Source organism: Helianthus annuus, chromosome 3 (genome assembly GCF_002127325.2).
Source record: "Helianthus annuus cultivar XRQ/B chromosome 3, HanXRQr2.0-SUNRISE, whole genome shotgun sequence".
Lineage (NCBI taxonomy): Eukaryota > Viridiplantae > Streptophyta > Magnoliopsida > Asterales > Asteraceae > Helianthus > Helianthus annuus.
Window position 1 is genome coordinate 80983118 of NC_035435.2, and position 72089 is coordinate 81055206.

At 38.0% G+C, this 72089-nt stretch overlaps 4 protein-coding genes across 5 annotated transcripts; 2 read left to right on the forward strand and 2 right to left on the reverse strand.

Annotated features, from left to right (window-relative positions):
* The first annotated feature begins 28328 nt into the window (after positions 1-28328).
* Positions 28329-37825, forward strand: LOC110928963. Of its 2 annotated transcripts, none has more exons than XM_022172035.2 (11): positions 28329-28694; positions 29522-29750; positions 29949-30096; positions 30439-30558; positions 31863-32020; positions 32580-32745; positions 32834-32970; positions 35753-36419; positions 36623-36735; positions 36819-37074; positions 37373-37825. In XM_022172035.2, exons 1-11 carry the CDS (start codon positions 28478-28480, stop codon positions 37655-37657), a joined length of 2496 nt encoding a protein of 831 aa, XP_022027727.1. In that variant the 5' UTR covers positions 28329-28477; the 3' UTR covers positions 37658-37825. The 2 variants fall into 2 exon arrangements, with proteins under 2 accessions (XP_022027727.1, XP_022027728.1); XM_022172036.2 differs by having other exon boundaries at positions 30439-30546.
* On the reverse strand, positions 37403-38717 carry LOC110928964 (pathogenesis-related thaumatin-like protein 3.5). Its single transcript, XM_022172038.2, has 2 exons — positions 37985-38717; positions 37403-37900 (listed from the first exon to the last, which is right to left on the reverse strand). The coding sequence occupies exons 1-2, from the start codon at positions 38698-38700 to the stop codon at positions 37762-37764; spliced, it is 855 nt and encodes a 284-aa protein (XP_022027730.1). The 5' UTR covers positions 38701-38717; the 3' UTR covers positions 37403-37761.
* Positions 38718-40100: 1383 nt separating this feature from the next.
* LOC110928961 (pentatricopeptide repeat-containing protein At2g35030, mitochondrial) lies at positions 40101-42815 on the forward strand. The gene has a single exon (XM_022172033.2). It carries the CDS (start codon positions 40260-40262, stop codon positions 42483-42485), a length of 2226 nt encoding a protein of 741 aa, XP_022027725.1. The 5' UTR covers positions 40101-40259; the 3' UTR covers positions 42486-42815.
* A 152-nt stretch (positions 42816-42967) lies between these two features.
* Positions 42968-47584, reverse strand: LOC110928962 (protein RETICULATA-RELATED 1, chloroplastic). Its single transcript, XM_022172034.2, has 8 exons — positions 47040-47584; positions 45388-45552; positions 45168-45260; positions 44702-44817; positions 44324-44422; positions 43936-44241; positions 43651-43815; positions 42968-43560 (listed from the first exon to the last, which is right to left on the reverse strand). The coding sequence occupies exons 1-8, from the start codon at positions 47379-47381 to the stop codon at positions 43269-43271; spliced, it is 1578 nt and encodes a 525-aa protein (XP_022027726.1). The 5' UTR covers positions 47382-47584; the 3' UTR covers positions 42968-43268.
* Between the last annotated feature and the right edge of the window lie 24505 nt (positions 47585-72089).

A 72089-nucleotide genomic window follows, 5' to 3' on the forward strand; every position in this document is an offset into this window, starting at 1 on the left:
ATTAAACACTATCCTTATGTGTTTAGTCTCAATGACACAATTGCACATACTCGAGTCTAGACAAGAACATAGGACAAATTCGAATTGTGGTTCTAGTTTGTCTTTTATTGTTTATTGTGATTTAAAGGTTTGTTAAGCAGGAAATATGCCACCAGCAATTAGAAGGGGAGGAAGAGGCAAAGGGCCGATCACTACTCACAATGATCACGAGGCCGGACCTTCACATATCCGAGCTCCTTCCAGCACAAGAAGTGAAGAACCTCAGAGGCGTAGAAGAAACCTGATGCGTGCTAGTGTGTATATATTTTAGATGTATATTTAAGCCCTTTTTACACTTTTAGCCAAGTTTTAAATTTATAAAACACGATATTCACTAACACTAAACACACATATGGGCAAGTGCACCCATCGTGGACGTAGTATAGTGTTGGTAAGATACCGAGATCGTCCAAGGACACAAGAGCTTTTAGTACCGGTTTATCCTCAACGTCTAATCAAATCAAAAAGTTAGAAAAGATTTTTTAAACTAAGAAAATGAAAACTAACTAAATGCTGAAAAATAAAATAAAAAAATAAAAATAGATAGACAAGATGAATCACTTGGATCCGACTCATGTATTAGTATAACCTTTGATTATTTTCGCACTTTTGTACTTGTTTAAGAGATTATCTTAGTTATTGTAGTAGGCCCCTCTTTTGAAGGCGACATTACCCTCAACCCAGTAGTTTGAGTCAGCAAGGATACAATCCTAAAGGGTCGGATTATTGAAAGATAATGAATCAAGTTATTAATGCAAATTATGGTAGGCTCCTCTTTTGGAGGTGACGTTACCCTCGACTAAGTAGTCTGAGTCAGCAGGGATACAGTCCTAAATAGCCGGGTTATAGTATTAATAGTAGTTAACTTATGAGGGGGTCAAAGAGTTTGGATCCCCGCCATCCAATACCTATGGGTATTGAAGGAGATCCTACTAAATTTGACCCAGGTCCCTTGCAGGACCTCTAAACGCTGAACAAGGGCAAGATCCTTACCAAACCGTTCCCTTAACCCCCGACCAGGTAGCCAACATACCTCCATATAGACCGTGGAGATATGAATGGTGAAAATCTTTTTTTTTATATAGACAGTAAAATAATGCCAAGTCACCACGGACAAACGATAAGGAAAGATCACCTTCAACATAAGTAACTAGTTATTAAAGTCATTAATACAAAACCAAATAAAAAGTGCAAAAGATTGAAAATAAAAAGTACTATACTAAACACTTGTCTTCACCAAGTGATGTAAGAGACTTAGGCAAACATGGCCTTGATTGTCAAGAACTCTTACGATCAATCTTGGATCCCGAGACGACTCACACACTCTATGATGGACAATGGATGATGGTGGTTGATGATGGTGTTGTGATGGTGGTGGGTGGTGGATGAAGTGTGAGAGAGGTGGTGTGCCAAGGGATCAGTTGCAATGAAACCAAGCACTCCTATTAATAGGCTGAACAGAAGGCTGGGCACGGCCCCGTGTCCGTTGGACACGGCCCCGTGCCTGTCTGACACTCTCTCTGTTCATTAATTGTAATTCGCAATTACAATTAATGCGCCTGTTGTACTTTCGCCACGCCCCCGTGTTCACTGGGCACGGCCCCGTGGTGGGCAATAGAAGCTTCTATAGGTTTGGCTTTTCTGCTGCTTCTTGGGCATGGCCCCGTGCTGGCTGAGCACGGGGCATGTTCAGTCTTCTGCCTTCTCTATTTTGCTTGGGAGGATGCTGTTGAGGGGTCGGGCAATCCACTTATGTTCCTTTTCTTGTATTTATGTTAGATTTAGCTGTCTTTTTGCTTCTTTTGTGAATTTGAGCTCATTTAATCGTGAAAATACAAAAGGAAGACAAAAACACTCTTTTTCCAACATTAGTACTTAAAAAGGGTTAGTTTTATGCCTTATTTGATGTAATTTAGATGTTGCATTTTACACACATCAAATACCCCCACACTTGAATTTTTGCTTGTCCTCAAGCAAAACTCTTTAATACGTGGCTTACACTCCCAAATGGAATGGGTAGAAGAGAAGGTTTTGGCTTGTCATAGAGTGTCGGGAATCCAAGATCTTTTTGGTTTTATTTTTATTTATATACAATCCTATTCGTTATGATTTATTTAGAACGTTTCATAGGATAAATTACTTATTTGGGCATAGCATGCCTTTTTAAAATTCCATTTATATACAAGTTCACATACCTCACGGGAGAAATCACTCACACTCGGCCGAAGGTGTATTTTTAGTGAATCACTCGAGAGCGGCGTGGAACTTATTCCTACCACAGGCTTGCCAAGCAATCAATCCTCCTCCTTTTTAACTTGTTACCTTTGTAAATATCAAGAGGACTTTTTGGGTAAAGGCTTGGGCTAAAGGTGGGTAGTTGGGTTAGTGGTTTGTAAAAAAGGGCGAAAAGCGTAAAAAGCGTCGGTTTTCGTAAAACATTTTGTTTTAGTGACTTTTTATTCTTAATGAAGTATTTCTTCAAACAAGATTTTGTTTTAAGAGCTTTGTTTGTTTATTTCTAACTTCATCATTTTTTTTTAGTCACACGAAAACCGAGCTTGTTACTAAAATAAAGGGTAAAGATAAAAAGAGTTTTGGTGGGTAAAAGGGTTTTAGGGTAAAGAAATGAAAGATTTAGGCTCAAAAGGGGTTAACTAGGGGGAGTTTTTGGGTAGGTGAAAAGAAAAATAAAAATAATGGTTTTGAAAGAAAAATGGTTAGTCCTAATGCCTCCATCATTTACTTACTTGGGTTTAAGTTGGTAAGGACCGGGAATGAATCGTCGTGGCAAGTTCTAGAGTCGTAAGAACCAAGCGGCTATTCACACAAGAAACGAAAAATGAGCATTTAGTCTAAAGATGTGTATTTGTATGCTCAATAAAGGCTCAAAACTCACTTTTTGTGGGAATGGGTTTTTCTATGTGATCAAGTATATATAATCAAATTTTAACTAAGCTTGTCATGCCGTTTCACAATTTTCTTATGTTGGTTCTTTTTATCACGACGCTATCGGTTGTAAACTTGCAAAAATATAACCTTATTAATCTTAGAATTCCCAACTTAAACTTTAGACAAGTAAAAAAAATGAAATTTTTTTTTTGAAAAAATTTGGGGTGATTAGCGGTTCCAATAGAGTTTTGTGTAAGGCTTGTTATTAGGACTTGCAAAATTTCAAGGTTTTAGCATCCCCCCCACACTTAAATTACACATTGTCCTCAATGTGTCCCAAAAATAAATTTTTAGGTTGACTGAATGTGTAACATGGTGTTTAAAAGCAAAAAATTATGTTACTGGCAGCCTGGACACGGCCCCGTGGGGACCGGACACGGCCCCGTGTTCAGGTGCCGGTAACGATAATTAAGAAAAAGGAACAGAAGCCTGGACACGGGGGCGTGTCTGGTGAACACGGTCTTTGTCCAGTTACCTGAACTGGGCATTTTTCTGCAGGGGTTCAGCACGGGGCCGTGTTGGCTGGGCACGGCCCGTGTTGAACCTACTGTAACGGAGAAATTGTCGACGTGTGGCCTTGTTCTTGTGCATGGGGCCATGTTTCTCATTTCCCTTATCATCCTTTATCACCATGAGTGTGTTTTATTTATTATGAACCATTCAAACCATCATTCCATTGAAATCATAGAGAGATCTTACATAGTCCTAAATTTATATTAAACTAGATAAGAAAATAAAGAAGCATTAAACCGTGGAGTTCTAGCCTATACTTTATTTTAATTAGCAAAATTTCCAAGAAGCTAGTAGTCTTGGTTAGATATGGCCTTTATAGAACTCCTTCTTCCGGGTGTGGCTTTCCTCATATGTCGGCGAGCCACTCCTCCACCTCCCTTGGAAGGAGAAAAGAAGGCTCATTAGCATTAGTTTGAGGAGTTTCGATTTCCACCGAGATCTCTTGTTGGTGCTCCATGGGAGGTTCCGCCGGAAAGTCGTCCCACCCGGTAGGGTTGTTAACTCCGAGCGCCAGGTTCCAATCCTGTTGAGGGAGGACCGGTTCCATCGGGGGTGCTACAAGAATATTTAACCTCTGGTGCAAGAGGTTAATCTCTTGGAAGCTACTCTCGAGTCCCACCGTAAGATCGTTAATACGGTCGATTAAGACCTCCTCTACTGACGTCATTTCGTCGAGAGCCTCCCTTAATGCTATTACATAATGCACAAGTGTAGCTTTAATGGAGGGACTCCTTCCTCTTCGGTTGTCTGATGAATGCACGGAAGATGTTTCGCTGTTTTCACTTGACATTCTACGAAAAAACAAACTAAAGATAGTTTATTTGTTGAAACAGTAGACCGGACACGGCCCCGTGCTCAATCAGCACGGCCCCGTGTTCATCTTTCTGTAGAGTTTTGGAGTAGGGAAACTTGAAGTTTTAAGTTATTTTCTGAACTTGTGGGGTCTTTTTAAACATTAGTAACTTAAAACAATGTTATATAACATATTTTTACTAAGATTCCCTGATCAAAACTCATCAATCCCTACCACGAAGCTTAAAAAATTCAAACTTTAATGGAGGTTCTTGGAGAAAGATGAAGAAGAAGGAAATGGTTAAGAGAGGAAAGGACAAGATGGGTTGTTGGAACCTTCTTTTAGAACTTACCTAGGATAGTTGAGAGAAGATTCCTTCAAATCTCTGTCCCAAGTTGGTCCAAATGTGCAGAATTCTTGGCTGCATTTATAGAAAACGACAGCATCATGGACACGGCTCCGTGTTCGGTGGGCACGGCCCCGTGTGCAGATCGAATTCTGACACAGTTTGTCCGTATTCTGACGTAAGGATCAGAAGGGAATCTTTTGGTGGGCACGGGGGCGTGTTGGCTGGACACGGCCTCGTGTCGAGAGACTGTTTTATGAAGTTTGTCTAATTTTTTTAAGGAACTTAATAGTATCGGGTGGCTCCTGACTGGTTGGAACAACCCCAAAGTGCCTAAGATACCTTAATTGTCCTAGACTAAGGCGAGAACGCAAGAGGTTGTCAGTGAGGGTAATTCCTATTTTCATTCTAGGTGGACAAGTCCAACCCTTTCCCGGGCTCTCGTTAAATAAGGTGTATGCCGAATCGCTCAGGTCTATGTATACACCGAACGAAGTCGATGGAGAGTCCTTCACGGCACAATCGGCACAGGGACGACTATCGTCCATGTCTTCGCTAGGTATGAAGGTATTTTTGGGAGCAACGAGGTTGTCGGAATGCGATCCCAACATTTCTTCATGGTCAGTGTCTTGGGGTGGATCAATAAAATCCTTCCTAAGCTCTTTTGACCAATTTAAGATTAGCTCTTCTAGTTGAAATAACTCGTCAAGGAGCATTTCTCCTAGAATATCTGGCTGGGCGCATTCGAGGGAGAGATAGTGATTATTTTTACTTTCGCCCCTCTTAAGGTTATAAGGAATCGGTGGGTCTATGTAGTGGGGCCTATAATTTAGAAAGTAACATTCTAATTCTTTATGTTCGCCTCCACATAATTGACACCACGTACCATAAGAGTGCCGAAAGTAAAAAGAATTACTATTACTCATGTTTATGTCAGAAATTACTAACCGCCGGGATCTAACGGTTCTGTTTTCAGTAAGTGAATCTTGGGCACGGGGGCGTATTGAGTGAGCACGGCCCCGTGTTCAGCTTACTGTCTGACTTAAAACAGGATTGCCAGTTCCAATGATTGAGCACGGGGGCGTGTTCAGCGGGCACGACCCGTGCTGATCTCTGCAGAAGCTGAAAAACTAAGAAAATCCTAAAAAATAAAAAAGAAAAATAAAAATATGATTAGGCCGTTGATTCCTAACTTTCTTAAAATCCTTGTGTCCCCGGCAACGGCGCCAAAAACTTGATGCGTGCTAGTGTGTATATATTTTAGATGTATATTTAAGCCCTTTTTACACTTTTATCCAAGTTTTAAATTTATAAAACACGATATTCACTAACACTAAACACACATATGGGCAAGTGCACCCATCGTGGACGTAGTATAGTGTTGGTAAGATACCAAGGTCGTCCAAGGACACAAGAGCTTTTTGTACCGGTTTATCCTCAACGTCTAATCAAATCAAAAAGTTAGAAAAGATTTTTTAAACTAAGAAAATGAAAACTAACTAAATGCTGAAAAATAAAATAAAAAAATAAAAACAGATAGACAAGATGAATCACTTGGATCTGACTCGTGTATTAGTATAACCTTTGATTATTTTCGCACTTTTGCACTTGTTTAAGAGATTATCTTAGTTATTGTAGTAGGCCCCTCTTTTGAAGGCGACGTTACCCTCAACCCAGTAGTTTGAGTCAGCAAGGATACAATCCTAAAGGTTCGGATTATTGAAAGATAATGAATCAAGTTATTAATGCAAATTATGGTAGGCCCCTCTTTTGGAGGTGACGTTACCCTCGACTAAGTAGTCTGAGTCAGCAGGGATACAGTCCTAAATAGCCGGGTTATAGTATTAATAGTAGTTAACTTATGAGGGGGTCAAAGAGTTTGGATCCCCGCCATCCAATACCTATGGGTATTGAAGGAGATCCTTCCAAATTTGACCCAGGTCCCTTGCAGGACCTCTAAACGCTGAACAAGGGCAAGATCCTTACCAAACCGTTCCCTTAACCCCCGATCAGGTAGCCAACATACCTCCATATAGACCGTGGAGATATGAATGGTGAAAATCTTTTATTTTATATAGACAGTAAAATAATGCCAAGACACCACGGACAAACGATAAGGAAAGATCACCTTCAACATAAGCAACTAGTTATTAAAGTCATTAATACAAAACCAAATAAAAAGTGCAAAAGATTGAAAATAAAAAGTATTATACTAAACACTTGTCTTCACCAAGTGATGTAAGAGACTTAGGCAAACATGGCCTTGATTGTCAAGAACTCTTACGATCAATCTTCGATCCCGAGACGACTCACACACTCTATGATGGACAATGGATGATGGTGGTGGATGATGGTGTTGTGATGGTGGTGGGTGGTGGATGAAGTGTGAGAGAGGTGGTGTGCCAAGGGATCAGTTGCAATGAAACCAAGCACTCCTATTAATAGGCTGAACAGAAGGCTGGGCACGGCCCCGTGTCCGCTGGACACGGCCCCGTGCCTATCTGACACTCTCTCTCTTCATTAATTGTAATTCGCAATTAGAATTAATGCGTCTGCTGTACTTTCGCCACGTCCCCGTGTTCACTGGGCACGGCCCCGTGGTGGGCAATAGAAGCTTCTATAGGTTTGTCTTTTCTGCTGCTTCTTGGGCACGGCCCCGTGCTGGCTGAGCACGGGGCGTGTTCAGTCTTCTGCCTTCTCTATTTTGCTTGGGAGGATGCTGTTGAGGGGTCGGGCTATCCACTTATGTTCCTTTTCTTGTATTTATGTTAGATTTAGCTGTCTTTTTGCTTCTTTTGTGAATTTGAGCTCATTTAATCCTGAAAGTACAAAAGGAAGACAAGAACACTCTTTTTCCAACATTAGTACTTAAAAAGGGTTAGTTTTATGCCTTATTTGATGTAATTTATATGTTGCATTTTACACACATCAAAACCTCTTTGAGCCCGCAAGACGGTCTACCTCACACAGTTCGACACCTTCATACCGTCACTCTTTTGGACCAAATTCGGAGAATGAGCCCAGTAACCCTCAACCTTCATTTATACCTCTCCAGCGATCTATTTCGCACCGTTCCTATGGCGACCCTACTCCTTTCTTCCAAGGCCAGTTCAACCCGGCAGACTATGTACAGGAACCAGTAGGTTTTAACCCTTTAGGACCCGAAGACCATTTCTCCGAAGATAATGCGGTAGATATGGACGAGGACACAGATCCCATAGAACCTGCAAGAGGTACTCCTAACCATCCTATAGAGATCTCTGACGAGTCATCCTTTCACGGAACACCCTATCAAGGTCCCGACAACTACCAGGCGAGGTTTAACCAGTGCGAGTGGTACTTTACACCCTCTCACCATTCACCACCTCACCAGCAGCAGCAGCAGCAACAATAGGATCTCTCCGAGGATTCACGTTTCGTGGCAGTTACGCCACCGCCTCCATCGCCACCAGTTCATCAAGCACCTCCAGATCCGCCAAGGCGTAGGAGATCAGGCGCGCGGATGTCCACCCGAGGAGGGGAATTCCACTTTAGCACCCCTCGCCACTCGAGTGCAAGTCATTTTCCGCCATTGCCTGAGGAACCACAAATGGGTGAACCTTCGAATCATCCTGCAGAGGTGAATTCTGCACTAGTTGCACCACCTCCGCCACCATTCGGCTATGATAACCCGATACCAGCATACGCCGGATCCACAGCATATAACCCTTTTGAGTTGCCGACTCACACTCACTATAATTATGCTGACGCCGACCCATATTTGGTAGCGGCCAATTACAACGCCCTCCATCCCGAAGGACCTTATGGAAATCCTTGGGGATTAGGATATGCAACTCATGGGTATCCAGCACCTACTAGACCTGCGGTTCAACAACCGTCGCAGCAGCCATGTTTTTCCCCACCGGAGCAGGAAGAAATCCTTCACCGTTTAAATAGGGTAGAACGAGACTTTGAGCAAGAACGTAAGAACAATCGTGGATTCCTTAAAGGCCTAGCAAACCTACTAAAAGGGAAGAAGAAGTGAGATAATTAGTCTTTATATGTTCTATTGTATTTCCTATTTCAATCAAGTCCCTGCGTGGACATCTATTTGTTTTAGTCCTTGCGTGGACATTTATTATGTTTAGTCCCTGCGTGGACAATTGCCTTTCAGTCCCTGCGTGGACTTATCTTTTTGTCCCTGTGCGGACATCTATCCTTGTATTTGGTCCCTGCGTGGACTTGTTTTCTGTAAGCCTCTGCGTAGGTATTTGTCTTTTGAAAGTCCCGTTTAGGGCAGTGTGTAATCATTATTATGATTAATGGAATGTTAAGTTTATAAATTTCATTTTTGTCATTTTAATACATTATTATATGAAATAAATTAAAAATCATTCCTTTAAATAAGTCTGCCTAAATAAAGAATCTTAATGGTGAGACCTAGCCTGGTGTCATTATAAGACCCGACCAAGATGGTGAGACCTGAGTAAAAGGTTCAGATTCCTGCTAACCTCTGTAAACATGTTAACATTCTTGGCAGATATGATTCGTTAAAATCACACGCGTCATTCTTATAAAAGAATCCTTCAAAGGATCCCAGACCTAAATTAATGATTTATAAATCATGGGTTTAAATCATCAATTAAGATGATTACTTATCAAACATCCATTAGTGATGTAGTGCCTACGGGCCATACTTATTGTCATATAAGACAACAGACAATTGTAGTCTATGACTCTCTGTCAGAAAAGGTAAAAGGACTATGGTTCAAGCCTTCATGCCTTGATTCTCTGAAATCCTGGCTAATAATATATAAGACGTCCTTGTGACTAGGCGGTTGTGCCACTAACAATATTGTTTGTAATTAGGATAAGTTATATTCAAATCCTAAATAAAAGTAAGTAACAGATTAACCAAATACGGTCTATGTTTACCATGGTTAATGAATTGCCATAAAAGACAATTCCATAATAAACTCCTAAATAAAGTTCTGTCATATTCCTTGTAGCAGATCAAGATCTCAAAATGGCTGACCCAAATGGAGTTAATAGTCATTAATGGAATGTTAAGTTTATAAATTTCATTTTTGTCATTTTAATACATTATTATATGAAATAAATTAAGTATTTCGTTTCCTGCAAACCCCGAGATTTCACTGGGGAAAAAGGCGCTGTGGATTGTATGACCTGGCTAGACGAAATGGACACAGTGGTGGACATTAGTGGTTGTGCTGAGAGGGATGTGGTGAAGTTTGTATCGCAATCATTTAAGGGTGAAGCCCTAGCGTGGTGGAGATCATTGGTTCAAGCCTCTGGGAAGGCTGTTTTGTATAGCATGTCATGGGAGGAATTTATTGCTCTCATTAAAGAAAACTATTGCCCTCAGCACGAGGTTGAGAAGATAGAGTCTGATTTCCTATCACTGGTCATGAAGAACCTGGACTGCCAGGCATATCTCACTAGTTTCAACACCCTGTCAAGATTGGTTCCGTACCTTGTGACCCCGGAACACAAACGGATCGCGTGTTTCATCGGGGGTTTGGCCCCAGAGATAAAGGCTAGCGTGAAGGCTTCTAGGCCTGCTACATTTAGATCCGTGGCGGATATATCTCTGTCTCTCACACTGGATGCAGTGAGGCAGAGATCTCTGAGAACTGCAGACGGTGAGAAGAGGAAACGTGAAGATGATGATTCACGTAAGTCAAGCAAGAAGCACCGGGGGAATCGTGACCATAAGAAGGGATCAGAGACCAAGAAGAATGACCGACAGTCGGGCGATAGGCCCAAGTGCAATGTTTGTAAGAAACACCACTTCGGAAAGTGCAGATATGAGCAAAAATCCTAGCCGAAGGCATGTGGGATTTGCAAGTACTCTGAACATAGGACTCTTGAGTGCAAGAAACTCAAGGATGCAACTTGTTATAGTTGCAACGAAAAAGGGGACATCAAGACTAACTGCCCGAAGATAGTGAAGAAGGCTGAAGAGGGGAAAAAGACCAATGCGAGGGTCTTTCAGATGAATGTTCAAGAGGCTATCCAGAACGACAACGTCATAACCGGTACGTTTCTTATCAATGATGTATTCGCAAGAGTATTATTTGATTCTGGAGCAGATAAATCCTTTGTGGATGATGAGTTCTGTGAGTTGTTAAAATTGCCTGTTAAAACCTTGAATGTGAAGTACAAAGTAGAACTAGCTGATGGGACTATGGGAACAGTCTCAACTGTTTTAGATGGATGTGTTATATCCATTAGGAATCACTCATTTCCTTTATACCTGTTACCCTTTAAACTAGCTGGTTTCGACGTAGTATTGGGTATGGATTGGTTATCGCATAACCAAGCCCAAATTGTGTGCAATAAGAAGCAAGTGGTAATCAAGACTCCGTCTGGAGAACCACTTACCATTCAGGGAGATACTCGACATGGATTGCCTGCACAAGTATCTATGCTAAAGGCATCCAGATGTTTGAAGAAAGGATGTGTCATTTATATGGCACAGGTGACTATCGGCGAGGAAAAACCCAAGATTGAAGACATCCCAGTCATCTCTGACTATCCTGAAGTTTTCCCGGAAGAACTGCCTGGTTTGCCACCAGACAGGCAAGTAGAATTCAGTATCGACATCATTCCAGGAGCGGCGCCTATTGCAAGAGCCCCTTATAGATTGGCACCCCCGGAAATGAAAGACTTGAGGACGCAGCTAGATGATCTGCTAGCCAAAGGTTTTGTTAGACCAAGTTCATCTCCTTGGGGAGCACCAATCCTGTTTGTCAAGAAGAAAGATGGTTCGATGCGTCTATGCATCGATTACCGTGAGCTGAATAAAGTTACAATCAAGAATAGGTATCCTTTGCCCAGGATCGACGATCTGTTCGATCAGTTGCAAGGAGCGAGCAACTTTTCCAAGATTGACCTAAGGTCAGGCTACCACCAATTGAAGGTTAAAGACGATGATGTGCACAAGACCGCATTTAGGACTCGCTATGGTCATTTCGAGTTCCTCGTGATGCCTTTTGGGCTCACTAATGCACCTGCCGCATTCATGGATCTCATGAATCGCGTTTGTAAGCCTTATTTGGATAAATTTGTCATTGTCTTCATCGATGACATCCTCATCTACTCCAAGAGTCAAGCTGACCACGAGAAGCACCTTCGATGTATTCTTAAACTGCTTCATCAAGAAAAGCTTTATGCCAAATTCTCTAAATGTGAATTTTGGCTACGAAAAGTCCAATTCCTTGGACATGTAGTCAGCGAGTGTGGTATCCAAGTGGATCCCGCCAAGGTTGAAGCCGTCATGAATTGGCAGGAGCCGAAGACACCTAAGGAGATTCGCAGTTTCCTAGGTCTAGCAGGATACTACAGACGCTTCATCGAAAATTTTTCAAGAATTGTCGCACCCCTAACTTCTTTAACTAGAAGGAATATAAAGTTTAATTGGGGCCCTAAGCAGCAAGAAGCTTTTGATATCCTCAAACAAAAGCTGAGCAATGCTCCAGTGTTGACATTGCCGGAAGGAATGGAAGAATTTGTCATATATTGTGATGCATCGCACACCGGTATGGGTTGTGTGCTTATGCAGAGGGGCAAGGTGATTGCCTATGCGTCACGACAATTAAAAGTGCATGAAAAGAACTACACCACCCATGACTTGGAGTTGGGTGCCATTGTATTTGCACTAAAGCTTTGGAGACATTACTTGTATGGCATTAAATTTGTGATCTATTCTGATCACAAAAGCCTTCAGCATCTGTTCAATCAGAAAGATTTGAATATGAAGCAGCGACGTTGGATGGAAATTCTGAACGATTATGACTGTGAAATAAGATACCATCCAGGTAAGGCCAACGTAGTCGCAGATGCCTTTAGCAGAAAAGAAAGAGTGAAACCAATAAGGATCCATGCCAAGAGCATTGAAATCAAGAACAGTCTGAATGAGAGATTGTTAGCTGCACAGAAGGAAGCTGTGTTAGAAGCTAACTATCCTAACGAAAAGCTAGGAGTAACTGAAGAGCAGTTATCCTATGGCAAAGACGGAATTCTGAGGTTAAATGGAAGGATATGGGTTCCTGTTTATGGAGGTCTTCGTGACGTTATCCTTTAGGAAGCCCACAGTTCCCGATATTCCGTTCATCCTGGAGCTGATAAAATGTACCAGGACTTGAAGGCAAACTATTGGTGGATAGGCTTGAAGAAGTCTATAGCCACCTATGTAGCAAAGTGTTTAACTTGTGCACAAGTGAAAGCAGAACATCAAAAGCCGTCAGGCTTGCTACAACAGCCTGAACTTCCCGAGTGGAAATGGGAAATGGTGACGATGTATTTCATCACCAAGTTACCAGAAACAAAGAAGGGAAATGATACAATATGGGTAATAGTTGATAGACTGACTAAGTCAGCACATTTCCTACCCATAAAGGAGACTCATAGCTCCGATATACTAGCCCAGTTGTTTGTAGATAAGATTGTAGCCCTTCATGGCGTGCCTGTGTCTATCATCTCTGATAGAGATACCAGATACACATCACACTTTTGGAAAAGTTTTCAACAATCTTTGGGCACACGTTTAAATTTCAGTACGGCTTACCACCCTCAGACGGATGGACAGAGTGAGCGTACAATCCAAACGTTGGAAGACATGCTTCGTGCATATGCGATCGACCTAGGTGGTAGTTGGGATAACCAGCTACCATTGGTCGAGTTCTCCTATAACAACAGCTACCATACGAGCATTAAGGCTGCACCTTTTGAAGCCCTATATGGTAGAAAGTGTAGAACGCCCGTTTGTTGGGCAGAAGTGGGAGATGTCCAGATGACAGGACCTGATATAATGTTTGAAACAACGGACAAGATTGTCCAAATTCGCGATCGATTGAAAGCTGCCCGAGATAGGCAGAAAAGCTACGCAGATTTGAAGTGTAAGCCTTTCAATTTCGAAGTAGGCGACAAGGTATTGCTTAAGGTATCGCCCTGTAAAGGGGTGATGCGATTCGGTAAGAAAGGCAAGCTAAGCCCGAGATATATTGGACCTTTCGAGGTAATCGAACGTCTCGGATCGGTTGCCTACAAATTAAACTTACCAGAAGAGCTCAGTGGTATCCACAATGTGTTCCATATCTGTAACCTGAAGAAGTGTTTCGCTGATGAATCACTGGTTATACCGCATACAGATGTACACATTGATGAGAGCTTAAAGTTCATTGAAAAACCTGTGTCGATCGAGGATCGACGGGTTAAGAAACTTCGCAGGAAGTATATACCGATTGTGAAGGTAAAATGGGATGCCCGTAGAGGTCCCGAGTACACGTGGGAGGTAGAGTCCACGATGAAAGAAAAGTACCCTCATTTATTTCAATAAATCTCGAGGTCGAGATTTCTTTTAAGGGGGTGAGGATGTAACACCTCGGAATTTTTGCGTCCAATAATGTTTTGACATGTGTCATAAGTTTACACGTGGTATTAAATATTAAATAAGGACTAATGTTGATAAACACTGAAAGTATGTGAATCCGAGGGTTCAAAATGTCAACGAGGGATAAATATACTGTATAGTAACCCTAAATGATGCTCGTACCTTCAAACGAATAAATCATGGATCGTACGGAACGAAATATGGAAGAAAGTGAGAGATTACAAACTACAGGGGTTAATTGTGTCAACATGTTTAAGTTATACCTCTGAGTGACCCTTTAACAAACACGAGACTTTGTAACAGTAAATTACGCTCACTAGAATGTACGACATAAATTTCGCAAGGTTCCGTTTTAAAACGAGAAAGTTATGATCAAATTCGTATGCGAGGGGTTAAAAGCATCAAACATAGAAAGTTATGACTTTTCGGGTATTAATAAATTAATAAAGGGTTAATAAGTTGGGTAAAAGCCACGGGGCCCTTATACGTAAATTAACGAGGCCCAAAACGCAAAGTTACCCCTTTGAAACGCCAAAGGCCAGTGCAATAATTAAAAAGATTTGAAAATCTTGGAAAACAGGTCTCAGGCGGGCCGCGTTAAAGAAAGGAAGGATCTTACGCGGGTCGCGCGGATAGTATAGATACGGGCTCTGACATTAGGATTCAGGCGACCCGCGTAAGAGTTGATGTATCATTTACGCGGGCCGCGTCAGCCCCCCAGATGCAGAAAATTCGGACAGAAGCACTGTTGAGTGTTTTAACCGACTTTATGTGCAATAATGAGAGCATGGGCGCCCCCTAAACGTTCCCTAGCACTCAGGGACACATGTTGGTGATCTAAGAACACTTGTAGACTTGTGTGGCAATGATCTAAGGTCCCAAATTTGCTATAAAAGGGCCATGAGTTGCAACCAAGTTCTTCACACCTTCATTCTGCTTTCTGATCAATTCTGAAGCTCAAGCATTCTCTCTAAGCTTCACAAGTCGTGCATAGGACTCTTGTAAGTATGTTTAACCCTTGTGGTTTAGTTTTTTGCTTAGTTATAGCTTAAAAGTCAATCCGTCGTAATTAACGATTGACTTAACGGTTAATCACAAATGGTCCAGTGATTTATCGAAACAAAGGTAGTTATATGTTGGTAATCATGTGGGCTTTAAACCCTTAAAAGGGCACCCTCTGATTCCCACTCTAACTAGTCCAAATGTCGAGTCAAACTTGCTTAGAAAAAGTCAACAGAATGCTAACTTTCGATTTTATGCTTAATCAGTAATGTAGATGGCGTGTAACCTGTTTTGACACTCATAAAACATGATAATAAGTATTATAAATGGTCTAAGCTTGTTTGATCCGACCATTTACTGTTTTGACCCGGTTCGGAACCGAAAGTCGCAAAACTTTGACTTTTTCTTTGACTTCAGTTCTGACCCGTTATGGTATGATTTAGATATGCCTTAGGACTCTCTTAGGACCAGGTTACATGATGGTATAACCCTCTGTGACCGGTTCGTTGTTTGTCCGAGTCTTTTGCACATTTCCGTTAAACGCCTAAAGGTTGACCATAACGCCCTTTTCACTTTAAAACGAGAATTTTGGACATGTGAAAGGACAATAACCTTAGTTACTGATTTCTAAGCATGTCCCAAAAATTTCACGTCAATCCGAGGTCTAGAATAGGAGTTATGCTAAATTGCGCAATTACGGAAACTTTAGTGATTAAAAGGCGCAATTACCATAAAACCTATCTAAACCCAAATTTCGACACCAAACCTTTTACACACTGATGTAAAATAAAATTTTGGGTTTTTAAAGATTTTTAATTATTTTTAACCTGCTCATAACCTACGGTTATGACATTGATTCGGTAAATACCGAATATACCCTTTTCGAACATAAAATGAGTTCTACAAGGTATTTTGACCCGAATCCAGTTGCTACTGATTTTAAATAATAAATAGAGTATTTTGGAGTTTATAAACTGTTCGAAAAACTCAGATTTCCTGTAGAACTCGGAAACCTCTTTTATAATCTTTAAATAGACCGAAATACCCCTACGGGGCGTACTTTGGGATTAACCTCATTATGGGCATAATGTGTAACATCCGTCAAAATGAATTCCCAATAGTCCGACCCGTTTTAAAAAAATTCTGATCCTAACTTTTGAACCTCGGAAATTTCGTGAATTTAAATAACTGATGAAGAGATTTTATTTAGATATTTATTTATTTGGTTAAAAACCAATATAGTTATTCAATTATTTAAAAATTTACATATATGATCTAGTTAGCTTTAACAATAACAATTAAAGCATTAAGCATACTTTGAAGCTTGTTTAGTAATATAAAATAACGATAACATAAGGCTATATTTTTAAAGCTAGAAATAAAATAAGTAAAGGAATGTTTGACATTATTATTATAATATAAAATATAATATGAACGTGCACCTCTACAAAAATTTGGCAAACTTCCATTTTCAAGCTTTGCCGCCAAAAGACGTTTACGCGTACGACATCGTTGCCTTCTTTTTCTTTCTGATTTGTCGGTGATGAATTCTCAATTACACGTTTCCATTTCGAGCTCAATCAAGAACCTAGTCTCCATGTTCAACAAAATACACTCGACCGACACCTTTAGCGATTTCGGAAATGCACGTGAACGGAGGGATATATATATGCTGGCACCAGCTCTCCAAAAACCCATCGGTCACACGCTCTCGAAACCCAAATACTTCACCATCGAACAAACCACTCTCTCGTGCTAACCACAATACACCGGGGTTTCGCCGGTGAATCGGAGGCGATACCGGAGCTTTACCGGAGTTCGAAGATCACGTCGGAACGCGAACTCTCATCGGAATCCTTTACCACTTGCCGGAGTAACGAAGACGACCCGGAGTTTACAACAAAACCCGACTCGCTAACAACTTTCTGTTCGGTATACCTTCTGCCGTTTTAAATCCATTTGGTTTATTCCTTGTTTAAAACTATATTTGAAATTCTTAGGTCTTGTCGTATTATCCTTCAAACTGTCGCAACACGCCGAAGAAGACGACCAGCGGAATTCCCGCCATTCTTCGTGTTCGGTACATCCTTTTATTTTTCTGTTTTTTTTTTCTTCTTGTTCGGTTATTAAGGGAGAAGATAACCATGCTGTGCATGTTTAAAATTATTAACAATATTAAAAACATCACAAAAACAATTCAAAGGTCACGGGTTGACCAACTCTCTTTATTTTTCTTTGTTTTTTTGTTGTTTTTAAACATTTAATCCGGTTAAATCATTTTTTTTTTCTTTTCTCTTTTCTGATAAAGTTAAACACTTTTATTTGAAACAAAAGAAAAACTTTACTATTTTGGTTTTAACCCAATTAACTAATCATATAAACAATTAAAGTTTAAACAATAAATAATGAGTTTTTATTAACCAACAAACAATAATTAGATCGTTTATATGTTATTCTAAACGCCTAGGTTAATCGCTCTTGTCGTTCTCTTGGATTTCTCAATCTTTACTCGTGCGCTTTACAAGAAAACGCAACGCAACCAATGTGAGTATACTTGATCCCATTTTTTTATTTCATCACTTTTGGGTGCAACATGTATTCTATCTAAAAACACGCAACGCTTGAAACTTGTTATATGCACACTCTATCCATTTTAAACATGACACAATTTGATGCTTGTTAATCTCGTATGCTAGGTAAACTTTTGTCTCTATGCTCATTAACCTTGTTAAACTTATTAAACTTGTTAGACTTGTTAAACTTGTTAAACTTGTGAGACTTGTTAAACTTCTTATACTTATTTACGCACCGCCCTTGAGTGAGTCTTGGGGTGTTTGCGTTGGAAACTTGTGAGACTTGTTAGACTTCTTATACTTATTTACGCACCGCCCTTGAGTGAGTCTTGGGGTGTTTGCGTTGGAAACTTGTTAGACTTGTTAAACTTGTTAAACTTGTGAGACTTGTGAAACTTCTTATACTTATTTACGCACCGCCCTTGAGTGAGTCTTGGGGTGTTTGCGTTGGAAACTTGTGAGACTTGTGAAACTTCTTATACTTATTTACGCACCGCCCTTGAGTGAGTCTTGGGGTCTTTGCGTTGGAAACTTGTGAGACTTGTTAGACTTCTTATACTTATTTACGCACCGCCCTTGAGTGAGTCTTGGGGTGTTTGCGTTGGAAACTTGGGTTTGACATATAGTGACACTGTTTCAGCATATTAGTAACTTGTATTATGTTGTTCATGTTGGATATGAGTATTTAAACTTTTTATTCTACTTTATGCTATGTATCAAACCTGTATACTCGCCAACTTTTTGTTGATGTTATTTTAATACATGTTGCAGGTTGATTAGTACAAGACTCAAGAAACAAGCTAGGATGGCTTCAGATACCCATTTTAGCAATTAAACAATGTTTGAATCTGTGTTTACTATTTGAAACAATGTATTATTCTTTAGTTTTAATAAAATGATTTAATTAATATTGTCACATTTAGTGTTATGTTGTTTTGAGCAATTTGTTCGTCTCATCCCGATGTTTCCGCCATCGGTTGGGGTGTGACAGATTGGTATCAGAGCCATAACTATAGGGAATTAGGAGGATTGCCATACTTTTCCCTAGTCTATAGTAGGAGTACTCTGATACCAGATTGGTATCAGAGCCATAACTATAGGGAATTAGGAATGCCTTGCCTAGTCTATAGTTTAGGAGCTTTTTCATTATGTGTTGCTTAAAACAACTTCCCTTCTACCTTCTTTGCTTCCCTCTATTTTCTTTTGGACTCTTAATATACATGCCTTTCCTAAGGCTAACACAATACACACTTGGAGGCTTTGAAGACACTCTTACAACACAATCGAAAAGACTCATCAAGATAGGGGTGATTCCCACACTTGGTGATGATTTTCACTCAGCTATACTTTGATTTTTGCACGAAATCTACCCTCAAGTTAGGAGTGATATCCAAACCTTGAAGGGAGTTTTCCATTTCATACTCTAGTGGACCCTTATCTCTTGATAAGTACCAACCACGTTAGGGTACGATGTTATCAAGTTAGAGGTGACACTCGCATCTTGTTAACTAGTCCCACTCCTCGATTTTCGCTCTCGCCAAAGTCTCGATTTTCCAATTGATTAAGGACGTGTAGTAACTGGAAGGGTTAGGTACCGGTAGTCGGGACGTCCTGTCTAGGCTTGGCATTCGTATAAGTCCATTAAGGACCCGTTGCCTACCTGGGGACCATCGATGAGAGTACTAATACCTATTAGGCCAAAGCACGTTTCCTTAATTCGAGAAGGTCTTCGATTCACTTTGGAATAGTCTTATGTTACGTTCCGTGACAATCCACGTTTTATGTTAAATCTCTTTTATGCTATCTCAATTTTCATGTGTTTTACATTTGTGCGATATATCATTTCAATTTAATACATGCATGCTAGTATACTTGATTCGTGATTACTGGGTTATTCTTATGTGGTGAACTTGTCTTTTAACCCACACCTTAACATGTATAGCACTATGTGTAGTGCTATAGGAGTAGCGCCCGCCCGTATTCTAGTGGTCATGTTAAATTAACAACATTACACCCTTTTCGTTGCGATGATGTTGGGTAGTCAACTTTGCGGTACACGATGGGTTGACATGTTTATTCACATGCCAGTGATACGTTAATCTTGTTAACTAAGCATGTCATGTGAATTGCTCTAAATTTTATGCTAATACTCATATTCCCAAGTTTATCATCAAGATAGGAGTGATTTCCTTACCTTGACGATTAGCTTCGTTCAATTTTCAACTTCACCAATGAGCTAGGGGTGATTTCCTTACCTCGGAGGTAGTTACCAACTCTTCTTCTTTCTCAATAAACTTTATATTTGAATGCTACTTTCATTTCAAACTTGTAGACACGAATCGCACTATTTTCGCAATTTAAAACAAATAATAATCTCTCATGAACGAACTAAATTTACGATGTTTTCGTTATCTATGTTAGCTATACTACGTGAAATCATGATTATGCTATGTGAAACTAATTGAACCTCTTATATGATATGTGAAAACAATTTCCTTAAACAAAACAAAATGATCAAATCTCATCTAGTTCTCTCTTTTGAATCTTTAGATGTCATCTTTTCAAAAGTTTTCCTCTTAGATTTCGAGGACGAAATCTCCTAAAGTAGGGGAGACTGTAACATCCGTCAAAATGAATTCCCAATAGTCCGACCCGTTTTAAAAAAATTCTGATCCTAACTTTTGAACCTCGGAAATTTCGTGAATTTAAATAACTGATGAAGAGATTTTATTTAGATATTTATTTATTTGGTTAAAAACCAATATAGTTATTCAATTATTTAAAAATTTACATATATGATCTAGTTAGCTTTAACAATAACAATTAAAGCATTAAGCATACTTTGAAGCTTGTTTAGTAATATAAAATAACGATAACATAAGGCTATATTTTTAAAGCTAGAAATAAAATAAGTAAAGGAATGTTTGACATTATTATTATAATATAAAATATAATATGAACGTGCACCTCTACAAAAATTTGGCAAACTTCCATTTTCAAGCTTTGCCGCCAAAAGACGTTTACGCGTACGACATCGTTGCCTTCTTTTTCTTTCTGATTTGTCGGTGATGAATTCTCAATTACACGTTTCCATTTCGAGCTCAATCAAGAACCTAGTCTCCATGTTCAACAAAATACACTCGACCGACACCTTTAGCGATTTCGGAAATGCACGTGAACGGAGGGATATATATATGCTGGCACCAGCTCTCCAAAAACCCATCGGTCACACGCTCTCGAAACCCAAATACTTCACCATCGAACAAACCACTCTCTCGTGCTAACCACAATACACCGGGGTTTCGCCGGTGAATCGGAGGCGATACCGGAGCTTTACCAGAGTTCGAAGATCACGTCGGAACGCGAACTCTCATCGGAATCCTTTACCACTTGCCGAAGTAACGAAGACGACCCGGAGTTTACAACAAAACCCGACTCGCTAACAACTTTCTGTTCGGTATACCTTCTGCCGTTTTAAATCCATTTGGTTTATTCCTTGTTTAAAACTATATTTGAAATTCTTAGGTCTTGTCGTATTATCCTTCAAACTGTCGCAACACGCCGAAGAAGACGACCAGCGGAATTCCCGCCATTCTTCGTGTTCGGTACATCCTTTTATTTTTCTGTTTTTTTTTTCTTCTTGTTCGGTTATTAAGGGAGAAGATAACCATGCTGTGCATGTTTAAAATTATTAACAATATTAAAAACATCACAAAAACAATTCAAAGGTCACGGGTTGACCAACTCTCTTTATTTTTCTTTGTTTTTTTGTTGTTTTTAAACATTTAATCCGGTTAAATCATTTTTTTTTCTTTTCTCTTTTCTGATAAAGTTAAACACTTTTATTTGAAACAAAAGAAAAACTTTACTATTTTGGTTTTAACCCAATTAACTAATCATATAAACAATTAAAGTTTAAACAATAAATAATGAGTTTTTATTAACCAACAAACAATAATTAGATCGTTTATATGTTATTCTAAACGCCTAGGTTAATCGCTCTTGTCGTTCTCTTGGATTTCTCAATCTTTACTCGTGCGCTTTACAAGAAAACGCAACGCAACCAATGTGAGTATACTTGATCCCATTTTTTTATTTCATCACTTTTGGGTGCAACATGTATTCTATCTAAAAACACGCAACGCTTGAAACTTGTTATATGCACACTCTATCCATTTTAAACATGACACAATTTGATGCTTGTTAATCTCGTATGCTAGGTAAACTTTTGTCTCTATGCTCATTAACCTTGTTAAACTTATTAAACTTGTTAGACTTGTTAAACTTGTTAAACTTGTGAGACTTGTTAAACTTCTTATACTTATTTACGCACCGCCCTTGAGTGAGTCTTGGGGTGTTTGCGTTGGAAACTTGTGAGACTTGTTAGACTTCTTATACTTATTTACGCACCGCCCTTGAGTGAGTCTTGGGGTGTTTGCGTTGGAAACTTGTTAGACTTGTTAAACTTGTTAAACTTGTGAGGCTTGTGAAACTTCTTATACTTATTTACGCACCGCCCTTGAGTGAGTCTTGGGGTGTTTGCGTTGGAAACTTGTGAGACTTGTGAAACTTCTTATACTTATTTACGCACCGCCCTTGAGTGAGTCTTGGGGTCTTTGCGTTGGAAACTTGTGAGACTTGTTAGACTTCTTATACTTATTTACGCACCGCCCTTGAGTGAGTCTTGGGGTGTTTGCGTTGGAAACTTGGGTTTGACATATAGTGACACTGTTTCAGCATATTAGTAACTTGTATTATGTTGTTCATGTTGGATATGAGTATTTAAACTTTTTATTCTACTTTATGCTATGTATCAAACCTGTATACTCGCCAACTTTTTGTTGATGTTATTTTAATACATGTTGCAGGTTGATTAGTACAAGACTCAAGAAACAAGCTAGGATGGCTTCAGATACCCATTTTAGCAATTAAACAATGTTTGAATCTGTGTTTACTATTTGAAACAATGTATTATTCTTTAGTTTTAATAAAATGATTTAATTAATATTGTCACATTTAGTGTTATGTTGTTTTGAGCAATTTGTTCGTCTCATCCCGATGTTTCCGCCATCGGTTGGGGTGTGACATAATGGAAGGTATCCTACTGATACCACAACCTCTTTAGAGCATATTAACTTAGGAAACCTGTGTAGGACTCTTACGGTTACCCGTTACGCCTTTTGCGCGCACGGTTCGGTTTATGTAACTAGTTTACATAAACTAGCCGAAACGGGTCAAACCTTATCGCTTTTACTTCAAAATCCAGAGTGTGGTTATATTACCCATATAAAACAAGTCTTCAAACTTGTTGGGTCCAAACCACATTCCATTCCTGGTTTTAGCCTTTCACGCGAATAAACCGTAATTATCCTTTGAAACTGACCGGTCTAAGCTAAGGTAAATTAAAGACCCGTTAGGATTCTAATAGGTTGTTATAAACCTTCGTTCCAGAATAGGAGACCAGTAAAAGATACTTGCATTTGTTTATTGAGGTTATTACTTGCTCAGGTAAATACTTTTAACTTATTTTCCGTTATACAGGCTTGGGTTACGGTATATAAAAATACCGCTTGGTCGGGCAATTGACCCCAACTCATTAGTAGTTGGGTGTTTTCAATGTGACCCGTTTAAAAATTCGTTTTGTTGGCTTTACGCCTTTGGGAGCTTAATGACCATGTCCTGGATATCCTTGGCATCATTTTACGAAATGGCCACGACCTCGACACGCGGGTGTAGGCGTACACCCGACAATGTGTCTATAATTATAAAGGTATAACCGTTGGTTTTCCTGCCACGGCTTTATGCTTTGTGGCGTGTATATTAACCTTAAACCCGGCACGACCCGGGCGACTGAACGCATAGTGAACATGTAATTCTTTTACAAGATTAATTGATTAATTATCCCAAGTTATAAAGAGTTTGTGCCTTGTGCATTCAAATCAACTTTATTAAACCTTTTACAAAAGTGTCGGTTGAATGTATTTACCAGTGTAAACTGACGTATTTTCCCCCAAAAAGATTAAATGCAGGTTCTACACGAAATAGGCTGGCCACTCCTTAACATTGTTAGAGTCTCGCAAGCTTGGGATGCCATTATCTGTTGAACAATATTTCTGTTTTTATTTTGATCCCCTGTGGAATTATTTTGACTACTTGTGATACTTGGATATTACATTCGATAGTTGAAATATATCTATCTTTATGCTTCCGCTGTGCATATAATATTGTGTGGTTTGACTATATTGTTGCCAACTACGTCACGGTAATCCCCCACCGGGCCCGCTGGTGAAACGTGTGGAAATCGGGGTGTGACAGTTAAGTAGTTGTTCTGATTTATGAAGATGTGTAATATGTGCTATATTTTTCAAATGCATTGTTTGTTCTAATTCATATGTAATATGTACTGTATTTTTAGTTTTTTTTTTGTATTGTATAAAGTATGATGTATCTTTTTAGTACTAGATTCAGTTATGTGTTTTATATCATTTGTTGTTTGAATGCATCGATGTACTTTATTTTTATTTTTTGTACTGTATTCTTATGTAGCAATGCATATTAGGTTTGTGTACTGTATTCTTATGTTTGCATTGTATAAAGTATGATGTATTTCTTATCCATAGACATCTGATCTGTTTAGTACCAGATTCAATTAAGTCTTTTATATCATTTGTTGTTTGAATGTATCGATGTACTGTATTTTTAGGTTTTGTACTGTATTTATATGTAGCAATGCATATTAGGTTTTTGTACTGTATTCATATGTAGCAATGCATATAGTTTGATGCATTTCTTATTCATAAACATCTGATCTTTTTAGTACTAGATTCAGTTATGTGTTGTATATCATTTGTTGTTTGAATGTATCGATGTATTGTATTTTTTTAGGTTTTTGTACTGTATTCATATGTAGCAATGCATATAGTATAATGTATTTCTTATTTATCTATTTAGTATTGGATTTAAATATGTGTTTTTATACCATAGAATCATTCATAAGTACATACATAAAAATGTTTTGTGTTGTTTTATTCTTGCTATAATGTGTTGTTTATTTTTTTTTGTATCAGGTGAGCATATATCTCCCAATTCTGGTAAGATGTACTATACACCCAATGTTCCAACTGAATCCAAACCTGCGCTACATATGGTTTTTACCTCAATTGATGAAGCATTTGATTTCTACCAGAAGTATGCAAGGTTATCAGGGTTCACCGTTCGAAAGACTACTCGATACACAACAGGTGGTGTTGTTAAAAATAAGTACTTCGTATGTTCAAAAGAGGGTCATATAACCTTTCAAAAGATTGACACACTTAAGGTAAAAATGTTAAATTTACCTTTATATCCTTAATATAGAAAATTAATTATCTTAATTGTAAACACTATTTACAATTTTACCATTATAATCTCAACCATTTGATTATAGATCAAAGGGTGTAGATTATTTCCTACACTTCTCACAAAACACACTTTTTTTTTACAATAACTCTACCCCATATATATCTACTCATAATAAAAACAAACGTTTACGTTTATCTAAATTTTTGTTTAAAATTATTTATAGAAAAACAAATATTTATTCTTATATAATTTTTTGTTTGAAATTACTATTATTTAATATGATCATAATAAAAACAAACATTTATATTCTTATCTAATTTTTTGTTTGAAATTATTATTATTTAATATGATCTTAATAAAAATAAACGTTTATCCTTATCTAAATATTTATTCTTATCTGATATTTTGTTTAAAATTTATTATTATTATTATTATTATTATTATTATTATTATTTAATATGAGAGATAAATAGGAAAATAAGGTGAGAAAGCACCAAGAAATGGCATGTGTCCAAAAAATATTTTCATTTATTAGTATAGGAAGATGTGAAACACATTAAGTGATTACATTATAAGCATAATTGTAATTACATTAGTTATAACAAATCATATTGAATGTGTAATCAAGCAATGGATCCATATTAAAGTGTAATCACGTAATTGTTTATGTTGAATGTGTAATCACGTAGGTATTCAAAATCACGTAGTCATGTGCTGGGTATTCACAATCACGTAATCATGTAATGGACTAACGTGTATTCAAAATCCTGTATTTTTTAAGAAAACTATAGCAATAGACTGCTCGAATTAAAAAGAATGAAATGTTCGTTAATACGGTGTAATTTTTTTTTTAAAATATTACATATGAAAATATTATAGCCGTTTGAAAATCAATGGGGGAAGTTGTTTTAAGTGAGAAAGGACTAAATTACCCTTCAAGCCAATGCCATTTGTCCTCAAATCCATATCGCGTAGGTTTCGTATAGAAAAGCTTTCTTGTATGGGATCCTTTCTCTAAGTAATGAACATCTGAGCATAATTCGGCTATGTGACAATGGTTGGGGTATGTGATGTGTTTGCTAGCCTTCATTGATTTGTTCCATACCCCGTTACAAAACTCTTGTCGAAAACATGTTAATCAATTCGGTTTCAGGTGTCGAGTATATCCGGTTATGATCTTACATAGAAAAAAACCCGTTAGATACCCATTACCCAAACCCGATCTTAATCTCATCTAAAAAAAACCGTCTTAAAGTATAAAAATTCTCAACAATACTTGCAACACTTCTGTCATGTCAACAATTGCAAGTAAATTCATTATATTCTCTAACATTACATAACTTGAGTAAATGGGTTTGGGTAATCGGACCAATATCACATAACTATCTCAAACCCACAAGAATTTATATAAGTAATCTAATACCTGAATAACCCAATACAATATTTTTGTCAATAGAGGTTTTTTCTCCGACAACCATGCCTCTCATCACCTAACTTGTACAATAAACTCGTTCATTTTTCCCTATTAAGTAACATGCATTGATTAAAGATAAAGGTGACATTTTATAATATAAAAATAGTCCAAAAATCATAAGTACATCGAACAAGAAATTCGGCACATTGAGGTAGTTGTCCACTTGTCCCTGTCAACTGTCAAGGTAAATGTTGTCCATGGAATTAAGTTAGACAACAGATAAGCTCCAAGCTGCTTTATAACCAAATTCAAGAATAATACAAAACCCATTCATAAATTCACATTTTGGCACCCAATTCATACCTAACCCAATTTAGTAATGGACAAACTTGCTCTAGACTATTCAAAAAGCTTGTAACTCGAAGTTTGACTAAAAGATTGTTTGGGATCAGTTTGTATTTAAACAAGTCGAGTTACCTCCGCTCAGTTAAGTTAAAACCTGAATTCGGTATATTATAACCCAACTTTTAATATATTTTATTTATCTTAATTACAAAAGTCGGGCCATTTACACAAATAATACCTTCTTTTTTCACCATTTACACAAATGGCACCTCCTTTGTTTACCCATCGTATAACCCTTTAACTTATGAAAAATAAAATTTTAACCTTATACTATTACTCTATTTTAAAACCCTTTAAAAAGTCCATGGTACTTGGTCCCTCCTTTTACCACCAACTAGTTTATAGATTCTATGTTATATTTATGGAGTTACGTTCATATTCGAATGGATTTAGCAAACAAAGCGTTTGAAAGTAGCAATTTGCCCAATTTACACGCGATGACAAAATTGGAAATAGTGTCAAGTTTGTATAACCTAGTAATTATTGTAACTAGATTACTTACAAGGTTATTGATAATTACTCTAGTTATAAGTATTGTAATTACTCTAATTATACAAACAGTTAAGCTACATATAACTAGAATAATTATTCTACTTATAATTGAAGTAATTATTTTGTATAACCAGAGTAATTACAAAATCACCTATTTAACCGTCTAACTAGAGCAGTGGCGAAGCTTGAAAATTCCCACCGGGGGGTCGGAAGTCACTGGACCTAAAAATTCTATATAAGTAAATTTTATTTTTATAAAACCGGGGGTTAAAAACGTATATACCTAAAAAATTCTATACGAAACGTACATACATAACACTACTGAGCGGAAAGTTCGGGGGGGGGGGGGATTCAGGCGCCCCTACCCCTTGAAAGCTACGCCCCTTGATGAGCATACGTGCTAGACCGAATCGACCATCGTCTACCACCGGACCGATCACCCCCGGTCAAAGGTCGAACGATAGTCACCGAAGGTAAGACGCCATTGGACCGAATCAGATGACCTAAACAGGTACGATCGACCTAGATGATCTTCCCTAACTAACTTGGGGCCCACAACTCTAACTGCTTGACAGTGACCAGTTCAGCCATAAATACCCCACTAAGACCTTCCAATCGCTACTTTCTCTCTCTAACTCCACTCTTTCTCCCTGACTTACTCCATTTTCTCCTATATTTATTCTCACGTCTGAGCTTGGTCACAGAGAGGTCCCCTCTCTATGTCCATGACGAGGCTAACAATGTATTTCCTTCTTGGTTGTGATCTTTCAAATTGCAGCAAAAGACATTCTGAGACTCTTACAGAGTTAGTTCGGACCAATTGATAACAGAGTCTTCACCCCTGAACTAGAGTAGTTATCTTGTTTAAGTCATTTCAATTTCAAACACTTCTCATTTGGTGTTATCCTTGAAAGACTATTTTCTGTTATTTTATTATATCAAACATGTGTATATAATATATAAAAATCGTGCGGCTCTTCTGCACCCACCAAAACCCATTCACTTATTTTGGCACGAAAACCATACCCGACCCGTTTAACGGACACAATTATGGATCAGGCAAACCCACCGGCCACCATGTGCAAGAAAACCAAATTTTCTTCTTTCTGCAGAAAAAGAAAAAAATCATTGGCTTCTTTCTTCTATAAAAAATGAATCTTGAACAGTGAATCACCATTTTTTAATTTCATAAAAAAAAAAAAAAAAAAACAAGAAAATGCAATCAAACTTCCCAAAATCTCTCATACCCACCTTTTCTTTAATCCCAAAACACCAACACCAAGCTCTGTGTAAGATTGTTTCATGTGCCAACAATTCTTCTTCTTCTCCTTCATATTCATCATCATCATCTTCAGAGAATAAGCATGGGTTTAAGCAGTTTCTGGGTCACTCTCTTGGTGATATTAAATCCAGGATAAATGATTTTGATGGCAGTGAGTATGCTTTTTTTTTCTTTTAATTGTGTAACCCATTTGTTTGTTCTTGTTAACTTGGTTTGATTGTAATGTTATCAAGATTTTACTTGTGGGTTCTGTTGGAAATTGAAATTATTGGTCTTAATCAGAGGATTGGACTTTTAGGACTTCTTGTATGTATAAGAAGGTCAGAAATAGTTGCTTATGTGTGCTTTTAGGTTTAGCTTCAATTTGTTAGATGTAGAGATTGAGGAAGCACAAAGAGAGAATTAATTCTTAAGAAAAATGATATTTTACCAAATGATGAAATCTTTTATAGGGAAGTATGAATTAAGACATAAATAAACGTGTAAATTGAAGTAATCGGTGATTTACGTATTTTCTTTGGAGACCTAATTTATGGAATTCGGCTATGGCGGATCGCCCCATGATCTGGCTCGTCGAGACCTTTCTGTCTGCTGCTTATGGGCCTGCAACTCCACTTGTAGCCCAGGTTATACTCTTATTATGTTTGTTGCCCTGTTTCCCTCTGGCTAGCCGCTAGCCTGTCCAAGTAAGAGTCTGCTTGCTAACTTTTGGATTTGAAAGACCATAAAATGGCAAAACCATGAAATAAATATATTGTTTTTAATCAACAAGATGGTGAACTGATTCATAGTTTTTCTAAAGATTTTTTACTCGGATATGCAACGCCCCTAAGATCTTTGTATGTATTTACTATTTTAAACTACAAAATTACTATTTTAAACTACAAAATAAATTCTAGGGTATGCACATGCATGTTTGATACTTTGATCCACCATCCTTCTGAAAATATGAGCAATGTTTTTTATATGTTGTTAAAGGTTCGGTGCAAGATGCATTAAACATATGGGTATCAAAAACATCAAACTTTATAAATGAAGTGGCTTCTCCGCTGGTCAAGAATGTTCATGATAAAAATCCCACAATGGGAAATGCATATGAGCTCACTGACAATGAGGAGTTCTTCATGACGGAGCAGACTATTGATGGCCGAACACCAGGTGGCGATCTTTCATTGGCTGCTATTGTCTCCATTGAGCAGTTTAGCAGGTGAGCATAAGTTTCTAAGATGCTATTCACTAGTGGCAATTTCAGAACATTTAATTATATGTGGGTCGATATGGGTTGTGTTTTATCTCAAACGGGCCAAATAAAAAAAAAACAGCTTAAAGTGAGACACACAAAATGGAGGATGGAAAACGGAAGTGGATGAGAAGTTTTTAACATTTTGCAGTGTCAAATATGCAGGATGAATGGATTGACCGGGAAGAAAATGCAGAGAATCTTTAAAGCACTTGTGCCTTCACACGTGTCTAATGATGCCCGTAATTTGGTGGAATATTGCTGCTTTAGATTCTTGTCTAGAGATAGTTCGGAAATTCATCCTTCTCTTAAGGTTTGTGGGTCCAATTTATTTCTTATGTTTTAACAGAAGTAGAAGTAGTAATTTCAACCGATTTACACATAAACGGGTTGATTTTGGTTATGTTTTGTCAGGTCAAACAGGTGAAGCTAATAATTTAACTAAAAATAAAATAGTTGAAAATGTTTGACCACAAAGAATTTTTTTTTTTTTTTTTTTTATGATTTTGGTTACATAACCTGTAACAGTTTTATATTCCATAAATCACAATATGCGCCTCTTTCGGTTTTTTGAGAAAGATTCTGTATTTAATTTGCTTCATTTCCAATGGATTTAGCATTTGGACTATCTATAAACTTTTTGTTCTTATGGTAGGAGCCAGCATTCCGAAGACTTGTGTTTGTAACAATGCTTGCATGGGAGCATCCATACACCAACGAAAAGGAATCCCGTGGTACAAATAGAGAGAAAGCTTCATTTCAGGTTCATTTTTCTGTACGTAATCCTCCCTATTGTTCTCCACTAATTATCTTTCTTTTAATCCTATCACTAGAATGAGTATATGTGGTTCCCACATACTGAGAAATTAAAACGGGACCGGCAAAATAGAGGATGGAGAAAAATGACGTAAAACTGATAGATAAATGTTGCTTTAAGTTAGATTTTTTTTTTTTTTTTTTTTTTTTTGTAGTTTCTGCTTTGGCACTTCATGCGCATACGACGTGTTGAATTGATGCTTCTATATAGATGTTTCAGTTTCGACCTTTATATTTATTAATAGGTCAATTTTGTGTGTGTTTCATCTCAAGTTGGTTAAATCGGTCAAACGGGTTGAAAGTCACCTGATGTGTGTTTTGAATACATACAACATCGTAAATCACGTCCAGCTTGCGGTGTCCGCATATAATGCATATATGTATGGGCTCTCGGGGGGCAAAAGTGAAATTGCACTAATTTTGACGTTATTTTACTAAATTTCGTGAAAATAACGTTAAAAACGGGGGACGGTTAATGATGCTTCATGCGGTGGTGTTGATAACCGAAAGGCAAAAGGGTACATGCAATAATCGGCCTTTTTCCCGATTGCTAATTGTTATGTGCCTTATGTCCAAGGCTTGATGTAAAACTACTATCGAGCCGGGGGTCTCACTGGAAGCAGCCTCTCTATTCCTACGGGGTAGAGGTAAGGCTGTCTACATCTTACCCTCCTTAGACCCTACCTTAGCTTTGCTATTGGTGGAATTTACTGATTATGATGATGATGATGATGATGATGATACAACATCATAAATCATTTTGATCAGATTGTTTTTTTTTTTGAAAAAATCAATCATAATTAGCTCATTAATTATTTATATATTATTTAAGCTATGGACTAAAAAGTGAATGTTCGTGCCCATTTTGGCCCATTTCAACTCGATAGCGTCATGCACATGTTGCCACCTCTACTTCTATTTATGTGTCAACATCTATGCATAAAAAGGAGACTAGGAGTGTCACCTTATTCACTTGAAAAGTACATACAACATCAAAAATCATTTTGATCAAAGATTTAGATTACTATTATTAAATAAAATAAGTTATAATTAGCACATGAATTATTATATATATTTTATAAGGAATGCATTCAAATATGGTTGCTGGTGACCATTCTTAAAATGAACCATCTTGGTCTTGACCTGATTCCTGTCAGGCTCATATCGCCCCCTCTACTTCTATTCATGTTTCAACATTCTATGCATTAAACAGAAGGTGTCATGAGTTATACCTTAAAAACATTATTATTATATTTATTAAAGAGGAAGCTTGTTGGAGAAGAGGCTTTTGTCCGCATTGCCCCTGCCATCTCGGGCCTAGCAGATTGGCCAACGGTACATAACCTTTTCAAAGCTCTTTCCGGTGGTCAGAAAACCATCTCCTTCCAAGTATGGTCCAAATATATCGATGAACTTCTCAAGTAAGCATCTCATTAACACTTTCTCTTATCATTAGTTAAATGCCTAAACTACCCCTCAACAATTACAAAACAAGGAACCTTGACAACTAATATGCAACGTAATTTTGGACTAAGACTTTCCTTAAAGGATAATGTTATTTATTCAAGTAAAAGGGGCATGTCAACCTCATGTGTATGAAATGGGTCAATTCGGGTTGCGTTGGTTTTGATAACGGGTCAAATTGGCTGAACGGGTATATATTTAAATCCTTTCAACTTCTCAAAACGGTTTATTTGAAGAAAAATATATTATTAGTTTAATAACATAGTTTTTTTGCAATCGTTTAATACATCTACAATATTAAATTTTTTTGGATGAAAATATGTTGGCGGGTCTCCCTAACCCGTTACCCGGACGACCTGTTTTGCCACCTCTATTTTCAGGAGTCAGCACATTCCCAAAAGGAAAGTTTTAGCATGTATATTGGGACAGAATATTACTACTTTCGGTTTTGAACAAATAGTTTTCTTGATCTCCTACTGAGGATTATTTCTTTGACAAATTTTCCCACCGTTGAAGAGTGTATGAAGGAAGGAAATCATACCATGTAAAAGGGATTCCTCATATTTCTGGAGAACGAATCTTATGCCTCGGATCTAGCCGAAAAAGGCCCGTTCTTAAATGGGAGAATAACATTGCATGGCCCGGAAAACTTACCTTGACTGACAAAGCACTTTACTATGAGGTACATCGCACGTCACGTTCTTTAAAGATAAATAGTAGTCAATGTTACATTTATCATAATTCATAAAGATCGAGTAATTTACTTGCAGGCAATTGGACTTAAGGACAAAGGGGATGTTATTAGAATGGATCTTACGAAAACCAGTTCATGGGTTGAGAAAACAAGGGTTGGACCGTTTGGTTCTAATCTTTTCGACTCTGCTATCTCTGTTACCTCCAGTCCAGAGTGAGTAAGCTTCAATAACTCATCCCCGTTATTGGTCCGTTTGGGTTATATTTCAAGTCAAACAGGATAAATAAAAAAGTTACTAAAAAGTAAACAAGTCAAATGGGTTGGAAAGTTAGATTTTTATTGAAGTAATACAGTTATGTTATCTTTTTTGACACTCGAATATTTCTTTAGAAAAATCAACATTTATACAAAAATGTGTTTGGGTCAACCCAACCCAACCCGTACAAAAAAATTGTTTTGACTAGTGCTGTTCAAAAAGCTTGCGGCTTGTGGCTCGCTCGAAATTGCCTCGGTTTTATAAACGTTAGATTGTAAACGAGCGGAGCCCGAGCCAAGGTAAGCTCTACCCGTGGCTCGGTCGTTAGCTGGCTAGTTGGCTCGAATATACTTGAGCCTAAATTTTTATATGTACCAAATTTATAACCCAATAATATTACATATTTTTAAACCATAGTTTTTAAATAGTAACATCATAATTTTTAATTAAAAAAATAACGCCGGTAACTCATATAATTAAATTTTATCGAATATTAAAAAGAAAAAAACCAAAAAGTTGTAAGTGTTTAATAGCAAAGAAAAACAATAGTTTAACCCTATTTTTTTGAGTTAAGTGCTATTTACATCCCCTGTGGTTTGTCCATTTTTGCTATTTTAGGCCAAATTTCAAAATTGCACCATTTTCCTCCCTAACATTCTTGAAACGTGCCATTTCAGTCCAAAAAATTAATCCAGTTAAAAAAAAACTCATAACTCAGTTATCCCAGGGACGTAAATGGCACATAACTTCAAGAATTATTATTACTATTACTATTACTATTACTATTACTATTACTATTACTATTACTATTACTATTACTATTACTATTACTATTACTATTACCATTACCATTACCATTACCATTACCATTACCATTACCATTACCATTACCATTACCATTACCATTACCATTACCATTACCATTACCATTACCATTACCATTACCATTACCATTACCATTACCATTACCATTACCATTACCATTACCATTACCATTACCATTACCATTACCATTACCATTACCATTACCATTACCATTACCATTACCATTACCATTACCATTACCATTACCATTACCATTACCATTACCATTACCATTACCATTACCATTACCATTACCATTACCATTACCATTACCATTACCATTACCATTACCATTACCATTACCATTACCATTACCATTACCATTACCATTACCATTACCATTACCATTACCATTACCATTACCATTACCATTACCATTACCATTACCATTACCATTACCATTACCATTACCATTACCATTACCATTACCATTACCATTACCATTACCATTACCATTACCATTACCATTACCATTACCATTACCATTACCATTACCATTACCATTACCATTACCATTACCATTACCATTACCATTACCATTACCATTACCATTACCATTACCATTACCATTACCATTACCATTACCATTACCCATTACCATTACCATTACCATTACCATTACCATTACCATTACCATTACCATTACCATTACCATTACCATTACCATTACCATTACCATTACCATTACCCATTACCATTACCATTACCATTACCATTACCATTACCATTACCATTACCATTACCATTACTATTACTATTAAATTTCCCGTACGAATTATTTTCGGTACCGATTTGGTACCCACTTTTTGGCGTTTTCGGTTCGGTACCGGTATTTTACTGAATTTTACCCTTAAATACTGGTATGGTACCGGTACGTACCGTACCGAACATTTTCGGTACCGGTATTTTTGGTACCAGTACAGAGCTCATCCCTACACCCATCCACAGTCTCTTTCATCCCCCTACATCACCACAGCCACCGCCGCCACCACCAAACAACCGTCACCACCACCAAACCGTATTGAGAGAGAGAGAGTTGTTATGATCTAACGTGGGTTTGAGTTTTGTTTTTGACAGGTGGTGGCTGTCTGGTGGTGGTGATGTAGATAGGGGTGGAAGAGACTGTGTAAGGATGAGCTCGGTATCCGTATCGGTATCGAAAATCGCCAAATAAGGGTTACGGTACCTAAAATATTCGGTACGGTACCGGTACTTGAAGAAATTATTCAGTAAAATTCCGGTAATGAACCGAATGTACCGATACCAAAAAATACAAAAGTTGGTTCAGAAAATAATTCGGTAGGTAAATTCGGTACCGGTACCCGGTACCAAATGCTCATCCCTAACTGGGTGTAATAACTATAATAATAATAAATTTTAAAAACAAAAAATTCTTAAAGTTATGTGCCATTTTTGTCCCTCTACTTTATGTGCCATTTACGTCCCTATAATAACTGAGTTATGGGTTTTTTATAACTGGGTTAGTTTTTTGGACTGAAATGACACGTTTCGAGAAGGCTAGGGAGGAAAATGGTGCAATTTTGAAATTTGATCTGAAATGGCAAAAGTGGACAAACCACAAGGATGTAAATGGCACTTAACTCTTTTTTTTAATCGCCCATTTTTTAGTTTGAAAAAAATAAACGAGTCGGCTCGACAAGCCATGAGCTGGGTCGAGCCTTTGATGAGCCGAGCCCGGCCCCAACATTTCAGCTCGATAAGAAAACGAGCCGGCTAGGATTAGCTCGACTCGGCTTTTAAACGAGCCGAGCCTGAGCCCACCTTGGCTTGGCTCGGGTCGTTTACAGCCCTAGTTTTGACTTGACCCATTACCCAACCTCTATATTTGACTTAAAATCATGACCGAACTATCAGGTCTAAACCATGGGTACTTGAATTTGTGGATTTCGGAGGCGAAATGAGGCGAGACGTATGGTATGCTTTCATCAAAGAAGTAATTTCTTTGTACCAATTCATAAGAGATTATGGACCCGAAGAAGGTGATCAATCAGTAAAACATATTTACGGTGCGCACACGGGTTATTCAAGAGCTGTAACTTACGCCATTAACGGCATTGCAAGACTCCAAGCTCTTCAATTCAGTAAAAAACTCTTGGAGGAACCTACTAAACTTGTCCAATTTTCATATTTACAAAACGCACCCTACGGAGAAATGGTTTGCCAAACGCTAGCCGTAAATTGTTGGGGTGGACAACTGATCACAAGATTTAAGGAAATCGAGTTCGATGATGTGCGATCGGAAGTTTATAGCAGTCATGTGTATGATATTGACGGTGGGGTGTATTTAAGAAAGTGGATGCGACATTCATCATGGAATTCTAGCGTTTCTGATGCTTTTTGGAAGAATACTTCGGTGAAACAAGCTCTTGTTTTGAGTAAAAATCTTGTTGTTTCTGATAAAATGTTGGTTGAAAAGGCGGCGGTTATGTGTCGGCAAAAGTATGCTGAGGTGGAGAAGACACAAGCCACAATTGATGCTGCTATGATTGAAGGGATTCCTAGTAACATTGACCTTTTTAAGGTTGTTATTCAAGCTATTTGGTATTCTTTGACCACTTTTTCAAATTAGAATCACATATGTCGTAAAAGTCCTCAAAACTTTCAAAGTATTGAATGGGTTTTCTGCATAAAAAATCAACATACTTTTCAATGGTCTCGTTCTGTTTTTTTTTTTTTTTAAAAGGTCATGTTCGGCTTTAATGGTGCTTGATTGTATTGGTTTAGGAGCTCGTGCTTCCACTGACGGTCATTGCCAAAAACTTTGGAAAACTTCGACGTTGGGAAGAGCCTCACATGACCGCATCTTTTCTTGCATTTGTATATGCACTCACCTACAGGTAAAAACGCACATCCAAACACCCCCATGATGTCCATATACCATATGAAGTAAGTCTAATTTGATTTTTCTTTTAATTTTTAGGAATTTATTGTCGTATGTGTTCCCTGTGACATTGATGGTTTTGGCAACAAGCATGTTGGTATTAAAAGGACTCAAGGAGCAAGGCCGCCTCGGCAGAACCTTTGGCAAAGTTACCATACGCGATCAACCACCGTCCAACACAATTGAGAAGATCATAGCTGTTAAAGAAGCCATGCGTGATGTGGAAAAATATATGCAAAATATTAATGTTTCGCTTCTAAAAGTCCGCACAATTCTTCTTGCAGGCCAACCGCAGGTTAGTTATATACTTAATAGGTTCGTTCAAGCACATGAGCTTGGTTTAAAAAAGCGTGAGGCGCACACATCACGTACATGAGGCGCACGCACGTCTATGTGCAACCAAATAAGCTTTATTCATAACCAATATTTGCGTCTCTCTCATTTGTCATACACATTAACCTATTTATCAAGTAAACCTTTTGTATTTTCTTCATTCCTTTGGTTGCTTTTACCTATAAACCTCCTACTGACCCTAATTTTGACCCAAATTGTTTTAGGTTAAATATCTAAAATTTTTTTTTTACTCTTCTCAGATAACAACAGAAGTGGCTATGGTGCTTTTGTTCGGTTCCGCTATCCTCCTCACAGTACCGTTCAAATATGTTCTCTCTTTCCTGATACTCGATCTCTTTACACAAGAACTTAAGTTCAGGAAAGAAATGGTGATGAAGATGATAAGTTTCTTAAAAGCCCGTTGGGACACCGTGCCCGCCTCCACTGTTTCGGTTTTGCCATTTGACTCTACTAAGACCGATTCCGAGAGTGAAAAGAAGGAAACAAAAGACTCGACAAAATTAGAAAGAACTCGGAACAAGTAATTAGTCAAAATCTTTAATCATGCTTGAAAATATTCTCTATACTTTGCACAGATGTTTAGCTCTTTAGGTAGCACAATATGGTATAGTACTATAGTTGACTCTTATCAAGATATAATACGCGTTTGAGTAACTATTAGAAATGATATTGCGAAAACAGCCCACACGTAAGTGATTTGCGTCAACCTTCCTGACCCGTTACATACGAGTTTGTTTTCGTGATACGAGCATTGTTCTGTCTGATTCCTGCATTTAGTCAAAAGTCAAAGTCAAAGTCAAAGTCAAGATTTATTTATTTATTTATTTACTGAATTTTCTTGTTTTGCATACCTTGGTGAACAAAATGAGACAACAAAATCTGTAGTAGTACATGTTATGATACTTGTGGGATCATCATAAGCATAGCTGTACGCCACGGGGCATGCGGTTTTGAATATTTTCGAGTAATTTGTTGGCATACATGTGACGGGATTAGAGTACATTCCCTTACAACAATACTCGTCGGAGTCAAAAACATTGCATGCACTCCGGCAGGCGGAGGGTTTCCCGTCAGACCGAAAAGTTAGCTCCGGCGGGCAGTTAGCCCTGAGATCAGTGTCACAACCCGCCACCCTGCAGTCACCTTTGCCTTGAATGGGTGTGACTGTGAGTGGCAAGTTGAAACCGTCGACAAGGCTAACATCGTAAAAAGTGGTGTCACCGAGGGTAAATTCGGCAATTGAGGCAGGCGGGTCCCCGGGGCTAGTGCAGGTTAGTGTGGTACCGCATGCTCCTGTTTGACACGTACCATTCCCGTTTTTGTCGAAGTCGCACCCGGTCCGGCCCCATATACGGCCGCCCCACCCGTTTGGGGCAGAGAAGATGGTGGATTCGCCTGGTTTGAGAATGAAACCGGCGCCGGTGAGGGTGGTGTTGGTGGCTGTGATCCCAGGCCATATGGTTTCATGGCAGTTGTTGACAATGGTGAGGTTGGTGCAATTTGACAAGTCTACCCCTGCTGCAAGGGCAATTAGGATAATAGTAATATGAGTGATGGAAGAATGCATGGTTGTGTATGGTGTGAGGGAGTGTGTGTGTGTGTGTTATATATTGCAAAAGGAAGTGGAAGAAAGAGTGTTAAGGAGTGATAGAATACTTGATGATCACAATATACCTTGCTTCCATCATTTTTGTATGTTCTCATGTTCCTTGTGACACAAGAATGTTGTACATGTTTTCAAATATATAAATATTATTATTATTAATTAATTAATTACAAAGATAATCACTGATTTTTAAAATTTACCATAACTAATCTTTAAAATGGATAAATATCTACCATGTTTCTTAAAATGATAAATAATAATTTATCATTTTTTTATTATTATTGTTATTGTTATTGTTATTGTTATTGTTATTGTTGGTGTTGCTAAAAGCAAAACCTACACAATCCCTTCATATCACTACCCTTACCAAAATTCAAGAGAGCTGTTTGCATCAGTTTGCTAAAAGCTTGAATCGTGCTAAGCTAAATAAACTCGAGCCATCTTCAAGCCTAAATTAGGTTTAATCCAATAAGTGAACTTGATCTTGACTAAACTTGCAAGCCTATAAGCTATTAATATTGCTTTGTGTAAACTTCGTTTTTGCTCCTTGTGGTTTGGTTATTTTAATTATTTTGCCCCAATAGTTTAAAAACAACCTATTTTGCTCCTTGTGGTTAGTTATTTTTTCCCAAACCTTTATAAAGCAAAAATGAAGTTTACTCTATTGTTAACATGGGTGGCTAAATTGTTATGGTCAAAACGTAAAATGAAAATGTATAAACACAAATAAGCTTATGGTATGATGGATTGGATCATTGGATGCTGAGAATGACCAAGTGTCAAGCATAACACGACACGAGGCAACTAAGTAGATGCTGGTTCATCTTGGTAAAAGGTGGATTAATGATTTCTACCTTCCATTATTCATGTACAAGGAAGGAGCTTTAGGTTGAAAGTGTGTAATGTTTGTTAGTGGAAGAAAAGGTTAGCATAGCATAGCATGACTTTGTTTGCACAGTTCACAATTGTTGTTTTGTTACAGAAGAAAGGAGTTAGGTTGGTGTAAATACAATGATTTTTCAAGAACCTCACGGTTGTGCTTGGATTTAATTTTCACACTTGATAGTTTAGGAGGGTTAATTGAAGGAAAAGGTTAGCAGCCAGACTTTGCAGGAGCATCTTGCTTTAGAATGGACAACTTTAAACAGTTTTCTCGACTCTCATTTAACAGGGGAGGGGGAATGAAAATGAATTAAAAGAGAAAAGAAAGGAAAATATGTGATTTTTTTCGTGTTCCCGAGTTGAGTTAAATGAAAAAGAGAAAAAATCAAGCATTTTATGTGTTCCCGAGTTAGGAGGAGGAAAAGAAAATAAAACAACAATTTTACCATCATACCCTTTAAACATAAAACATTTTAATTGATACGAGGGTAATTTAGCAAGAGAAAATGAAACGAAAGGGGCTCTTGGTGTGATTTTTAGAGTTTAGGTAACAGCCTTTACTGGCTACTCAAACAATAACTACTACTATTATTTTGATCATTGGATTTGCATAGAGTTTGAACTCCATTAATGTCATCATGAAAACGAGGCTTCGATCTGTTCTCGAGAATGGTACTCTTCTCTTTCAGCAAAATAGCAAGATAACCCAGTTGGGTAAATCGGGTCGGGTCGAAGAAGCTCGTAAGTTGTTCGACCAAATGACTAAACGAAACACCGTCACATTCAATTCAATGATCTCCGTCTATGCCAAAAACACAAGGATCAATGATGCACTCAACCTGTTTGATAAAATGCCTCAACGAAATCTGGTTTCTTGGAACACCATGATTGCAGGATGCTTGCACAATCACAGAGTTGAGATTGCCCGCCAGCTGTTCGATCAAATGCCTCAAAGAGACAGTTTCACGTGGACTCTCATGATTACTTGCTATACACGTAATGGGGAGTTTGAAAAGGCTAGAAATTTGCTTTACATGATGCCTGATAAGATGAGCCCAGCTTGTTGGAATGCTATGGTCTCGGGTTACTTGACGTATGGAAAGGTTAAGGAAGCGAGGCAGGTGTTCGATGAAATGCCTGTGAGAGATCTGGTCTCTTGGAACTCAATGCTTGGAGGTTATACTCAGACTGGTGAAATGAGTTTGGGTTTGAAGTTTTTCGAGGAAATGCCGGTTAAGGATGTGGTTTCTTGGAACTTAATGGTGGATGGGTTTGTTGAGGTTGGTGATTTGGATTCCGCTTGGCGTTTCTTTAAGCGTATGCCGCATCCGAATGTTGTTTCTTGGGTCACAATCTTGTCTGGGCTTGGTAGAAATGGTCGGGTTATGGAGGCAAGGAGATTGTTTGATGAAATGCCTGTTAAGAACGTGGTGTCGTGGAATGCGATGATAGCAGCCTATGTTCAAAACACGCAGATTGATGAAGCTTTGAAGTTGTTCGATGAAATGCCAGAAAGAAATGTGGTGTCATGGACAACCATGATCAATGGATATGTTCGTGTCGGTAAGCTAGATGAAGCGAGCCATTTACTCAATCAAATGCCATACAAGAATGTTGGGGCTCAAACAGCAATGATCTCGGGATTTGCTCAGAACAAGAAGATTGACAAGGCTCGTGAAATTTTTAATCGTATAACCAATCGAGATATGGTTTGTTGGAACACAATGATTGCAGGATTTGCTCAGAACAGAATCATGGATGAAGCGCTCGATCTTTTTAACCAGATGGTGCGAAAAGACATAGTTTCGTGGAATATTATGATTGCGGGTTATGCTCAAGCTGGTCAAATGGATAAAGCACTTGCTTTATTTGAGGAAACAAAACATAAGAACATCGTTACATGGAATTCGTTGATTTCGGGCTTTACCCATAACGGGTTGTACCCGGATGCATTCAAGTATTTCATTTCAATGATCCGAAATGGTAATAAACCCGATGATTCTACATACGCATCCGTTTTAAGCTCATGCGCAAATCTAGCAACTTTACAACTGGGAACACAAGTTCATGTGCTAGTTGTAAAGACAGGTTATGAGCAAGACATATTTGTTACGAATTCCTTAATCACTTTGTATGCTAAATGTGGTAAAATGGCGAGTGCTGAACGGGTATTTTCTCATACCCCGCGTGTTGATGTTGTCTCGTGGAATTCTTTGATTAACGGGTACGCTTTAAATGGAAATGGGATGGAGGCAGTGAGGCTATTGGATGATATGGAGGTTGCAGGGGTGAGCCCAGATGAGGTCACCTTTGTTGCGGTTCTATCTGCATGTAGCCATGCTGGTTTGATCGATCAAGGGTTCCGGTTATTTGAATCAATGAGTCAAAAGTACTTTATCCAGCCGTTGACTGAGCATTATGCATGTATGGTTGACCTGCTTGCAAGAGCAGGGAGGCTAGAAGTCGCCTTTCAAATGGTGAATGAGATGAATACTGATGGTAACGCGGGTATATGGGGCGCTTTACTTGATGCGTGTCGCGTGCGTAAGAATTTGAAAATGGCTAAATTTGCTGCTCAAAAGCTTTTGGAGATTGAACCTGAAAAGGGTTCGAATTATGTGATGTTATCAAACATAAATGCGGAAATGGGGTGGTGGGAGGTGGTGGAGGAAGTTAGGGGTTCGTTGAAAGAGAGGCGGACAGTGAAGCAGCCCGGGTGTAGTTGGATTGAAGTTCAAAACCAAGTTCATGCTTTTGTATCCGGTGATAAGTGTTGGCTCGAAAACATGATCTTTTGCGGTCATTTGAGGGCACTAATGGCTCATATTAGCAACATGGATGAAACCCTCGTTGATGCCCCATAATGTAGTGTCTAGGGGTTTCATCCGTTTCACCCTTACTAGTGTCATGGCGGTGCTGGTGCGACCACCTCCGTCTGAGGTGGCAATCACATCAACCACCACAAGAAGCACATGACCATTGACCACAACCGTTTTGACTACAAAGAAGGCAGATCATGGAGGTGTGAAGTGTGATCGAATCGGAAGCATTAAAAGATGGTGGGAAATGGGTCACATACAAACTTACACATAATGTGCTATTTGCTGAGGATTAAATAAATGGATGTTGTGAAGTAAAGAAAGTGTGTCATAGGCAATTACACAACGATCATCAAAGACTAACATTCGATTTCACTCGCGCATAAGCTACATTTCCTCATTTCGCTCATAACCGTCTTTGTCACCATATATTATTATGGGCCAGTAGACCAATAGTTTGGGTATTATGTTTTTATTTTCATTTATATTTAATATTTTCTGTTTATTTGAATCAACTCATGCAATCATTAAAACAGTATGCAGATCCACCATACAATCGATAGTGAATCATAAATTCAAAGGGGAGTTTCTTTCCTACCATAAATCAACCATCTTTATTTCTTTAAAACTCAGTTACTAAAAGAAAAATCTAGAGCGTGCCGTAATGAGAGCTGCAAAAATTCCACAGATTCTATCGTAAATATTTCTGGTTTTCAGTTGATTCCTGTTTCGTCAACATAAAGCTTCCCATTTCCACCAGGATGATTAGTCAGCCACCAGTATCCCATAAGAGTACAAAAACTGAGTCGACTCAACCAGACCGTGCACTCAGGTTGTCACCTTTTTCCTCACGATTCTCTTTCTGCGGGCCTTGGGTGGTGGTGGTGGTTGTGATCCTCCCTCTGTGGTGGTTTGACTTTGGTCCTGCTTAAACCCAAGGAGCCCGAGCCCTGAAGTTACAGGGTTCTTGGATATGAACCATTTCGGAGACGCGTTGTTGGCGGTCTCAGATGGTCGATTGTATGCTTGTTTCAGTAAGTCATCTGAGTGGGCTAATGGGTCCACCTCAACACCGAGCCAGGCTAACCTTGATGTCTCTCCTAATTGTGCATTCATGATTCTGTATATAAAAAAGTATTTACCATTAAGAATTTTCAAAAATATAAAATATAGATGATTTTAGTATAATTTAAATTTATAAATAGCATACCTCAAGGCTGTGCTGAAAGCCAAACCTACCCCAATAACATCAAATTGAGTGACCATAGCTCTATCAAACCCGCACAGAAGCTGATAACGTAAATTGGCGTAAATTCCAAGAAACGCTCCATATCCAAGCGCGTTGGTACTCACAGGCGGAATTGTCACAGATAATCTGATGAGCCGATTTATCAAATAAATAGGTCAGAATATACGACTAAATAAAAAAAAAACAGGGGCAAATCAAGTTTGACCGATAAAGCATTAACGGGTGAACAAGTGATCTACTACATACCTTCCCTCTTTTTTCCGGGCAACAAGGTTTGTTAGGGCACCTTGAGCTGCCCCTGCGGTTAAACCCACCATACACAACTCTGCAGCCTTGTAAAAGAAAGATTGGATTCGTTTTTGCATGTCAAATTCTCTCATCGGGTAGCTTTTTTCAAACACATTGTTTGGGAGTTTTTGTAACGTATTTTGCAGATCAAAGCGGAAAGTATTTCCGTATGAACGGCAAGGAGCGAGGGACCAAACAACAACAGCATTGCATGCCGTTACAGTAAGCACATTAATCAGAGCAAGATCCCATTCCTCCTTTATCCTATAACATAAAAAATAAACAAATTAAATTATGTCATAGTGAGATTCTAATTCATTAATTTTCATACACATGAATATAGTACCTTTCTTTACGGTTTTTAACCTCCCACAAAACTGAGGAACCAATTGTAGCGGCCTGCTCTAAGAGGAACCGGTATAAAAACGCAGGATCTGCAATCATCCTGATTAAATGAATGTGAATCAGGTCAGTTTGTTACTGTTCATGTTTATAGACTTATGGAGTAAGCGTAACATAAATGTTAAAAATAAACAATAATATGCATATTATCTTATCTTTTAAATGCAGATTAACAAAATGACTTTTTATCCAGTCTTCTAAAAATTTATCTGTGATTACTATTAAATTTGTTCTTATGTTACTTCAGATTTTAAAGGACAAAGGATATTTAAAATATGAAACAAATTGAAAAGGAATTTAAAAGGCACTATTTAAAGAATACCTGCCAATGAATCCCCTAGACAACCCTTGAGGAAGCGAACGTGATATGAACCTTGCAGTTGTTGGTCGTGCATTCATTGCTATATATTTTACCAGTTGAGCCGAGCTAACCAAACCCTAATTACCATTGCACATTAGAAAAATGATTTCATCTACTTTTAATAATAAAAAAGGCGGCAATTTGGACCCATGTACTTACAAATGGGTCGACTTGGGTTATTTGATTTTTTATCTCAAACAAGTCAATATGGTGAATCCAAAGAAACTAGCTAATGCAAACCACTTAAACTGTTTCATTAAAAATTAAGATTTTCCTGTAACTATCTACAACACAGTATTAATTATAAAAGATACTAAAAACGGACACAAAGTTGATTGCTGGTCAGCCCGATTGACCTGTTACCCAACTTGCTCAGGCCACTAACTTTTTCCACATCTATTGAATATTAACTCAGAAAAACATTTACCATTTCATAGGCTTGTCGGAGTCCAGATGGCAAATCCATCATTGTCTTTTGCCACTCATTCAATACAGCCTCAAGAAATTTCCGATCAAATAACTGGCAAAATGTACAAAAGAACATTATTATTCACCATGTACCGGGTAAATATGATATGTAACAATGTAAGTTTAAGCCAAGTAGCCAATAATGAAGAAATCAAAATGTCAAATATTTAAACAACAACCTCTGGGAAAATAATCCGCCTCCTGAAGAGTCCACCGTCATCCCCCTCATCACCATCATCAAATTCATCAAAGTAATCATCGTCATCACCATCATCATCGCCTCCATCACCGCCACCAAAATTTATGCTCTTCCCGATATTGCCGCCACCTCCTCCAATTGCCAGCTGTCAAAAAACAAAGATATCACCTTTTGCACATGTATCATGATTGGGTACATGAGCTTTTTTTGTAAAAACAAAGATAGCATCCAAAGATATCACCTTTTGGAACATTACATTAAGAGAATCATTGCAATTAGTCGGGTACAAAAAATAACATTTCTTGACATTTGTATGAAGGGGTCACCGATAATTCATAAACAACAATCCCAAACAAGTCACTTAACATTTTCTAAAACTTCACTAAGGTCCCATATCTAGAGGTTAACAAAATGCATCCTCAACTTAGAGCTAAAAGCAAATGTAGCTCCTCTTTTATATAATAAAGGTAAAGTTTCTAAAAAAAACTTTATATAATAAATGTCAGGTTTCTGATAAAACCAAAATTTCTAACCAGCCCCTCTTTGTGAAAATATAAAAAAAAGGTCCTCGAGCTTCAAAAAAATTAAAATTGTCACTAAGCTTGAGAAATAACCATGTCGTCAATAGTCCCTGAACTTACAGGATATACACATGGTCCCACGAATATTTATAAAATTCTAACGAGATCCAATAATTTCTTAAACGTTTTGAAGTTGGAAAATGCCTTTGTACCTCTAGAACTTGCAAAATACCATAAGAACCCGTTACCGGAAAAACTCACAAACCCCACCAATACCCTACTAACCAATGGAATCAGGTAAAACGCAGCTAGCGTTAGGCAGAAAGTGCAAGCTAGATTCAAACCACTTTTCTAGAAAATATCCTTCTTGCACCAATGAACATCAAGAAGGCTACCTAATTACACCATTCGCTACTTAGTACCTACCCACAAAAACTTAACCTAAAAGCCCCTCAACACTACAAGACATTTAAGTTTTAATTCTAATTCATTTTTACAATACTTTAGTTTTATCCTTTGTTGTCAAGGCTCACCCAGGCGCGCGCCTAGGCCCACTTTTCAGGCCCAACCCAGCCTTCTCGCTTCGTTTCAAAAGCCCCACTTTTAGGCCCTCGAGCGCATTTTCAGGCCAACTTCCAACGAAATTCCAGTAAAAAATTTAAGAATAGGTTTAAACATGTTTGAAACAATTATAAGAACTCCGAACAAGCCTGGAAACAACCTAAAACAACTTAAACTAGCCCTAAAGAAGCCTAAAACATGTTTAAAATCCCCCAAAACTGTATTTTTATACTAAACAACTCGCCTAAAAAAGCCCTCACTTTTTAAGCGCCTTGCATTGAGGCCCAAGGCTCACCCTTTGTGCCTTGAGTGCGCCTTGTGCCTTTGACAACTATGGTTTTATCATCTATTATGCTAAGTTTCTCACTCATTTCTAAGAATCAAATTGTCAGCAAAGCATGTCAAACAAAAGAACTCATAAACCCTAAGCAAATTAAAACAATTCCTTCCTATAAAATGATCATACTCCACCTATAACTATAACAACTCAAAATCACCAATAAACCAATTTATATTCATTCTATATCTCCAAAATTAGGGTTCAAACTACCTCAGGACTAGACTTTGTTTGTTTCTGAGTCATATCAAGTTTCGATTTCTCCAAAGTCACCGCACCAAACGCACCATACTGACCCTTCATAACCGGCCCATGCGCCGCCGGACACTCCGCCGGAGTCATCCGGAAACACCGTTCAAGCCCCGCCACGGCATCTCCGTCAACAATCGCCGACGAATTCCTCACCACCAAACCCTTCCGACACGGCGGAACAACACGGTGGCCGGAGAGCGGCAGCAGAGGATTCACCGGCGCCGATGATAAGATTTTTGTGGTGGCTACATGATGTGTGTTTATCGGCATAATTTGAGCTGTTTGAAACACTGTGTGAGACATTTTGGTTTGAAATTGGTTATTTATTAGGGTTAGGGTTTTGGATTGAGTGAACAAGATGATGTTTATTTAGAGCAGCATGTATGTTGCTGCTGCAGGTTTCTCTTCTAGAGAGAGAAACTGGAGAGAGAGCGGGTTGTTGTGATGTGACTCAGTGGTTTTGATAAGGAGGGATGATGGCAGATGGATGGCACTCGTTACTTCACTCGGTGAGTTGGGTGAATCGGTGAGTTGAGTAACATTTGCAAACAATTGTCTACCTCTAGTTCTATCATTAACTTAAGGCCACAAATTGCAACAAAATTGTCTTTAACAAATAATACAAACCAGATGTACACTCCCGTTGCGTTGCGACGGGGCTCAGAAGCGTCGAAAAACCATCAAAGTGTTTCAGCATAAGAAAACATGCAGTTAGTCAAGTCTTTTAGATGGTAAATTGAAATCATATTCTTCGGGCAACGTAGGATAAAGCTAAGCAATTTTATTCAGTATATAAAAGCATAATTTAAATTAGCAACCTTAACAATAGTAATTTATTTATTTTTAAGTTTGTAGTGTCCAAGAAAAAATGACATGATATCATTTTTTCCTTGAAAAACATATAATACATAATATCAATATTGATCTGTGTTTGAATACCACAATACTTGTCCTTTTAACACATGGATAACAAATTTCCAAATCTATCCCTTCTTCCATACACAGTACCATCTTGTCAATATGTTAATCTTCTTTATTATTACTCTGCCAACAAACCACCTTCTAAAATTCAATATCAAAAGAAAAAGTGCAAAGTTAATATCTAAGAATTTGCAGTAATCGAAAGTAACTAAACAGAGTAATCAAATCAATTGCAACTAAAGTAAAAAAAAAACATCAAAACGAACAAAGTAAATCGACTATTCTAGTGGTGTGTCTACACAACAGCAAATTGATCATAAACATTCAGACAAATAAATGAAATTGACATATCTCTAAAATTTGCAATCCAAAAATTTAATTATGTAAGTCTCAGAACGATGTCATCATAGACTGTACAATAAGGATTCTAAGCAAGCAACGAAACCCTTTCATATCGTCCGAGAAGGAAATCGGCCGGCAGTAAACCCTCGTGTATGAACAAAAGTATCGGACCACTATACAGACCCAAAACGATAGCGCCTATAATGTCGGCGAACGCGACCAGCTTTACGACAGTGTTTTCGGTTCGCTTATTTGAAACAGTTTGATTAAGTTTGAAATTGTTGTGAACTTTGGACATTTGAAAAATGGATACTGAATTTTATAATGCTTTTGCAACCCCGACCTCGATCACTCAAAGGGCTTTGATTAAAAATGAAACCGGAACGTCTCAGAAACCGCCGAAACTCATGGATATTGATGATTATAATGTGTGGTCTGAACGTTTTGGAAATTGGGTCGAAGCTTATCATCTAGATGCGTGGGAACACACTGAAGAGCCATATGTTAGACCAGTTAAAAATGGTGTACAGCAAACACTTCGTGAAATGAGTATTGATGACAAAAAGAAATATCGGGATGAGAAACTCATGGTTAGTCTGCTTCAGCAAGCGATAAAGGAAGATATTTTGATTTTGCTTCAACATAATGGAACTGCACATTCGATTTGGGCAGAATTGGAAGCAAAGTTCATTGGAAGTGATGATATGCTCAAGAATAAAAAGTCTCTCATGAAGATAGAGTTTGATTTATTTCGTGGTCTAAAGTCTGAAACCACCAAGCAGATTATTGATAGATATTGTAACTTGGTGAGAAATATGACGAAACTAGGTGTTAAAAAGGATACTGATGAACTGGTTGAAAAACTTGCAGATGCGCTTCCACATGAAACATGGGGAACATTTCTGATGATGCTGAGATCAAACAAAAAAGATTACAAGAATATGACACTGGGAGAGTTCATCAAGCATCTGGAAGCTCAGGAGATGGAGCAGAGGAAGATCGTTAGGATGAAGAACTATGATGGTGAACAGGATATCAGTTTGTACTACAAGCATGGTGCTACTGATTCAACAAAGTATTCTCCGAAGATCGAAACTGCTTACAGTGTTAAAGATTCTCCTGAGAAGAAGGCATCTCAAGGATCAAACAGCACAAGATTTTCATCTTACGATCCTAACATCTCTGTAACAAAGAATGGTAGAAAGTGTAACATTGTGTTAAGTCTTGAAAATGATCAAGACTACACTGAAGAGATTGCAAAAAATCAAATGACTTTGTTAGGGATGATTTTAGAGTCTTGTAGTTGCTTTGTTGCAAGAAAGATCGGAAATCCAATGCTCACGAAAGAGGATTACGATCAAACTGATGCTGAGGAAATGGAATTGATGGATATCAAATGGTGTATGGCGAGTGTGATAAGACGTGCTGAAAAATTTAAACAAATTACAGGCCATGATGATTTTCGTGATGCAAACATTTCAGCTTTGGGTTTTGATAAATCTAAAGTTACGTGTTTTCGTTGCAGAGAGAAGGGGCATTTCAAGAGGGAGTGCAAAAACCGTGAAGCTACCGGAGCCCAGAATCCTTTCGGAAACAACGACTATCACAAGAAGGCCATCTATCATCAAATCACACCACCAGCACAGCAACAGGCACAAACAGCTCATGGGATGTAGTTGATAAAAGGGCATGTGTTGTTAGTCGGGGAAAATATGATAATTTTACCTGGGATGAGTATCTTCTGAAAAACAGCAAAGTGTGTTTGGCTGAACAAGATGATGAGAAGTTGGCTGAAGGTTTTAATTGGGATGATTTTTGTCCGGATCAAGATTCCATGACCAAAGAAATGTCCAAAAACACTACTCATGCTTTCTATGCTAATGCTTATGATTTGAAATGTGCAGAAAGGTGCAGAAAAGTCATGGAAGCTGCTGAAGAAAGACGAAGAAATAACAGAGAAGAGGAAGAAGAGGAAGAGCGATTAAAAGCTGAAGCTAAAGCTGAAAAGAAGAGAAGAGCTGAATTTCTACAATCAAGCAGGACAGTCAAAGAGGTTCCTGAATTTGAGATTAAAGTGGATGCTGAACCTGTCATAGCCCAAGAAAAGTGCATGAACTGTGATTCGTTAATCAAACAAAACAATGAGTTGTTGCACAATATTCACAAATTGAAAGAATCGTATGATACAATGAAAAGAGAAATCAATAAGTATACAGATTCAGATGGTGAACAAGCTGAGGCTATGAACACTTTGAAAATAGCGTATCTTAGACAGCTTGATGATGCGAACTTTCACATAAAGAAATGTGCTGATCTCAAGCTGGAGTTGGCAACACAAAAGATAGAAATTGAGAAAGTTAAGAAATTATTAGATAGTTACTCATGTTCTTCTTTTGTTGTTGACAGGATTTATCCAGTCGTGGAGAATTTGAAGACGTTTGAGGAAGTGAAGACGTCTGAAGAAGAGAAATCTGTGGCAAAAGATGAAGAAAAGTTGAAAACTTCTGGTAAGAAATCAAGTGTGGTCTATAACAGATGTCCGCCCCCGGTCGAAAATGGATATTCACCTCGAAATCCAAATTCTGAAAGAGTCAATAAGGCAATCAATTTACAATGGGAGTCTGGGCCGTCGGATAACTTGCCAAAAAGTATTGATATCACGTATACGTCATCAGACACTGATCATGAGTCAAAGTTGATAAAAAGTGTGGTAGATCAGGTGTTAGACAAAGATGACAATGAGGAGTCAAAACCGGAGTCCAAACCCGAGTCAAAGTCTGGGTCAAATATGTCAAAGCCGACAAATAAAAAGGACAAACGGGTTTATGATAAAGAGTTTTTACTTTCGAAATCTAATTTGAATGATGAATCGGTCAAAGTGGCATATACTTTGAAAGGTTCTGACAAATTATATTCAGATGAAAGTTTTCCAATAAGAAGTGTCAGACTTGAAATGATTCAAAAGGTTTTCAAAATAACAGAAATTAATATTTCTGTAATAAAAGATTTAAATCTTAATGGAAAACCTAAACCATACACTTCAAGAGATCAACAACGAATTAACAAGAAAATGGGTTACAATTGTGGTTACGGTTTCCGTCAAAAACCAAACCCTAATCGTAATTTCAAAAAAAAGGTCTTGGTTTTGTCCCACCGAAAAACTATAAAAATGAAAAAATGTATAAACCAAAAACTATGTTTGTTTCAGGGAAAACGTCAGAAGCTGAAAAAGAACAATCATTCAGAAGACAGACAAATCAAGAATTCCTTGCCAAGAAGCAAGAAGAACTAAAGAAGAATGAAGTTCCAAAGAAAATTGAAAAGATAACCTGTTTTCAATGCAAAATTGCTGGTCATGTGGCAAAGGATTGTCCGAAGACATTCAAGCCAAAACAGGAGGTCTCTGGGAAATGAAAGAAAAAGTTGTTGAAAAGACTGAACTGTCAACCCGGAAGTTTACTGGCTTTGAAAATTCAACTTTTGAAAAAGGAGAATGTTCAAAGAGTGCTTTAAAAGGGAAAGATAATATGCCAAATCAAAAATGGGTTGTGAAAGGTTCAGGTAATAGTTCTGGTGATGAATCTGTTTCCATAAAGACAGAGGAGCCACAGGTTGGTGTGAAAGTTGAGAAGAAAGTTCCGACAGTGGACGATGTGAACTTTCCGCCACTGAATTCTAAAAATTACAAATTCAAAATCGGAAAAGTTGAAATTTCAAATCAATTTTATTCTGACAAGAAGAAATTTGATGTTGAAAAAACTTTCAACGGAAATGTAAAACGTATCTTTGGAAAAATGGTCAATGGTAAGGCCAAAAGCATCGAAGATTTTTATGCTTCCAAAGGACGTGTTTACAAGCCTGTTGAAAGTAAAGATAAAGAAGATGTTGTTACACCCAAGGAAGGTCAGGCTTGGGTGGATATATTTTTCAAAGAATAAAAACCTGACTTGCCGGAGATCCCAAGTTGGTATCGTGGATCATGAATCGGCATCCTTCTTAATCTGTGTTTGAGGTTTTGCAGGACTTGCCGGAACTCCCAGGTTTGTAAGCGAGGAGTAGGAATCGGCACCTTGAGAATTCAACCAAAAGATGGTAATTGATTGAAAAACAGGTTTGAAAAGCTTAATTGCTAAACCTACAAGTGGTTGTATGTTTGTGGTTGTTATGAGTGGTTCAGAATGAGAACTAGTTGATCTTACAAGTGGTTAAATCAAGGTCATTAATTTGAACTTGAGTTAACTGTTTTTCACAAAATTGGCAAACAATGTGATGATTTGATCCCCAATTTTACAAGTGGTAAAACAACTAAACTCATTTTCCGGAAAAACCATTCTGATTAAAACAAACTTGAGTGTTTTGAAATCATTATGGGAAAATAGTTTGTTGTGAGGGGGAGTTCTGATTGTTTAAGCCAAACGGATGGAGAATTGAAGTGTTTCGATATCAGTTGTCATGTTCTGTACAGTTTTGTTTTCAATTTTTACTAGATGTATTTGAATTTTAGGGGGAGTAAGAAATTTTAGAAAATAAAAAACATCAGAAAAATTTGAAAAAGACAAAAACATGATAAAACTGAAAAATGAGTTTTGCTGCATAAAAGAGGAAATGATAGTACATCAGTGGACTATCATAACATGCTAAAGAATTGTAAAGCTAAAAGTGATAAACAATCTTACTGCGGATGTGTCAGTAGATTTTCGCACATTTAGTAAATTGAAACGAGATATAAACATAAATTAAACTTGCTTGATTCGTGGGTAACTATTCTTGAATATATGGGTAACCCCCGAAATCTTGTTTGAAAGGTCCCGTATTCTGAGATACTAGGTCTTTATGCTCAGTGATATCTGGGGTATTATTCCGGGACTTCTGCTGTATGGAAATACTGACCTAGTCCCCGAATAATACTTTCTGCAAAAAGCTTTGAAATACAAGCTCGCCCTCAGCAATCTGATTAAACAATAAAATTGATAATCTTTGCTGTTGTAATAAAAGATCCTCTAAAGGGGACCCACCTAAAGTCGAGCCGTCATCTCTCTGCTGAACGGAAGTTCTGACCTGAGCTCTCACGGTTTCGCATCTACCCCTTTACAGATATCATCTGTGGTATACTCACCTGTAAGACTGAATATTTGGGATCTGGATACGGGAGTATATTCAAGTGGAGTGATACACAATTAAGTTTTAGTTTCTAAAACATTAATATCGTATCTCGAATCAGTTGAAATTTGTGTGACAATTTAAGTGGACAAACATACTGACAATCTAGGTAAATTGTTTGGAACTTAATATGTAATCAAGCTTAACGGTGTTTGTGATATGTTTCATAACTGATATGATCCTCTTGCACAAACTCACAAAAATATTGTCTGTAAATAGTTGATTTCTGTTTTTCTACTTTCATTTAGAAAATTCAAAAAGATTTTTGGTGTGTTTTAGCATAAATTTTGAAAAAGTCAAAAAGAGTTTCGACAACTGGTGTTGAGATGCTGATTTTCGAAATTCAAAGTGCTAAACTTGAAGAACTGGTTTAGGAGAGTGTATATGAAACTGGTAAATTTGTTTGAAAAGAGCTAGTAATCGATTCTGAATGCAAAATCATTATTATAGCTTATCAACATAGTTTCTGAATTGTTGAAAAGTTTTAATCTTTGAAGAAAATTATGGTTGAGTTGAGATTGTACAGGACTTGAGCCAGATATTGATCCTGAGAGAGAATGGAGCCAGGTATCGATCTGGAACTTGATGGGAGCCTGTTAATGATCTTGATTTGAAGAATGAAGATGTGAATTCCAGACTACGATCCCAGCTGTGTAAGAGGGGGAGTCTGAAGACACCGTGTCAACATTCGAGAAAGAGGAATTTGTTGATGATGAAGATAGAGAACGAGGATTCTTGCAAATGACAAATATTTCAAAGGCAGATTGACGACTGATGAAGATTGTAGATTGACATGTGCGAAGACTCTATGAAGACTTCGTCAACATCCGAGGGGGAGTCTGTTGATGCACTTACGTCTGCTGACTACGTCTTTCATCGAGTCTTAGAGATTAGACATGGCACGGAAACCTAGAAATACATGTTTGAAATAGGTCCGCTTATGTGGTGTTACCTAGGTTCGCTCATGTGTCATTATATAGGTATATGTTCGCTCTTATGATCTTGTATGGTTCGCCTATATGTACATGGGACAGGTTCGCTTATATGGCTGTCCATATAAGCGAACCCAACTAAGCTATATATAGGGGGTGTGTGATGAGCGAACCAGTTAGTGAGAACACATAGTTGAAGGTGTATTTGTTCCGGCATGCTGCTGAAGTGCTGTCTGACCTTGTATTCGTGCATTTGATCAATAATACAGCAAGTTTAAAGTGAATCTAGCTAGAATAGCACTAAATCATTAGTTTCCGCCTCTTGATTTGGATTGAAACTTCTCTGATCGACTCAAACAGGGCCGAGAACGATCCTACACAAAGAATGGTTGCTAATGATGTACTAAACTTTAAGCAATGGATACAACTACTAATGCAACAATATGTTGCAAAATAATAGTATATAAAATATAAATACCAACCACGTTATATATTGCCTTCCACAAGTGAATTTCACGCCACCCTACACTCTGTTCCCGAGACTCATTTAACAGGGGTAGGGGAGGGAAAAGAGATGAAAATATGAAAAACCATGTTCCCGAGTTTCATTTAACAAGGGGAGGGGAGGGAAAATGAAAGAAAATATGACCAAATATAACCATATATTCATCCTCCCAAATTGGAGAGATTAGGAGAGAAAATTTTCCTTCCCCTCCCCTCACCTCCCCTGTTAAATGACTCGGGAACATAGGGTAAATGCAATATCAACTCTCTTGTGATTTATGTTTAAAAAAAAAGCAAACTATTTTGTAATTGTTGGCCTTCACTTCAGTCTCTCTACTAAGATGATGACGTACTTTATCACCAAAATAAAAAAATAAACAAAAGAAAATTCTTAAAATAAAATATATATAAATAGATGAAATTGTACTACCAAATACACATAAAGCATAAATAACAATAGCACAATAAACAACTTATACAAAGTGTACAACCCTTTTAAGCCAAGTTGTGTTACAAATTAATAATATATAAATATAAATAAATTAAATTGAATAAACTAAAAAGTAAAAAAAAACATATAATATTAATAATAATAGACTTAATGGCCAATATAAAGAAAAAAGAATATGATCGATCTGATCATATTTAGAAAAAATAAAAAACTAACTATTGTAGTAACTTGTGAGGAAAGGGTGAAAAGTTTGGTGGCTAAAATGTAATAAGTTAAAAGTAAACTATTGTTCACAATGTTTGAAATTAATACTATATAGTAATTAGAGTAAATTTCATTTTTTGTCCTTTATGTATTATCTGAATTTTGAAACGTACCCTTTAAAATTTTTAGTTTCAGTTTATGTCCAAAAAACACATGTTTTATATCACTTTAAGTCCTTTACACCAAACTGAGTTAAATTACTCAGTTAGGTTTATTTAAGGCAAGGGTATTATTGGTATTTCACCTTAGTTATTTTGTTTTTAAAAATAAATCAAAACAATTAAAGGTGGGACCTACTTTAAGGCTTCATCTTTCCCACATCCCATGTTTTCCGGTCATCTTCTTGTTTATTTTCCAGATCTGTATCGATTTTAGATGATAATTTTATATGCTTTTCGAATCAGTTTATGCTGAATTTATTGTGTATTTTGCATATATGTATCGATTTCACATTATAATTTTATACATTTTTTCAAATCAATTCATGCTGATAATGATTATTGATTGTGTATTTTGCAGATCCGTATCGATTCTCAAGCGGCACTGTTGATATTAATCCATGTTCTGTTTCCTCATGAAATTTTGATAAATTTTGATAAAAATTGAACGATTTTGTTATGAGAAATGTCGCTTTTGTCAAAAGGCGATTCGATTCAGATTCGCGAGGTGTGGAATGACAATCTCGAGGAAGAATTCGCGTTAATTTGAGAAATCGTTGATGATTTTCCGTACATCGCAATGGATACCGAGTTTCCTGGAATTGTTCTTCGTCCGGTCGACGCACGTAGATTTGGTAAGTTGTTGATATCTTCAGGGATTGTGCTGAATGATAGTTTGTATTGGGTAACATTTCACAGTGGATATGATTTTGGATATTTGTTGAAAGTGTTAACATGTCAAAATCTGTCTGATACACAATCTGGATTTTTTAGTTTGATTAATATGTATTTCCCACCATTTTTGATATTAAACATCTGATGAAGTTCTGCAACAGTCTTCATGTTGGGTTGAATAAGTTAACGTGGTGAATGATGTATTAAACATGAGGGGTGTGGGAAAGATGAAGCCTTAAAGTGGGTCCCACCTTTAATTGTTTTGATTTATTTTTAAAAACAAAATAACTAAGGTGAAATACCAATTATACCCTTGCATTAAATAAACCTAACTGAGTAATTTAACTCAGTTTGGTGTAAAGGACATAAAGTGATATAAAACATGTGTTTTTTAGACATAAACTGAAACTAAAACTTTTAAAGGGCACGTTTCAAAATTCAGATAATACATAAAGGACAAAAAGTGAAATTTACTCTACAAATTATGTAGCTTTTAAAGAAAAAACGTTTCATTTGAGTATTTGACAATATAGGGGGTTTACCTTTTTATCAGAAGGTTGAATTGCTAACTACGATTTTAGAAAATGACAGATCAAGCCAGGGGCGGAACTATAATTATAGGAGCCGCTTAACCTCGTATTTGTAGTGGGTTTTTTTCGGTTTTATACAAAGGATACCCTAAAAATACGAGAATACCCCAAATCAAAAAATAGGATACTTGATATTACTAAAATCTCATTTTTTATAAGCTCAAACATTTTTACAACCCGAAAACTTGTAGAATAATTAAGCCTGAATGATAAAATAAGCCTAAATTAACAATAATAGAATTGACAGAAGGCCAAATTGGTAAATAACAAAGCTTAGCCCAACTGGTGATAGAATTGAAAGGCGACAATTTAGAAAACCAAACGTCGAAGAAGTATCTGTGTCGAACAAAAGCCAACGACTCTGCTGGAATTGTCCCTGGCTCTGCTATAAGATCGTCCCTGCTGAAGCCTGATATCTGTACGAAATCATCCCTGCTGAAGTCCGCTGGAATCGTCCCTATTGTTAACTGTTTAATCGTCCCTCTTTTTTGACTGAAATCGACGCCGTTGACTGATTGGGTTTGACGTCATTTGTTGAGTTTTCTTGTCCTTTGATATCTTGTTTAGTGTCAAAGTTTATGTAGAACTAGTATTAACCCCCCCCCCCTCGGTTGCGGCGAGGGCAAACACCAATGCCACACTATTGAAGTTGCGGCGTGTTAATGCGAAGAAACTAAACTGAAACGTAAAACATATACAAGAATAACTAAGTCGATCTAGGACTCGCGCGTTACGATGAACCTGTCAAACGAGAAAAAAATAGACGACGCAAAGACGTTTAACCACACACGCGCGTTGCGTCATGTTAACTCGCAAAATTTAGAACATAACGTAAAAGGAAAATTTTGCGACAAATGAAAAGTATAAACGACCAAAGTTGAAACTAAAAAAGTTGTGAGGTTAAATTGCAAAAGATGAAAAGTTTTGGGTTAAAAGTAAAAAAAAAAAAATCAAATAGTTTTGGATTAAAAGTTTTGGGGTAAGTAAAAAGTGAAATAGTTTTTCCTTAAAAGTAAAAAATCAAATAATTTTGGGTTAAAGTTAAAAAATGAATTTTTTTTTGAAGAATCTCCCCAAAGCATAAGTTGCAACACCTTTATGCTTAAACATTTTGAAAATATAGTGTTGGGTAATTATACTTTTTATATTTGTTAGGGATTTAAGATTATAAATCATAAATCTTTTATATTTACATAAGTTATCTTTTACATAAAGTTATATTTTCTAGTTTTCTTTGTTATTGTTAAACTAGGTGTTGGACCTACAAAAGAACAGATAATATTCAAGAGCCATAACATAATCCACCGATCGAGAAATAAGCAATAGATTGAACCAAACTCTCTTCACATATAGTGAATCTTGAACAACTATTCAGAACATCTGTTCAAGAGCTTGGCTAACATCTGTTGAAGACTTGGAACCGTTGTTCAAGAGTATAACAACAGTTGATGTAACGCCTCGCTTTTTGAAACTTACTTTAAATAGAAAAAAATTATTCGTGTATCTATTTTTGGAAACTTACATCCATATCGTATTCGTATTTCGCCTCCGTGTTCGTAATTCTTAACTTCGATAGTAATAAAATTTCTTTATTTCATACGAATTATACTTCATTTATTTTTTTCATCCTTAAACGTTTAACCCTTGTATACATTTGATACATACTCGTACCTTCGTAAACGCATGCGTAATTTACAATCAACACGTGATTCTAGATACCTTACACGTGCAAACACTCAATTATACGTTCACAAAACACAACCTATACCCTATTTTATACAAACTTATTTAATTCCATAATTAGTATAAAATAAACATTAATATATATATATATATATATATATATATATGATTAAATTACTTAATATTAATATTAATAATACATAGTATATTATTATTATAAACAACATTTTGTGCCAAAATATGGAAGGTTTGGGATGACCTTATGGCTGGTCACGATCCACAGCCCAAAAACATGGTTGGATCCCATTACTTGATCCATTTTTATTACAAAAACCTTATATTATGCATTTAAGAAACATTAGGGGCTTTATAGTCTAAAAAAATAAAAGATATTCAGCTGGTTTGACCAGCAAATCTACGCACAAGGCTGATCAGCCATTTGATATTTTTTTTGGCTCTATCTTTATTATTCAACTCCCACCTAATCACATTTAATAAACCTCTAACCTTTAACCCTAATCTCTCCCTATTTAAACCACACTCCCCCATTGATTTTCCACTTTACAAACCTTCTATACACTCCAAAATCACTCTCTAATCTCTCTAAAAATTCCCAACTTTTAGCAGAAAGTTTAAGTCATTCAAAGTTAGTTCTAATTCACTTCTATAACTATTTTCTTCTTGTTTCTTCTTCTAAAACACTTGGATAACATATAGGAAGGTTTTCACAAGTTTGTTTGGGCACCATATCTGAGACCCAAAGTGCACTTTATTTTCTGCTTTGTTTCATGTTTTTATACCTTCAAGTTCTTGATAAAAACTTGGTGGAATCTTAAACCCACCAAGCTCACAACCAAGTCTATAGTTGTGGGTTTGTGTTGAGATGATTTTCACCAAGATTATGAGTTCAAAACTCTTTAAATTCAGTTTATACATGTCCTAATCCAGTGATGAAAGCAAACATAAGTCATCATGTCACACCCCAACCGATAGCGGAAACATCGGGGTGCGAGCACTAGGCGTTCAGATTGCTCATGAGATTTCCATAACATTATTGTGACAATAGAGATTAATTGATTTCATGCATAAATTTGTCTAAATCAAATCCAACATCAGACATCGAGTACATAACATAACAAGGATTGTTCAAATCATTCAAAAGTTTCTAAGTTCACTAGGCGACGTTTCTAGGCATTCCCCTAGCTTGATTTCCATGATCCATCTCATCCTATCAACCTGCAACATGTATTAAAATATCAATACAAAAGTATTGGCGAGTATACAAGTTTGATAATAGAATATTGGATTAAAACAACTCATATCCACAGTGTAAGCAATAAAAATAGTTTCAGCCGTGCTAGTGTCGCAGTCCATGCAGTGATAGCCCAAGTATCCCGATGCTTTAGTGTTTACCCAAGACTCAAGGTAAACTAGAATACTCATAACAATACCACCGAAGAATAATGGGAGAGGTGCACCCCCTATAGCGCTACTATTGTTAAGGTGCACCACACAATATATGAATGCACAGCGGAAGCATAAAGATAAATATATTTCAACCATCGTCTGTAATATCAATGTATTACGAATAGTCGAAATGTATCCACAGGGGATCAAATAAAAATATAAGTATTGTTCAACAGACGTAGGCATCTTAAGCTTGCGAGACTCTTTTATTGATGCTAAGGAGAAATATCCAGCCAATTACGCTTAGTACCTGCATTTAATCTTTTTGGGAAAATACGTCAGTTTACACTGGTAAATACATTCAACCGACACTTTTGTAAAATGTTTAATAAAATTGATTTGAATGCACAAGGCACAAACTCTTTATAACTTGGGAGAATTATTTAAATTTATAATCTTGTGAACGAATTACATGTTCCTTATGCGTTCAGTAGCCCGGACGTACCGGTTTAAAGATCAATAGACACACCACGTTAACTAATTATGCACTGACGAGTGTACGCCTACACTCCGCGCTTAGGTCGTGGGCATTTCGTAAAATGCTGCCAGGGATATCCGGGACATGGTCATTAACCCCCCAAAGGCTTTTAAGTAAACAAAACTGTTTAAACGAGCCGATCAAATTATTCAATTAACCATCAAACGATGGAAGATTTGATGCCCGATCAAGCGGTATTTTATATACCGTAACCCAAGCCCGTATAACGGAAAATAAGTTAAAAGTATTTACCTTTGCAAGTATTAATCCTTAATCAAATAACTGCAAATATATTTTACTGGTCTCCTATTCTGGAACGAAGGTTTGAAATAACCTATTAGAATCCTAATGGGTCTTTAATTTAGCCTTAGCTTAGACCGGTCAGTTTCAAAGGATAATTACGGTTTAATCGCGTGAAAGGTGAAAACCGGGAATGGAATGTGATTTGGACCCAACAAGTTTGAAGACTTGTTTTATATGGGTATAATAACCACACTCTGGATTTTGAGGTCAAAACAATAAGGTTTGACTCGTTTTGGCTAGTTTATGTAAACTAGTTACATAAGCCGAATCGTGCGCGCAAAAAGGCGTAACGGTTAACCGTAAGAGTCCTACACAGGTTTCCTAAGTCAATATGCTTTAAAGAGGTTGTGGTATCAGTAGGATACCTTCCATAATGCCCGTAACGAGTTTAAGTTCATATTATGCCACGTAGGGGTATTTCGGTCTTTTTAAAGATTACAAAAGAGGTTTCTGAGTTCTACAAGAAATTTGAGTTTTCCGAACAGTTTATAAAGTTCAAAATACTCTATCTATTATTTAAAATCAGTAGCAACTGGAATCGGGTCAAAAGACCTTGTAGAACTCAAGTTATGCTCGAAAAGGGTATATTCGGTATTTACCGAACCGTTGCCATAACCGCAGGTTATGAGCAGATTAAAAATCATTAAAAATCTTTAAAAATCTCCAAATATTATTTTACACAAGTGTGTAAAAGGTTTGGTGTCGAAATCTGGGTTTAGATAGGCGTTATGCTAATTGCGCCTTTTAATTACTAAAGTTTCCGTAATTGCGCTATTTAGCATAACTCCTATTCGGGACCTCGGATTGACGTGAAATTTTAGGGACATGCTTAGAAATCAGTAACTAAGGTTATGGTCCTTTCACATGTCCGAAATTCTCGTTTTAAATTAAAAAGGGCGTTACGGTCAACTTTTAAGTATTTAACGGAAAGGTGTAAAAGACTCGGACAAACAACGAACCGGTCACAGAGGGTTATCCCATCATGTAACCTGGTCCTAAGAGAGTCCTAAGGCATATCTATAACATACTTTAACGGGTCGGAACTGAAGTCAAAGCAAAAGTCAACGTTTTGCGACTTTCGGCTCCGAACCGAGTCAAAACAGTAAATGGTCGGATCAAACAAGCTTAGACTAGTTAATATACTTGTTATCATGTTTTATGAGTGTTAAAATAGGTTACACACCATCTACATTACTGATTATGCATAAAATTGCAAAATAGCATTTCTGTTGACTTTTTCTAAGCACGTTTGACTCGACATTCGGACTAGTTAGAGTGGGAATCAGAGGGTGCCCTTTTAGGGGTTTAAAGCCCACATGATTACCAACATATAACTACCTTTGATTCGACAAACCACTGGACCATTTGTGATTTATCGTAAAGTCAATCGTTAATTACGACGGATTGATTTTCAAGCTAAAACTATGGAAAACTAAGCCACAAAGGGTTAGGCATACTTACAGAAGCTTGGTGCACGACTAGAGATGTTAGAAGAATGCTTTAGAGCTTCAGGGATGATCAAGAAAGCAGGTTTGAGGTGTGTTGAACAATGGTGCACTACATTGCCTTTTATAGTGAAAAATGGTGCACAAGATCATTACAACTCAACCTATAATTGCTCATGGATGATCAGCAGCTGTCCCTGAGTGTTAGGGGACATGTAGGGGGCGCCCATGCTTCAATTAATGCATCCAAGGTCGGTTACAAGCTCAAACATTGAATCTGAGTGAGTTTTCTGCTTCTGGGGACTTGACGCGGCCCGCATTAAGGATCAGGTTAGGCTCACGCGGGCCGCCTGAATCATTATGTCAGGAACCGTATCTTTATATGGCGCGCGGCCCGCATTAGCTCACTCGTTTCATTAACGCGGCCCGCCTGAGGCTTGATTTCCAAGATTTTCAAATCTTTTGTAATCATTGACCTGACCTTTCGGTTTCGAAGGGGTAACTTTGCGATTTGGGCCTCGATTATTTACAAATAAGGGCCTCGTGACTTTTACCCGTGCCGTTAAGTCCCCGGTTAGTTTAATTACTATCCGAAAAGCCTTAACTTTTATTGTTGACGCTTTTAACCCCTCGCATACGAAATTGATCATAACTTTCTCGTTTTAAAACGGAACTTTGCGGAATTTACATCGTATATTCTAGTGAGCGTAGTTTACTGTTACACAGTCTCGGGTTTGTCAAAGGGTCACTCAGAGGTATAACTTAAACATGTTGACACATTTAACCCCTGTGGTTTGTAATCTCTCACTTTTTCCCGCATTTCGCTCCGTACGATCCATGATCCATTCGTTTGAAGGTACGAGCATCATTTAGGGTTACTATACAGTATCTGTACCCCTCGTTGACATTTTTAACCCTCGAATTTACATACTTTCAAGGTTTGCCAACTTTTAGTCCTTTATTTTGTATTTAATACCACATGTAAACTCATGACACGTGTCAACACATTATTGGACACAAAATTTCGAGGTGTTACATCCTCACCCCCTTAAAATAAATCTCGACCCGAGATTTACTGAAACAGATAAGGGTATTTTTCTTTCATCGTGGATTCAACCTCCCACGTGAATTCGGGACCTCTACGGGCATCCCATTTGACCTTCACAATAGGTACATGCTTCCTTCGAAGCTTCTTTACCTGTCGATCTTCAATCGACACAGGTTTTTCCACGAATTTAAGCTCTCATCTATGTGCACATCTGTATGTGGTATTTCCAGTGATTCATCAGCGAAGCACTTCTTTATATTGCAGATGTGGAACACATTGTGAATTCCACTGAGCTCCTCCGGTAAGTTTAACTTGTAGGCAACCGATCCGACACGTTCGATTACTTCAAATGGCCCAATATATCTCGGGCTCAATTTGCCTTTCTTTCCGAATCGCATCACTGCCTTCCAGGGTGATACTTTAAGCAACACTTTATCACCTACTTCAAAGTGAAAAGCCTTACGCTTTGGATCTGCGTAACTTTTCTGCCTATCTCGGGCAGCCTTGAGACGGTCTCGAATCTGGACAATCTTGTCCGTCGTTTCGAAGACTATCTCTGGTCCTGATAATTGGACATCTCCAACTTCCGCCCAACAAACGGGCGATCTACACTTTCTACCGTATAATGCCTCGAAGGGCGCAGCCTTAATGCTGGTATGGTAGCTATTGTTGTAAGAGAATTCGATTAATGGTAGGTTCTTATCCCAACTACCACCCAAATCGATCGCACATGCACGTAGCATGTCTTCCAACGTCTGAATAGTACGCTCACTTTGACCATCTGTCTGAGGATGGTAAGCCGTACTAAAATTCAAACGTGTGCCCAAAGATTGCTGGAAACTTTTCCAAAAATGTGATGTGTATCTAGTATCTCTGTCAGAGATAATAGACACAGGTATGCCATGTAAGGCTACAATCTTATCAACGTATAGCCGGGCCAACATGTCGGAGCTATAAGTCTCCTTGATGGGTAAGAAATGTGCTGACTTAGTCAGTCTATCAACTATAACCCATATTGTATCATTTCCTTTCCTCGTCTTGGGTAACTTGGTAATAAAATCCATAGTTACCATTTCCCACTTCCACTCGGGAAGTTCAGGCTGTAGTAGCAAGCCTGACGGCTTTTGATGCTCAGCTTTGACTTGTGCACAAGTCAAGCATTTGGCTACATAAGCGGCTACAGACTTTTTCAAGCCTATCCACCAATAATTTGCCTTTAGATCCTGGTACATCTTATCAGCTCCAGGATGAATGGAATATTTGGAACTATGGGCTTCCTGGAGGATGACATCTCGAAGTCCTCCGTAAATTGGAACCCATATTCGTCCATTTAATCGTAAAATTCCGTCCTTGCTAAGAGTTAACTGCTCCTCAGTTACTCCTAGCTTTTCTTTAGGATAGTTAGCTTCCAACACAGCTTCCCTCTGTGCAGCTAACAACCTTTCAATCAAATTATTCTTCACTTCAATGCTCTTGGCATTGATTCGGATAGGTTTCACCCTTTCCTTTCGACTTAAGGCATCAGCGACTACATTCGCCTTGCCGGGATGGCATCTGATTTCACAATCATAATCATTTAATGTCTCCATCCAATGGCGCTGCCTCATGTTTAAATCCTTCTGATCAAACAGATGCTGAAGGCTCTTATGATCAGAATAGATCACAAACTTGATACCATACAGATAATGCCTCCACAGTTTTAGTGCGAACACAACGGCACCCAACTCCAAGTCATGGGTGGTGTAATTCTTTTCATGCACCTTTAACTGTCTTGAAGCATAGGCAATAACCTTGCCTTTTTGCATAAGCACACATCCCATGCCAGTGTGTGATGCGTCGCAGTAAACTACGAACTCTTCGGTACCTTCAGGTAATGTCAGCACAGGAGCGTTGCTCAACTTCTGTTTCAAAATATCAAAGGACTCTTGCTGCTTAGGGCCCCAAACGAACTTTACTTTCTTCTTAGTCAAGGAAGTTAAGGGCGCAACAATCCTTGAGAAATTTTCAATGAAACGCCTGTAATATCCTGCTAACCCCAGGAAACTACGAATCTCTGTAGGCGTCTTTGGCTCCTGCCAATTCATGACAGCTTCCACTTTAGCGGGATCCACTTGGATACCACGCTTACTGATAACATGTCCAAGGAATTGGACTTCTCGTAGCCAAAATTCACACTTAGAGAATTTGGCATAGAGTTTCTCATGATGCAGAAGTTTGAGAATACAGCGAAGGTGTTTCTCATGGTCAGCTTGGTTCTTTGAGTAGATAAGAATATCGTCGATGAAAACGATGACGAATTTGTCTAAGTACGGCTTGCAAACGCGATTCATGAGATCCATGAACGCGGCTGGTGCATTAGTGAGCCCAAAAGGCATCACTAGGAACTCATAATGACCATAACGAGTCCTAAATGCGGTTTTATGTACGTCTTCGTCTCTAACCTTCAGTTGGTGGTAGCCTGACCTTAAGTCAATCTTCGAGAAATAACTTGCCCCTTGTAACTGATCGAACAAATCGTCGATCCTGGGCAAAGGATACCTATTCTTGATCGTAACTTTATTAAGCTCTCGATAATCGATGCACAGACACATCGATCCATCCTTCTTTTTGACAAACAAGACAGGTGCTCCCCATGGAGACGAACTAGGTTTAATGAAACCTTTAGCTAGCAGTTCATCCAGTTGTGTCCTTAACTCCTTCATTTCGGTTGGTGCTAACCTGTAAGGTGCTCTAGCAACAGGTGCTGCTCTAGGGATGATATCAATCCTGAATTCCACTTGCCTATCTGGTGGCAAACCAGGTAGATCTTCAGGGAAAACCTCTGGGTATTCAGAAATGACGGGGATGTCTTCTATCTTCGGTTTAGGCTCATCAATAATCACCTGTGCCATGTAGATGACACAACCCTTCTTTAAACATTTAGAAGCCTTGAGCATAGTCACTTGCTCAGGCAATCCATACTGGGTATCTCCCCGAATGGTAAGCGATTCACCAGACGGAGTCTTTATCACCACTTGCTTTCTGTTGCAGACGATTTGGGCCTGGTTGTGAGATAACCAGTCCATACCCAATACTATGTCAAAACCAGCCAATTTGAAGGGAAGTAGAGATAGAGGAAAAGAGTGGTTCTTAATGGATATCACACATCCATCTAATACAGTAGAGACGGTTTCTATGGTGCCATCTGCTAACTCTACCTCATAGTTTATACTCAAGGTTTTGACAGGCATATTCAGCAATTTGCAAAATTTATGATCTACGAAAGATTGATCAACGCCTGAATCAAAAAGTACTCTTGCAAAGACATCATTTACAAGGAAAGTACCTGTGATCACGTTATCGTCTAGCACCGCTTCTTTCGCATCCATCCTAAAGACTCTTGCATTGGTCTTCTTGGCCTCTTCAGGCTTCTTGGCATATTTAGGGCAATTGGTTTTAATGTGCCCCTTCTCATTGCAACTGTAGCAAGTTGCATCCTTCAACTTTTTGCAATCCAAAGTCTTGTGGTCCTTGGACTTGCATATCCCGCAAGCAAATGACTTCGACCGAGTCTGCGAGTCCGATTCGAGTCTGCACTTTCCAAAGTGTTGTTTCTTGCAAATCTTGCACTTGGGCTTCTCACCAGACTGAGGCCCATCTCTCCTTGACTCAGACCCCTTCTTGTTGTCACCGTTTCCACGGTGCTTCTTGCTCAATCTTCGTGAATTATCATCTTCACGTTTTCTCTTCTCAGCTTCTTTGTTCCTCAGCGATCTTTGTCTGACCGCATCCAGAGTGAGGGACAAAGATATGTCAGCTACAGATCTAAAGGTAGCTGGCCGAGAGGCCTTTACGCTTGCCTTTATCTCGGGGGCTAAACCACCGATAAAACGAGCTATTCTCTTTGGTTCCGGGGTTACCAGATACAGAACCAACCGGGACATTGTGTTGAAGCTCGTGAGGTAAGCTTGACAGTCAAGGTTTGCCATAACCAACGATAGGAAGTCGGACTCGATCTTTTCAACCTCATGTTGAGGGCAGTAATTTTCCTTGATGAGAGCAATAATTTCCTCCCACGTCATGCTGTACAAAACAACCTTCCCCGAGGCCTGAACCAAAGATCTCCACCATGCCAGGGCTTCGCCCTTGAATGACTGCGAAACAAACTTCACCACGTCTCTCTCTGCACAACCACTGATGTCCACAACGGTGTCCATCTCGTCTAACCAAGTCATACAATCTACCGCGCCCTTCTCCCCAATGAAATCTCGGGGTTTGCAAGATACGAAATACTTATAGGTGCAACCCCTGGTGCGAGATGCATCAGTAAACACTTTTTCCTTAGGACGGACACTGTTTTCATTGGATGAGTGCTTATCATCGTCCTTCTTAGGCTTAGACGGAGTCGAGGGTGGTTTGCTGTGAGATTTCGAGTGGGTTTTTGGCTTTGAGTGTGGTGTAGATAAGGTTCTGCTCTGGGACTCGGTGTATTCTTCATACTGTCGATCCAAGGCTGCCTTAACAGCGCCGTCGACTAAAGCTTTCAATTCCGCGCCCGTTAGATGAATCTGGGCGTTATCATTTTCATCTTCTTTTGAATGACTATTCACTTCATTTGGATCAGCCATTGTAACTTCAATCTGCTACAGAAGATAATGACAAAGTTTTATTTAGGAGTTTATTATGGAATTGTCTTTTATGGCAATTCATTAACCATGGTAAACATAGACCATATCTGGTTAATTTGTTACTCACTTTTATTTAGGATTTGAATATAACTTATCCTAATTATAAACAATATTGTTAGTGGCACAGAAGCCTAGTCACAAGGACGTTTTTATAATATAAGCTGGGATTACAGAGAATCAAGGCATGAAGGTTTGAACCGTAGTCTTTTTACCTTTTCGGACAGGGAGTCATAGACTACAACTGCCTTTTGTCTTATATGACAATAAGTATGGCCCATAGGCATTACATCACTACTGGATGTTTAATAAGGTTGGCCCGTAGGCACTACATCGCTAATGGATGTTTAATAAATGATCATCTTTATTGACGACTTAACCCATGATTTATAAATCATTACTTTGGGCTTTGGAATCCTTAGAAAGATTCTCATGTAAGAATGACGTGTGCGATTTTAATGAATCACATCTGCCAAGAACGTTAACATGTTTACAGAGGTTAACAGGGAATCTGAATCTTTTAATCAGGTCTTACCATCTTGGCCGGGTCTTATAATGACACCTGGCTAGGTTTCACCATTAAGATTCTTTATTTAAGCAGATTAATTTAAAAGGAATGATTTTTGCTTTATTTCATATAGGAACGTATCAAATCACGAAAATGAAATTTATAACTTAACCTTCCATTAATCATAATAATGCTTACACACTGCCCTAAACGGGACTTTTAAATAAATAATTACCTACGCAGAGGTTTACAGAAAACAAGTCCACGCAGAGACCAAATACATAGATAGACGTCCACACAGGGACTAAAAGATAAGTCCACGCAGGGACCGAAATGCTATTGTCCACGCAGGGACTAAACACGATAAATGTCCATGCAGGGACTAAAATACTCAAAACAAATGTCCTCGCAGGGACTTTATTGTAATAGTAAATACAATAATAAATAAGGAGACTAATGATCTCGTTTCTTCCTCCCTTTTAGTAGGTTTGCTAGGCCCTTGAGGAATCCACGATTACTCTTACGTTCTTGTTCGAAGTCTCGTTCCACACGGTTTAAACGGTGTAGGATTTCTTCTTGCTCCGGTGGAGAAAAACGTAGCTGTTGCGACGATTGTTGGACCGGAGGTCTAGGAGGTACTGGATACCCATGAGCTGAGTAATCCATTCCCCAAAGGTTCCCATAAGCTCTATCGGGATGAAGGGCATTATAATTAGCCGCTACCACGTATGGGTCGGCATCATAATTATAGTTGTAGTGCGTATGAGTCGGCTGCTCAAACGGGTTGTACGTGGTGGAACCGCCGTATGCTTGTATTAGATTGTCATAGCCGAATGGTGGGGAGGTGGTGCAACTGGTGCAGAATTCACCTCTGCAGGGTGACCAGAAGGTTCCCCTAACTGTGGTTCTTCAGGTACTGGCGGAAAGTGACCTGCACTCGAGTGGCGAGGGGTGCTAAAGTGGAATTCCCCTCCCCGGGTGGACATCCGCGCGCCTGATCTCCTACGCCTTGGCGGATCTGGAGGTGCTTGCTGAACTGGTGGCGGTGGAGGCGGTGGCGTAACTACCACGAAACGCGAATCCTCGGAAGGATCCTGTTGCTGTTGCTGCTCATGAGGCGAGAAGTGATGAGAAGGTGTGAAGTACCAATCACACTGGTTAAACCTCGCCTGGTAACTGTCGGGACCTTGATAGGGTGTTCCATGGAAGGATGACCCATCAGAGATCTCGATAGGATGGTTGGGAGTACCTCTTGCAGGTTCTATGGGATCCGTGTCTTCATCCATATCTACCGCATTATCTTCGGAGAAATGGTCTTCAGGCCCTAATGGGTTATAACCTATTGGTTCTTGGACATAATTAGCCGGGTTAAATCGGCCTTGAAAGAAAGGAGTAGGATCGCCATAGGAACGGTGCGAAGCCGATCGTTGGAGAGGTATAAACAAAGGTTGAGGGTTACTGGGATCGTTCTCCGAATTTGGTCCAAAAGAGTGACGGTATGAAGGTGTCGAACTGCGCGAGGTAGAATGTCTTGCAGGCTCAAAGAGGTTTCTTCTACGTCTCTGAGGTTCTTCACTCCTTGTACTGGAAGGAGCTCGCATGTTCGAAGGTCCGGCCTCGTGATCATTGTGAGTAGTGATCGGCCCTTTGCCTCTTCCTCCTCTTCTAATTGCTGGTGGCATATTTCCTGCTTAACAAATCTTTAAATCACAATAACCAATAAAAGACGAACTGGAATAAAATTTCGAATTTGTCCTATGTTCTTGTCTAGACTCAAGTATGTGCAATTGTGTCATTGAGATTAAACACATAAGGATAGTGTTTAATTCACTCAACGTTGGCTCTGATACCAACCTGTCACACCCCGATTTCCACGTGTATCACCGGTGGGCCCGATGGGGGATTACCGTGACGTAGTTGGCAACAATATAGTCAAACCACACAATATATGAATGCACAGCGGAAGCATAAAGATAAATATATTTCAACCATTGTTTGTAATATCAATGTATTACGAATAGTCGAAATGTATCCACAGGGGCTCAAATAAAAATATAAGTATTGTTCAACAGACGTAGGCATCTTAAGCTTGCGAGACTCTTTTATTGATGCTAAGGAGAAATATCCAGCCAATTACGCTTAGTACCTGCATTTAATCTTTTTGGGAAAATACGTCAGTTTACACTGGTAAATACATTCAACCGACACTTTTGTAAAATGTTTAATAAAATTGATTTGAATGCACAAGGCACAAACTCTTTATAACTTGGGAGAATTATTTAAATTTATAATCTTGTGAACGAATTACATGTTCCTTATGCGTTCAGTAGCCCGGACGTACCGGTTCAAAGATCAATAGACACACCACGTTAACTATTTATGCACTGACGAGTGTACGCCTACACTCCGCGCTTAGGTCGTGGCCATTTCGTAAAATACTGCCAGGGATATCCGGGACATGGTCATTAACCCCCCAAAGGCTTTTAAGTAAACAAAACTGTTTAAACGAGCCGATCAAATTATTCAATTAACCATCAAACGATGGAAGATTTGATGCCCGATCAAGCGGTATTTTATATACCGTAACCCAAGCCCGTATAACGGAAAATAAGTTAAAAGTATTTGATTGAAAGCCCGTAACCCAAAGCATAAGTTGCAACACCTTTATGCTTAAACATTTTGAAAATATAGTGTTGGGTAATTATACTTTTTATATTTGTTAGGGATTTAAGATTATAAATCATAAATCTTTTATATTTACATAAGTTATCTTTTACATAAAGTTATATTTTCTAGTTTTCTTTGTTATTGTTAAACTAGGTGTTGGACCTACAAAAGAACAGATAATATTCAAGAGCCATAACATAATCCACCGATCGAGAAATAAGCAATAGATTGAACCAAACTCTCTTCACATATAGTGAATCTTGAACAACTATTCAGAACATCTGTTCAAGAGCTTGGCTAACATCTGTTGAAGACTTGGAACCGTTGTTCAAGAGTATAACAACAGTTGATGTAACGCCTCGCTTTTTGAAACTTACTTTAAATAGAAAAAAATTATTCGTGTATCTATTTTTGGAAACTTACATCCATATCGTATTCGTATTTCGCCTCCGTTTTCGTAATTCTTAACTTTGATAGTAATAAAATTTCTTTATTTCATACGAATTATACTTCATTTATTTTTTTCATCCTTAAACGTTTAACCCTTGTATACATTTGATACATACTCGTACCTTCGTAAACGCATGCGTAATTTACAATCAACACGTGATTCTAGATACCTTACACGTGCAAACACTCAATTATACGTTCACAAAACACAACCTATACCCTATTTTATACAAACTTATTTAATTCCATAATTGGTATAAAATAAACATTAATATATATATATATATATATATGATTAAAT

Bases quoted from the DNA above. Each gene is read 5' to 3' on its own strand.
- LOC110928963 (XM_022172035.2), top strand. From the start codon at position 28,478: ATGCAATCAAACTTCCCAAAATCTCTCATACCCACCTTTTCTTTAATC. The intron at 32,746-32,833 runs GTACATCGCACG...ATTTACTTGCAG, and splicing joins ACAAAGCACTTTACTATGAG to GCAATTGGACTTAAGGACAA. The intron at 36,736-36,818 runs GTAAAAACGCAC...TTTAATTTTTAG, and splicing joins GTATATGCACTCACCTACAG to GAATTTATTGTCGTATGTGT.
- LOC110928964 (XM_022172038.2), bottom strand. From the start codon at position 38,700: ATGCATTCTTCCATCACTCATATTACTATTATCCTAATTGCCCTTGCA. The intron at 37,901-37,984 runs GTATGCAAAACA...GACTAAATGCAG, and splicing joins GTCTCATTTTGTTCACCAAG to GAATCAGACAGAACAATGCT.
- LOC110928961 (XM_022172033.2), top strand. From the start codon at position 40,260: ATGAAAACGAGGCTTCGATCTGTTCTCGAGAATGGTACTCTTCTCTTT.
- LOC110928962 (XM_022172034.2), bottom strand. From the start codon at position 47,381: ATGTCTCACACAGTGTTTCAAACAGCTCAAATTATGCCGATAAACACA. The intron at 44,818-45,167 runs GTAAATGTTTTT...AATGGTAATTAG, and splicing joins TCCGACAAGCCTATGAAATG to GGTTTGGTTAGCTCGGCTCA. The intron at 43,561-43,650 runs GTATGCTATTTA...TTTTATATACAG, and splicing joins GCTTTCAGCACAGCCTTGAG to AATCATGAATGCACAATTAG.